At 33.7% G+C, this 72,089-nt stretch overlaps 3 protein-coding genes and 2 long non-coding RNA genes across 5 annotated transcripts; 4 read left to right on the top strand and 1 right to left on the bottom strand.

Annotated features, from left to right (window-relative positions):
- Positions 1 to 19,405: 19,405 nt before the first annotated feature.
- On the top strand, positions 19,406 to 25,214 carry LOC145017014 (uncharacterized). The gene is made up of 11 exons (XM_078975129.1): positions 19,406 to 20,047; positions 20,312 to 20,899; positions 21,283 to 21,367; positions 21,695 to 22,165; positions 22,314 to 22,681; positions 22,781 to 22,894; positions 23,157 to 23,209; positions 23,266 to 23,401; positions 23,448 to 23,696; positions 24,876 to 25,076; positions 25,197 to 25,214. Exons 1-11 carry the CDS (start codon positions 19,406 to 19,408, stop codon positions 25,212 to 25,214), a joined length of 2,925 nt encoding a protein of 974 aa, XP_078831255.1.
- Positions 25,215 to 30,612: 5,398 nt separating this feature from the next.
- LOC145017013 (uncharacterized) lies at positions 30,613 to 31,806 on the top strand. Its single transcript, XM_078975128.1, has one exon. The coding sequence runs from the start codon at positions 30,613 to 30,615 to the stop codon at positions 31,804 to 31,806; it is 1,194 nt and encodes a 397-aa protein (XP_078831254.1).
- Positions 31,807 to 42,552: 10,746 nt separating this feature from the next.
- Positions 42,553 to 44,818, bottom strand: LOC145018206 (uncharacterized). The gene is made up of 5 exons (XR_013666880.1): positions 43,642 to 44,818; positions 43,190 to 43,549; positions 43,015 to 43,086; positions 42,823 to 42,930; positions 42,553 to 42,744 (listed from the first exon to the last, which is right to left on the bottom strand). It is a non-coding gene; the product is annotated as an uncharacterized LOC145018206 (long non-coding RNA).
- Positions 44,819 to 46,796: 1,978 nt separating this feature from the next.
- On the top strand, positions 46,797 to 47,408 carry LOC145018391 (uncharacterized). Its single transcript, XR_013666984.1, has 2 exons — positions 46,797 to 46,904; positions 47,110 to 47,408. It is a non-coding gene; the product is annotated as an uncharacterized LOC145018391 (long non-coding RNA).
- Positions 47,409 to 49,096: 1,688 nt separating this feature from the next.
- LOC145015453 (glutamyl-tRNA reductase 2-like) lies at positions 49,097 to 51,844 on the top strand. Its single transcript, XM_078973928.1, has 3 exons — positions 49,097 to 49,536; positions 49,994 to 50,235; positions 50,604 to 51,844. The coding sequence occupies exons 1-3, from the start codon at positions 49,224 to 49,226 to the stop codon at positions 51,714 to 51,716; spliced, it is 1,668 nt and encodes a 555-aa protein (XP_078830054.1). The 5' UTR covers positions 49,097 to 49,223; the 3' UTR covers positions 51,717 to 51,844.
- The last annotated feature ends 20,245 nt before the right edge of the window (positions 51,845 to 72,089 follow it).

Below are 72,089 nucleotides of genomic sequence, written 5' to 3'. Positions count from 1 at the left end.
GAGACTAGTGTCTTGTCCTTTTCACGATTTCAGAAAACGGGAAACTCTATTGTTTCCCTTCTTGTTGTCGATTTCCTTTTCCTGATATAGCACCAATGGGAAGTTAATCAGGCTATTTGATTTATTTTAGGAATCTGGCCTAGAGATTTGAATCGAGAGTTCCAGTCAACGCCTCAATTGGATTTCTTTCTCAATTGCAAGAAATTTGAAGGTTCAGTTTTCAGAATCGATTGTTAGAGGTGAAATTGATTTCTGATATTATGACTGTGAATCTCTGTATGTTCTATCACCCTTGAAATTTCTTATTCTTTTTTGAAATTCGATTTTTATGAGGTTTTTCAAGTTAGAGACATAATCAAATGTTAATATTTTTGAGTTAGAGACAGTTCTTGAACTTCATTGCTTAATTTCGATTTGTAGTGTTAATATTCTTATTTTTGATTTATGAATGGTACTCTTTTTTATTTCTATGTCTATGTTTTTGATATGTACAAAATTTTCTCATGTTGTATTGTTTTTTCAACTACTTCCAGGTTATTAACAACAACAAATATTCTGGATTTAAGCAATTCACCTAACAACTTTTTGTTGATGATAAATCTACTTCAGTTAGAGGTCAACAACTTATGTAAAGAAACAGAACTGAACAAGTTAATGAAGAAACAAAGGGGATGGGACTTTAGTATTTTTATACTTCTAATAGCATTGTACTTTTAGTTTTCCCCATTCTATGGTGTACGAATTTAAATGTATTGTTATGTATGTATAAAATAGTGTAATATACGAATACGTAAAATTTTCAAAAGGGCCCATTTTTTATTTTGCCCCGGGCCTCCAATCGTCTTGGCCCGGCCCTGTGCATCCTAATGTGTGTTCCGAAGAGGTTATACATGATATCAGTGCTCATACATTGGCCAGATCATTCACCAACAGAGGCGTCATGGAAGTGGCTCAATGAATTCCAGTCTTACTTATCATGATTACCACCTTGAGGAAAAGGTACTTTCTGAAGTGGAGGGGAAAGTTATGTCTGGATCAAGTGTTCTTACACCTGAACGCAGGGACGCACCGTACCAGTTGGGTATCAGTGGCTCAAAAGTGGCACGAAGATTACATGATAAGCAGGGAATGAAATCATGATTAATACTAGTATTTGATACTCTTAGTATTTGAATTGTAGTAGGATAAGGACGTGTGTTTGTTTTGGATTGCTTTTATTTTGGTAGTATTTTAAGCAATAATAATAATAATAATAATAATAATAATAATAATAATAATAATAACATACTCTGTTTTTTATTTAAAATTCTCTGTTTCATCCTTCACTTCTACCAGTCAGCACTCACTAGAAGAGTGCAAGTCTTGCACACAGTTTGACCATATCAAAATGTCATTTAAATAGAATTACTTGTATTACAATCAAAACTAATAATTAGTTTATTTAATACAGATAAATAATTATAGTAAGTCTATATAAATATATATTAATTAAACTATGCATTCATAAAGTAATTAAAAATAACTAACCCGTTACACAAAGAAAAAGTAAATAACAAAAGGTTTTCATCCTAAAATCATATCACGATGTTGTTGATCGTATGTTTCGTGGTTAAACAACTTGTTGAGAGATTAAGTGAGAGATGACATGAAAGAGATGAACTGATGTGCTATTTAAAGGTTAATTGGAAGGGTCTAGTTTATGTTATTAGTGATGTGGGATACACTCGTAGAAATGTTTTAAAGGAATTAGGAAATTAATTGATTCGATCATGAACAACAAGTAAAAAAAGGAAGTTGTAGTGTTATTTGATTAACGTATGAATTGAAAAATGGTTGTTAAGGTTTCCTTGGTTAATTAGGATACCATGATGACTAGAAGGTGCGGTCGTGGAACTTATGGAGAAAAAAATTTGATAGTTAAGAGTATACGGAAGAAAGATGTGTGCATGAGAAAGGCTTGGAGAATTCATGGTGTTGACTGTTTAGGCAAGTGCCAATGTTGCTTTATTGTGTAAGGAGGCTAAGAGGGAGGGTAAAGATCTAGTATTTTATTCTATGTGGGTTGGTTGTTCTAAGATATTGGTTAAAAAAATATGGGATTTTTTATGGTATATTTGGTTCAACTTCTTGCAATTTTTAGCTACGATAACAATAGAGTAGACAGAACATTTGTAGACAATCTATTCTATATTCTACATTAACTTGAATCACATTAATCGAAGCGTTGAGAAGTCAGATATTATCAACACACTTAAGCGTAGTCAATTTTCCCCGTGACATCTTTTGGCTCACTATTTTGCTTTTTTTTTTTTCGTCCTACTTGCTCGCATTCTTCAACTTCCGACATTGCAAACCTTCATCATCGTTTAGCTCGGTAGTCACGTTGTCTTTTGTGCTTCTCGGTTCTATTTTTTTTTTCATTTCTATGTGTATTTCCAATGTTTTTTCACCGTTTTTGTTTCTACACAAATGATTCAAACAAACATCAAATTAGAACCATTCCCAAGTAAAATAGGATGTATGGATGTATGCAGTTAAATATATTCAAATTAAATTGATACAAAACCGACCGAACAATGTGTTCGCATTCTTTGGCCTTCATTCATGCAATTCTTCATCACCCTTCTTCATTTAGGTTTTGTGATACTACTTCTCGATCCAACAGTTTTCTTTGTCATTTGAAACTGCTTTTCTATCATCAATCTGTCATTTTCTCCCGTACACAAATAGTTCAAGCAAACATCAAATTAAAGCAATAAAAAAACATGTCAATTAGACCTCCGCAACTTATCCCAAACTAGTCCTGAGATTGGCCCGAGATCACCAACATAAATATCGATACCAACACTTTTCATGTGTTACTAAAACAAGTTGAAGATTCATATAAAGATGAGTGGTGTTAGCAGATACCGCCATCTTTTATGGTTTGTCTTATGAGAATATTGTGCCTCATTTGTTTGCAGACATATGATGAAAAGTTATTTTCTCCCATTAACTTTAATGCCAACAAGCATATGTCTTCGCGCGATGACCATTCCTATAATGAAGGTGGGTTGGTAAACCTTTAATTATTTAGAAAGAAAAACATATATAAGGAGCTATATTATTCTTCAATTCTCAAGTATTTTTGTTTGTGTCTGTATGTAGGATGTACCTTTACTGGGCTTCTATGGAACCAATATGTAGAAAATGGAATCTTAGGCTGGTGTTTGGATAGAGGTTTGTCAATTATTACTATTCGTCTCCAAATATGTCATAATCTTGATCAAACCCATGTCAACTGATTTCATGTGTTGCCATCAACGACATTAACAATAAATATCCAACTAGATAAATTTGATTATCGGGATAGGAAAACATGTGTGAGAGTTATCAACATATATGGTGAACGATTGAAGCTAACTAATGCAATCAAAATTATTAAGAACGAATTTCTTGAGTTGAGTTTAGCTAACTTTGTCATTTTAGTTCCTCATTCATCACCCTAATCCAAGAAACATTTTTTTTTAGGATTTTCATGCATTGTTTCCTTTCTAGTATGAGGAATCTGTGAAATCAAAACACAAAGTTGATGAAGAAGAATTTCTTGCATGAATTTGCAACATGATGAATAAGAAGATGATGATGATGATGATGATTACATTAAAAATGTTCTACACATGCAAATTGGAATTAAAGAAGTTGTTGATGAATTTGAAAATGGATTGCATATGGAGGCTATGTGCGTTTTGATTAATGAAAATGAGGTGAGAGATCTTCTATTGTTAAAAAGTAGTGGAACTAATTTTTTAAGTTTATGGGATAAGCATTATCATGATTCATGCATTTCACGAAAATAATTACTAGGTGGGAAAATGAAATAGTAAAGAAATTCTCGCTTGTATGTACTTGTAAAAAAATTGGAAATTCTTGTGCATGAAAAAACAAATTAGAAATAAGTCATTTTGGGAAATAATGCTTATTGGACTCAGACGAACGAGTAGAATGAAAAAACTAAAGTTGTCATTAAGATGCTTTTGTTAGTAATATTGAGTGTATTAGAAAGCTGCAACCATTGACCATACATGTTAGACTACACTTGTCCCATGGTTTTAATCTAGTGGAGGATGTAATGTGTCTTATGGGAGATTGGTAATTTCCTTGACTATGATACACAAGCACATAAACGTTGAAGAATTATATCAAATTATGGGTTGATCACGAGTATGATTTAATTTTTTTCATGGATGAAATAATAGTAATAAAAAAAAAACTATAAAAAAAGACCATATTTTTGTTTCCATTTGCAACAACCGGCTTCCTTTGTAGCCAAGAAAAGTATAGATAAACACTTCAAGAAGAACAATATAACGACTAAAGTTTTTATGTCTAAATATGCATGTTAATTGCCATTTTATTTAAAGGAACGGTCATTACATTATATGTTATTTAGTTGTTCGAATTAAAGGTTTGGATAAAAGGTGGTATCCAATAACATGTTCAGACTTGTTCTGGAATTATAAGAGGGATAATGGTCTTGGTAATGTATTGATATAAAATGTAACTTGTTTGAGACTTTGAAACTCAAATTGTATTTTTTGTTTTTTTCGGAAGAGTGGAAATGTTGCTTTATAAGAAAAAGGAGATAGAATGAGGGAATGTAAATTGCTTTACCTTTTGTCTTTCATGTACCATGATAAATCCAACACTTGTTATTAGGATAATTTCATTTCTTTTCTCAGTCATGCAAAATATGTAGTAGATTTTTGGATATTTTGGAAGCTTGTCGGTTCAACATCTACAACATATGACTATGAGTCTGTATTAATTAAGATCACGTGCAAATGGACCATTGTATCAGGTACATATTTAAGTATACGCTTGAGAGACATAAAGTGTGGATCTTGTGGATCATGCATGAAAAGAAAATTTGTTGAATCACATATGTGATGTCCTACAAACTAAACATGAGGTATTAGTGTGCCCCTGTGTAAAACTTGTATATAGAGAGAGTTTAATCGATGATAAGAAAAATGAATTCATCTAGCTTAACATAGCAGCCATAGAAAGGATCTATTTTTCTTGTGACAGAAACAAGCCCTTCTAGTCTCTAAAAACAAAAATACTCAAAAAAAAAATACTATATAGTTAAAATCCCCAACCTCACACATGGAAAATTTGATGCCAAGTCTGGTCATGATATGTTAAAAAAAATCTTTTGAAGATGTTGTAAACACATTAATGTCATGGGATGATGACTTGAAAGACCAATAAAATTTACAAATGGTTCAAAATACCCCGATTATCTTTTAAAATTTAATGAACAACAAAACAGATGTTTATGCGACTGGATAAACAAAACAGATGTCCCCACTGATAAAATAATTGTAGGGGCAAAATGGTCAAATTTTACAAAGTTTTAATAACAGGGGCAAAATGGTCTATTTTTACATAGTTTGAATAACAGGGGCAAATTGGATCGTGAATAGGATGTTTTTTTTACCTTATCAACAGCTTCTTCATCTGTGAGCTCGTCTAGATTTGTAACAGATACTTTCTCAGGATGGAAGTAAACGAACAAAATACATGAAAATTTGGTGGTAGGCATCAATGGTGAGGGAGTCACCATCTGTTGTCTATATAAATATATATTAAAACTATCTATTTGTAAAGTAATAAAAAAAAATAATTGTCCCGTTACAAAAAAGAAAAAATAAACAACAAAATGTTCTTATCCTAAGAACATAATTACCTGGGGATGATTTCAGAAGCTAACGTCGATGAACAGCTTGTTGAAAGATTGAATGAGAGATTTCTAGAAAGTGATGAATTGATGCGCTATTTATAGGTTAATTGGCGAGGTTGAATTTATGTTATTGGTGATGTGGGATACACTTACAGAGGTGTTGTAAAGGAATTAGGAATGTGGTTAATTCGTGAGCAACAAGTAAAAGGCGTGAGACAAGGGAATAAAAGAAAGTTGGTGTTGTAGTCTTGTTTGATTAACGTGGGAATTGACAAATGCATGTTAAGGTTTCCTTGGTTAATTAGGATTGCATGATTATGCGATGGTGTGGACGTGGAACTTACGGAGAAAAAACCTTTAGAGTTAATAGTGTATGGAAGAATAACGTGTGTATGGAAGAATGCTTGGTGGAGAGTATTTAGGTCTTTAGGCTGGTCTCGATGTGGGTTTAGTGTGTATGGAGGCTAAGAGGGTCCACATTTAATATTTTATTCAATGTGGGATGATTGTAATTCCAAGATCTTGGTTAAATTAATGTTTGGTTTTCTATGCTATGATAACAACAGACTAGACAGAAACATTCATCACAAAAGTTGTAGATAATCGTTTTTATATTCTGCATCAACTTGAATCAAATTAATCAAAGTTTCGAGATGTCACGATATGATAAAAACACTTAAGCATAGTCAATTTGGCCGGCAACATCTTTTTGCTCATTATCTTGCTTTTTTCATCCAACGTGCTTGCATTCTTCAACCTCCGACATTTAAAATCCTCATCAACATTCATCATCATTTAGCTCAGTTCTCACCTCTTCTTTTATGCTTCTCAATTTTGGATTTTTTTTAATCATTTTTCATGTGTATTTACATCATTTTCTGCTAAGGATGTGCATTTGGACTGAGTACTTGATCCAAAACCGAAACCCGAACCAACCCGAATTAGGATCGAATAAGTTATTTGGATCCGTTCTCGGGTAGTGTCTAAATTTACCAAATAAGGAAAGATTCTCATCACCCAAGTCTCAATTGGACCGAAACTTGGAATCATGCAAGTTGTATAGTATGATGAATGAGAACTTTCAGCTTTGGAAATTAAGACTACTTCCTTGTTCACATTTATATGTGAGTCAAGTGAAGAACTAAGGGATTGAGTACACATTCTTGTGCACTGGTTAAGTCCACCACAAAAGATTGATAAGACTATTCTTCATGATTTACTAAGGTTTAGTAAATATGGTTATACTTACAAGTTTAAGTATAATTCTGAAACATTGGAAAAGTTTCGAAGTATGGTAGAACAAATTATAAGAATCAAATTAGTCAGAAAGATAAAAGTTTCTCAAATCCAAAAAGATGGGAGAGTACTTTAGTATCATGTTTTGTGATCATCTTACGATTAAGAAACCATATCACAATTAGCCCTCTAAGGACATAATAGTGCATTCTTATGGCTAAGAAGAGGAATCATGAATTGTTGAAGTGGTTAAATCAAGAAGATGAGTCATACTTCGTTCCAAAACAATTCTTAGAATCATACTCCAAGATTGTAACTTGAGTGACATATCTTAAAGAAAGTTTTATAATACTTGTCAAATGTAAGAGTAAAATCTGTCCTACTCTTGTACATTTGAAATTGGTAAGTTGTGATATTTTGGATAAAACAAAGACCAACTAAGGCCAATTGTATGAAGTGTTTGTCTTGATAAAGAATCCACATTATCGCTTGAATATTTTGGCAAGTGAGTCTTATATGTCAAGAGGATAGTGGGAGGCTTATAGATCTTGGAAAAACTTCTAGATCTAATCAAGAAGAAAAACACCTATAGTTTATCACTAGCACACGACTTGAGGTTTATAACCTATCATGTTGATATATTCCTATTTATGTGCCCATTCTAGTTAAAGTTGGCTTTTCATATGAGTTCTTAGAGTTCTCAATTGGTTGCATAACAACTTGGAAGTAATGGCAGGCCCTTGAGCTGCCAGATGGCAAGAAGTTAAAACTGCACAAGTTCAATCCATAAGAGTTTGGATTTGTCACTAACCTTGTCTTGTGATTATGGTTTTTGACAAATTCACATGGATAAGAACACATACACCAGAAAATCTAAGTGTCACAAGGTTTCTTTCCGGCTCATGAAAATGATGGTGAGGAAACGCTTTCATTAAGTAGATTTTAACTAGATAGCAATTGTGATATTTGAATTCTCAAAATTGTTAGTGGAGTGTGTGTGGTTAACCGACACACTAACATGGACTTGTGAGAAATAGCATAGGTCTAAACAATTGAGACTATGATTACGACATCCCTTTTCATAGTTCTGAAATTGTTTAGACATACGTGTGTGTTATCTAAGGAAAGCTGTATTATTTTGATAAAGTTTTATCAAATCATCTCGTATCAAAAATATGAACTTTGGTAAGAAGGTCAATAAAGTATTGATTTCTAGAAGTCCAGCAGATTTCTAAGTACATGTCAAAGCTAGTGTGAGCATAAGCTTCATGCTAATAATCATCATGCTAGTGGGAGCATGATAATTATAATAAGTGTTACAAGTTAGCAATGTTAATTATAGAAAACAAAAGGTTTCAACTGGGAAATTTTGTTTTGCTATAATTAAGGGAGAGGAAATTATACTTCACTCCAATTCTAAAAGCTTAGATTGAGGTTTTAGTCATATTTAGTCAAGGATATATATATATATATATATATATATATATATATATATATATATATATATATATATATATATATATATATATATGAATTTCATGTTGGAATGGCTCAACATAAGGAAATTCTATATATGGGTCCATTATTTGTGTTCTAAAATTCGATTATGATTACGACATCCCTTTTCATAATATGAATTATGAGAACTTGACAAATAGAAATAGAAATATTATAGCAAAATACTGGTCTAGTATCATGTCTTTATGAATCATGTCCCATATGCTTCGGATATAGGATCGATTGCATGTACTATAATATTCATCTATTCTAAATTTTTCCAAAGGCCCAGAGCATTAAGAGGGAAAAATTACTAGAACTAGATATGACTAATTTGATCAAGAAATTGTTGAGGACAATCTAAGATTTACCAAAGATTGGTTGTTCAGGTACAGTTGGAAGCTTAGTGTTAATTTTGGAAAGATGATATTGACATACTCTGAAAAGAGGCAACTCTTGTTCAGTAGTAATAGTCAAAATGGGAATATGGAAATGTTTCCATAGGTGGAAGTTATTCATTAAATCTGTGTAAGATTAGGAAACTTAATGCAAGAAGAATGTTCAAAGGAAATGAACTTTGAATATGAGACTTCGGTGCCATGGAGTTGATCTCCATTAGAATACTCTGTAATGTATGTTGACAAGTCTTTGTGACTTTTTGCATAATCATTACAATAGGACCAATGCATATAAGTTTAGAATCTAACATATTTTGGTAAATGGCAGGAATTTGGAATTCTTGCATTTACGGTAAGGATTTGGGATTGTGAAATGAGTATCATTGGAATTATGTTCAATCAATCTATTTCATAGAATAAAGATCATAGACAAAATTAGTGTACATACTTGGTGTATGGCATAACTAATGTTTGGAAAAACATAGTGTGCATACTTGGTGTATGGCATGACTAGTGTTTAGAAAAAAAATCATAGTGTACATGCTTGGAGCACGGGACAACTATTGTTTTAATTCAAGTATAAAGTTGATAGTTTGAAACAGTATACAATGAATGATGGTTAATCAATATGGTGATAAATAAAAGATGTTTTATTTATATTCATAAGTTCTGAGACCATATTGGATTCGATTATTCTTGTGTTTCAGTTTGCATGTTTTGACTTCTAGAATAACTAAGCCACTTTTCCTGAATAACTAAGTTATTCAAACCATCCATAGTTGGTCATATGTTGGAAGTAGATATGAATCAAGATTGTCATGGGTTGCCTTGTAGAGGTCTAAGATGTTAGACAAAGTGGTGCTACAACACTCATGAGTGCTCATAAGTTCTAAGTATTGGATTCAACCCACACTCACTGGTATCACTTCACGGAATTTATCTCGAGTGATCGTGAGACGGTAATATCATATAAGTCTTCAAACCTAGAGATATGGCTTGTTGTATATGAGTTGATTATACATTGATTGTACGTAAACACATTGGTAACTCGATGTTATAAAACGTGTATTTATGTATATTCAACAAGTAGTAGAACAAGCATATGAGTCGAAGTTTATCTGTTCCTTCTTGGATTAGAAGCGATATCTGGGCCCCTCGGTGATTTTGTGTTGACCCATGTACCGAGCCCGGTCAGAACTAAGTTAATGTGTTCAAATAAGTTCTATGTCAAACAATCGGAAATCGAGAAAAAAACTACTGGACAATAAGTAAGACATTGTTCCATGTATTTGTCCAGCTGATATGTAGAACAGAGGATTATATGATCATTTATCTTAAATGTTGTATCATCATCATCTCAATTCCGCGAGACCTTGAAAGAGTTATGATTGCTGACCAGTTCCTGAAGTTATTCTTGGAGATATAGTTATCAGACTTATCTAAGTGGGAAACTACTGGATTAGGTGTCTAAGTTCATAACTATTTCTGGAATGTACTTGAACCGATTAGCATGGTCCATTTGGGTTGCATGGCATCATGCATTTGGATAGACTATATGAGAGAAAAGCACTTCAGGATTATTAATATATTATAAGTTCTAATATATTAATAATATTATTTACTTAGTATTGATCAAAGACTTAATTTGAAATTAATTAAGTGATCAAAAAGAGACTAATTAAATATATGGGGTTGATTGTGTAAATAATCTATTCTTATATAGTGGGCTAATGATCCATGGTTTGTATGGATTGGGCTAAAACCCATAAGGTGCTCCATGGATAATCCATAGAGGTTACAAACCCATATGGATCATCAAATATGAAAAGCCATGACAATTAGGGTCTACATGGTGTAACCTTACTTGTGCCACAACTATATAAAGACCCCTAGTTTAGAAAAATTGGCACTACTTGTACAAGATAGAGGGCTAGCCGATTTTGAGGTGTAAGTGAACTTCTCTCAAGGTTATTCCAAGTGTATTTGGTGTTGTGTGAGAAATTTGAGGCATCACACTTGAGGTGCTATGCTCACAAGGTTCTCAAGGAATCCAAGCAACTAAAGGTATGTATTTCTTAATATTTTTTATGATTAAAAGTTCCCCATGCATGCTAGATATGTTAAGAACCATGGAAAATCAATTTTGCATGTATCATAGTAAAACACAGATCCAAGGTTTCTAGGGTTGCATGTACACCTTAGGAGTGTTATAATGATCAAAACCCAACACTAGGTTACCCTTAGTATCCTTTGCTTCTTGTTACTTAGCTCTATTGTGGGCTAGGAAAGAGCGTGGTATTTCTTACATAGGTACTTACGAGTCTAGATGCCAGGGATGATTTGGGGATTTGTCGTTATAAGTCGAAAGGGTTTCATTAACCGATTGGTTAAGGCGAAGGGTCTCTTTGTAGCACATAATTTTTATATGGTGAGGATCAAGCCAGCCCATGTTAAACGACGTTGTTGGGCTCCTGGTTATAATAGATGTTGGACTAATTTGGGAAGGGATGGTTGTTCGGAATGAGAGTGTGTTCTATTTATACGTTTGTAATGTTACCAGTTTTGTCATTGTTATCACTACTGCGAACATTTTTGTACCACGTTTAGCGAGTATGAGTAGTATGAATGCTCCGAATATTAGTGATGGAATGTGATAGTATGGTCCCCACCGTGCCTCTCTATAATCGTTGGGTGTATAAGAGTCGTGTATAATGAAAATGGAAGACTATTGACTGAGGAATTTGTCCTAAATCCACAACCAACAAAGGAACAGGAAAGAAGGCAGAACCACGCACTCTAAGCCTTGAGAATCTCAATTATATATGACCCTAATGTATACACTAAGCCATCATAGCTCACCTGTAAGGACCCTTAGTTTTTATATGAACGATATGTTTCATTCAAACGAGAGTGTAATTTATAATTATTGACTAAATCCTTTGTATATCTTTATTGTGAAAATGTACCGTTGTTCACTGGTGATTTTGGGAGGGTCTCTCATGTAGTGATTTTCAGCACTCTACCCTCCCTGCCAGAGTTCCTTGTTATTGGACAGTCCCTCCTGAAGTGTCTAGATTCATCACGCTCGTAATAGGTCAGTATCATTCTGATGATGGGGGTCTGGGGGATTGGTCGTGTTGAAGCCTTGCAGAAATGGGCAGTATGCCCCTTCCTATTGCAATTCTTGTAGTGTAACTTTTGGCAGTCTCGATAGTGATGAAAATTACACTTGCTACACTTTGGGAGCATTCCAATGTATCGATGGACCAGTGTTGGTGTGGCAGGTGTTGTGGCAGCATGAACCATAATAGTCTGTGGCCTCTTCAAGGGCTCTGTGATTTTTTACTCTTCCTCTCTTTTCAGGACTTTCTTTTCTTGCTCTTAGGTTTGTGGTCCAGAGTGTCTTGTGGGCACCCCCTCGTTGGTGCCCTTGGTTATTTCTATAGTTGGAGCTGTTGATACCTTTTTCGTTTTCATTTCCATTTGTGCTGTTAGCATTGAGTTGTGCCATGACGGCTATCACAGCAGCTGTCACTACAGCTTGGAAAGTAGTGGAGTCTATCCATAGGATCGGTGTTTCGCCGGTTGGCTGGTTGTTTCCATGGGCGGACATAATTCTGTTGCATCCTCCCATAATTCTGTTGCATGAGGAGAAACAAGCACATGAGTAACCAAGGTCAATTCTAGTTGTATCCATCTATTTACATTTACATATAATTTTCATGTGTGGTTGTATGATTTTCAATGCGTCGACCTACACCCCGATGATGTATTTATGGTAAAGAGTAGAAATAGACATTGTACAAGAATATAGTTATCAAGATAATTAGTGAATTCGGATTTACATGGATTATTGGAGGGCACACCTCTCTTGATTTATGACTACTAGTTGTAACAAAGACATAATAAACCTAAGACGTAGTGCGTGTAGTGTAGTGACTATCACATGTCGAAGTAGCACACAAGATGCCCAACCATTTCACTCATATCACGAGTGGCCTCTTCTTCTATCTTCTATGTTAAGGCTGCCCTGGTCTTAGTCTAAATGAGTTGTTGCCTTAGGGTGACCACCTCATCCTTTACGGAGCATAGACGGTCGGTAAGGTCCTCTTTCTTTGTAGGATGGTTTGGTATTACTCTTGAGAGGTGAGGCTTGCTAAGGATCTCTCTGGTGTCTTCACCTTCATCTGATTCCTTATTATAGTATTCTCCCTCGTAGTCCATCACTTGGTATTCTTCATATCCAGCTTCTGGGTTCTCCCCTTGCACTTCTTCTGGCTCTTCCTCGATCCATTCGTTGGCTATTACCGTAGGGTGGTAGGGGTCTTCAGGGTGAAGCTCATCCATGTTGCTTGTGCGAGAATAGAGTTATGAGATACATGTAGAAGTTTTAAGTGTGGAGGTCATATGGTATTCTAAACTACTGTTATAGTTTTATGTTTGATCCTAGAGCTTCCTGGTGTACGAAATCGATGAGTTTTTAGACTTGTTGTTTTGGTATCATAAAATACTCCCATAGTATTTTTTTAAACTTTAGGTTTGGTTCTAATGTTCCCTTACATGTATGGTTGGTAAGTTTTAGACTCTTTGCAACACCAAACTCACTCCCAAACACATGTTGGTCGTATCTCAAATAAATATAGTTCATCAGGCTATATTTATCCCATATATGATTACATAACTGTCTAGGTTTGACTGTAGTGTTTAACATCTAAATATTTTTGTTTTGTTCTTATTATGATTACGGTTCTAACTAGTATGTATACGTTTATAAAATACTTATATCTTTAAAGTATACTTTTATTTAGAGTGTTTTAGTCTCGTTGTATTTATAGTTGTATATCATGTATGGTTAGATATACTAGTTCATTATAAACAATGCTTTGATACCAATCTGTCACACCCCCGAAGCAAGACGGTAGAAACGTCCGGGGCAGTTGACGTCATTGTGTAGTATCATAACAACTGAATATGAATGAAACATAGCAACCAAACATCACACATTACAATATACCGACATTCATTGTTTTACAAGTTGTACTTGTTTAAGAATTACACAAGAATCCATAAGCATGTTTGTAGGAAAAGTGTCAACATAGCAACCTGTTCACTAAGTTCCTAAGAATACAAGTCATTTTGAAAAGCATCAACATAGAATGTTGGTGAGTTCAGAAGCATGTTTGTAGGAAAAACTTTGTAATATCGTCTCTTATAATAAGTTGTAAAACTCCATAAAATCCAATTTTTTCTACAAAAGTAGTTTGTGAGTCTCGTTCCAAAATCGTGTATAATTGCATGCATGTCCTTTATTATCCTTTGTTTGTATTTGGAAAGAGTGTATCCCCAGAAAATCCTATATTTTATGTATATAAAGGTGTTTTGGTCTTAAAACCCTAAGACCATGAAGAAAATGAATAGTGTGCAGACAATAGTATATAGTTTCATTTCTTTTAATAAAAATAACGAAGTAAAGCTTCCAGTAAACCAAAATAGTGTTGTTAATCCCTATGTGAATCGTTATAACCATACTAATATAACGGAGTGTCTGTCTTGATGTTCTTCAGGCGTCGGTTTCTGAGAAGATATTTGTTACCCTAGACTGGCATGTCAAGATGTAATGAGCAGCTCAGGTGTCGGGTGTTAACCCCGTATAGATCTATACACAAACTCCTGTTCTCCCTCCATGAGACTTTGGTTATAACTAACATGACTTACTGCGTACACTAGGTATGTACGACTAAAGGAGAGTCTCATAAGAGCCTTAACAAATTTACATAAACTATGACTTCTCTTTCTTGTAAAACGACTTGAGTGTATCTAGTGTAATTGAAAATATTTATATCATCAAGTATATAAGTACATGAAAGTTATCAAGTGTGGGTGTTTTCAATATGTTACAACATTTAAACTTACATCTAAACCCAAGTATAAGCACTTTTAGTATGTTAAAACAGTTTTCTGGTTTTTAACTTTTCTATTCCTGTTTTTAGAAAAATTATAAAAAATCATCGTAAGCCAAAATTTGGATCCGTAAAGTCTAAGAGTTTGGAAGATTAGTCTACTTTGTTCATAATTTTTTATTATAATTTTTAATGGCCTCAAACTAGTGTGAAAATGTTCATCTTCACAGACTGGTCAGAAATCATTCCTGAAATGATAGGCGGTTTTGTAAAAATCATCAAAAATTGTAGAAAAATCGTATGAACGTGTGCAAATAGTATTTAAAAATTTATAAACCTGATCTAGTTGCATCTTAAATAGTTTTGAAAAATATTAAGTTCGAAGTGGTCAAAATAGTCCGTGAATAGACCTTAACTCTTCTATTGAAAGATGATGGTTAAGTTTTTTTTTTTTTTTTTTGAAATTGTAGCTTGTATTTTTCTCCTAAATTTTGAATAAAACATGATAAAAATCTTATTACACCAATTCTAGTTCTATTTTCAACACACAATCAATATGTATAATATTATCCAAAGGTTAAACACATAACATATAGGTACATGCAAGAGTAAATTACACGAATGGTCCCTATGGTTTGGGGTAATTTGCGTGCTTGGTCCCTAACTTATTTTTTTAACTCGGAAGGTTCCTATGGTTTGTTTTTGTTACGCATTTGGTCCCTACTGTTTATTTTTGTTACGCGTTTGGTCCCTATCTTATCTAAAAAGACTATTATTTAAAGAGGAAAAAATGATGGGGGTAGGTGAGGTAAGGTGAGGGGTGGGATTAGGGGTGTGTTTATTTAGATAAATTAAAAAAAATCAAGGGCATAATAGTCTTTTTAGGTAAGATAGGGACCAACTGCGTAACAAAAACAAACAGTAGGGACCTTCCGAGTTAAAAAAATAAGTTAGGGATCAAACGCGTAAATTACCCTACACCATAGGGACCATTCGTGTAATTTACTCTACATGCAAATATCCAACAATTAAACAAGAGTTGACTTGTATCCTCCCCCCGAAAACATGAAAATACGAAATATATAGGGGTATGAAGCTTACCTTGAGTGGATTTATGCATTGTTTGAGGAGATGGTGTGAAGATTTCCAACTTGGACAATGCCTTGCTTGGACGAAACCCGGAGGTCTGCTTGAAAACCGACTCTACGGGGCAGAGTTTCTGAACCGAAAAGCTCTTTTTATCTGAGGCTTATGGCGTTGCGGGGCTTTCTTCTAGTGCTAGGGAGGTTCCCTAGGCTTTGGGGTGGATTAGAGTGGCTAGAGAGAGAGTAGAGAGAGAAAGAGAGGTTGGAAAGGTGTGAAAAATGAGTTGCATTCGCAGCCCTTTTATAGCTGTGTGAGGCCTCGGTATGTTGGGCGTACCTCGGACTTAAGTGGGGCATAAGGGGCATGTGTTGATTCCTTGATGGTGCATCGTGGCTTATCTCAGACCGCAGAAAAAGTCAGACTGCGGAGCATACCACCTTCGTACGCGGGACTCAAATCGACCTTTCCCAAAGCCCAAATATGTCCTTGACCCAATAACTGACTCCTCAGGACCCACTAAGGCTTAAAAGCTAAAGATTCCAAAGTTTGGCCCAAAATTCATGAAGTCCAAACTCAACGAGTACGCAGGATGTACTCCTCAGTACACTAAGCGTATAAGTTGTATGGCTTGTACGTTGCGCGTACTAGCTTGTACGCCCAGCGTACTACCATGTTAAGCCATATTCCTCAAAAGTGCTTAATCCTTCAAGACCTTACGTCCAAATTACAAATCTGATTCCAATAACATGTCTTGACTCATAAAGTCGGTTACTTGGTGGCTTGCAACCCACCGAATGAGCCCAAACTTGGAATATAATAACTAACTTTCATGGAAACGACCCAAACTCATGCATGATCACAAAACGACCTTAAAAATCAAAAATTTACTGCTTATGGGACTCATATATCACTAAGGGTGGCAACCCTAATCCTAGAAACAAATTTGAGTCATAAAGATCCAGTATTGGAACTAAAAAGATCCAAAACATCACTACACTAGATCTAAGCATACTTGAGGAAAGTTGTGAACTTTATACCTCCAAAGAATCCCAAATGATGATGCTATCCTGGATCTATGAGCTCAAGATACTCAAGTTCCTCTTCACTAGCTTCTCCTTTCTTCTTTCAAGATTTTAAACTCCAAAATAAGCTTCACAAGGCCAAACACACATAAAATTAAGAAAAGGGAGGCTTCTAGGGTTTCTGAGGTTGAGGGGTTGGTAAGGAGGCCAGGGTTTACGTAATAATGTTGTATTTATATGACTTAAACCCTAAAAATTTAGGGTTTGGATTTTACTTGTGTACACTGTCCCCCGCATCCAATGAAGCTCTACGCCCTGGGTACGCCAAGCTTACGCCCAGCGTACATCTTCGGGTAGCCCAATCCTATCGGCCCACTTGCTTAAGCCCACTCAATAATCCATTACTTATTCCATGGTCCAAACAAATAAATTGAAATCTTTTTAAAATAAATATTACCTCAAATGATGGGCTTTACAAATGGCCAACCTTTGTCAACTTCCAGTTTCTTTAGCATAGGTAAACATTCTACCGAATTGAATTATGGTTGTTTTTGTTGGAAATTTTTATCTAAATTGTCATGTTCAAATCATGTGTTTGCCTAACTTTTTGCATTTAATCTTGAATTGTACTTCAATTTTTTTGTAGTTTATGGATCTGAATTTGATTTTTTTGGTTTATCTTGGTAAGAGTGTTTTCATGTTTGTTTGTTGTTCGGATCATTCTATTTGAGAATGATAAAATTTTGATATATTTTAGAGAATCGATGGATTAATTAAAAAATGTTGACTATAGGAGTTGAAATGATACTCTACATGGTTGCATGATTAGTTTGTAATATTTCGTAAAAAAAACTTAAAGAGCATGATTAACATGTTGCTCATGTTTATAACAAAGTGCCTTGATTTTTTTGTGTTTATACTTTACAAGAGAATCTAAGTTTTTTGGTCTGTGTGTCATCTAACAGCTAAGTACAACCAAAAAAGTATTTTTTTCATTTATAAAAAAGTACATTGCAATAAATTGTGTATATTTACCTTTTAATCCAATAATAGTACTCACGTTTTTTATTGTTACAAACAATAGCAACAACTTTTCGTATCAGCCAACAACAACACCATACTTATATTTTTATGTGATTGTGTCTGTATGTTTGTGTCGTATGTGATTGCATGTATATGTGGGTGTGGGTGTGTGTGTCTATATGAATTTGATTGTATATTTGTATGTGGTTGTGGCAGGAGAGTTGGTTGTCACATGGGAGGAGGAGAGGGGTATCAGGTATGTTGGGCATTTTGAAGAAGATAGTTAATCGGTATGCATGTGACTGTATGGTTAACTGTGATAGGGGAACAAATCTATTGAAAATATGATGTTATTTTTACAATCTCATATTTATTATAAGGTAGTTTATTATAAAGGATGTATTGTGTAAAGATTGTATTCTGTAAGGGTGTTAAGTGTATGTAGGCTATTATAGAAACACGCGGGTTGTAATCTGGGTCGAGTTGGTTCAGGTTATATCCATATTCTTGGATCCAAAATATAAATAAAGAGAGAGAAGGTGTTGGGACTCATTCGTCCAGTCTAAGTGATCAGATCTAGGGTTTTCTCTCTTAAGGGTTCTTTGATGTTAGATAGTTGTCTGCATCTATTTTGTGTATTCGTCTATAAGAGTTTTGTAACTAGTTCTTTATCAACTTGTATTGTTTAGAAGTTGCTTAGGTTGAGTGACAGATTGAGAGTTTTTTTGTAGTGAGTTTTGAGTTGTAAGTAACTTGAAAACCACCTGTTTCTTGATCCTAAATTGATATGAGAAATGGTGATGTTGGGAAATTTGTCTTGTGAGTTTTTTAACATGGTATCAGAGTTGTAAGGCTCGTGTTCTTTGATCCTGACGGTTGCTTCTTGGTTGTTCGTCATCTGGTGTTTCTGCGCTTAACGATCTGTGAAAGGTATATCTTCCTTTTCATTTTGTTTTTTTGTTCGTGTGATTGAACAAGTTCAGTTTAGGGGTTTTGTCTTGTATTTCCCTAAAAACTTTAATCTTGTTATTGAGATCCTGGTACTGCAAGATTTTTTGTTTAATCTTTCAGGTGTGATGTGAATCTAGTTCTGACTGAGCATTACTGTGTTGAAGATTAAACTCTGCAACATGATCGACCAATCCCTATTAATCTGAAATAATCCTCTTGGGGTCAGGTTTCATCACTGATAAACCCTTGTAAGAAACGGATTCGGGGAGTCAATCTCGACAATCTCGGTTGACTATTGTATTGTGAGGGTTTCTTGTTCCTTTCTTTCTCCTTTTCTAGCTGTATATGTGGGAGATCCTGATGTTTTGAGTACATCAGTTAATTGTTGATTGTTTCTTGAAGTTGTTCTATTTTTTTTACACTGTGTTGATTGTCTTGGGCCCCGACATACTGTGGTGACCATCTGGACTTTAAGTCAACACGAGTGTTATTTGTTTGTTGAATTCTTGTTCTATTCTTGATCTGGATTGTTATTTGATTTCTTTGGTTTGTCTTCTGTGATTTACTATGGCTAATGAAACTCCTGGAGGGAGTGATGTTCCTAAGGAAATTCATGTTGACTTTGATGATCCTTTATATGTCCATCCTTCTAATAATACTATAACCTCTATTATAACAGTTAAACTGACTGGTAATGAGAATTATCGGTTGTGGCGTAGTGCTATGTCTAGAGGTCTTAAGGCTAGGAATAAATTGGGCTTTGTGGATGGTTCCATTACTCTTGAGAATACCGAGAAAACTAAAGCTTCTAAATGGGAACGTGTAAATGTTGTTGTTTGTAATTGGATTCTAGGGTCAATTTCTGAAACTATATATGATAGTCATGCGTATTCAGATAAAGCTAAAGATATTTGGGATGAATTATTTGAAACATATAATAAAGTTGATGGGCCAGTAATTTTTAATATTCATCAACATATTAACACTTTAAAGCAAAATGGTTCTTCTCTTTCTGATTATTACAATAAACTTGATTCTCTGTGGAAGGAGTTTGATGGTTTAACTAGTTTAACTGAATGTGTGTGTGCGGCAGCTACAAAACTTATTGATCATTCTAAATTGATGAAGTTAATGCAATTTCTTAGTGGTCTTAATGATGTTTATAATCAAGTTAAGAGTCACATTCTTTTGATGGAGCCTTTACCCAATGTTAAATCTACCTTTTCTATTCTTTCTAGAGAATAATCTCTTCAAAAGAATGGGTCTCTTGGGTCTACAGTTTCTTCAAAACCACAAGTCTCGGTGTTTAATAGTAAAGTAAATGATTTTAACAGGGGACAAAATCAAGTTAGGTCTAAGAATCAAGGTTTACAATGCAAACATTACAATCTTAAAGGTCACACAATAGAAAGATGTTATAAACTAATTGGTTATCCAAAGGATTTTAAATTTACAAATGATAATAATAATCAGAACAAATCTTTTTCTGTGAATTCTTCTTCTGTTGGGTCTAACAATAGCAAGTCTGTTCCTTCTGAGTCTGGTCTTGGAAGTGATGCTCATTTTCTCACTGGTGAACAATATTCTAAGATTCTTCGTCTCATTAGTGAGAATTATGCTTGTGATGATGTGTCTGCTACTGCAAATATGGCAGGTATATCTGTGTTTCAATGTTGTAATTCTTTTGTTAGTTTAAATGATTCTCAAAGCTGGATTGTTGACTCAGAAGCCAATCAACATATGATAGCTTCTGAGTCACAACTTAGAGATGATGTGGATGTGTCTAAGCTTAATCTTTCTGCTAAACATCCTAATGATTCCTCGGCTATTATAAATAAAATAGGGAATCTTCAATTGTCCTCACATCTTACTTTATTTTATGTTTTTGTTGTTCCTGATTTTAATGTTAATCTTTTGTCTGTCCATAAACTTTGTAAGGATAGTGGTTGTGAGGTTGTTTTTTCTGAGCATACTTGTAAAATCCAGGATTCACTGTCACAGGAGATGGTGGAGAATGGAAGGAATCTGGGGGATTATACTATCTTGATTATGTTCCCTCAGGTATTTCAAAAAATATTTTGTCTAAGTGTTGTGTCTCTAAACTAACTTGGCATAGTAAACTTGGTCATCCAACAGACCAAGCTTTGACATCTTTAAAAAATGTTCTAAAACTTGGAAATGAATCTCTTCCTCCTTGTGATGTTTGTCACAAATCAAAACAGACCAGAGAGTCCTTTCCACATAGTCAACATACTTCGACTAAGTTAGGTGAATTGGTTCACATAGATGTCTGGGTTCCTTATAGACTTGCTTCTGTTGAGGGGTTTAAGTATTTCTTGACTATTGTGGATGATTTTACTAGGGCCACTTGGGTTTTTCTTTTGAAATCTAAGATTCAGGTTTTTGATTGTTTTAAGTCCTTTGTTAATATTCTTCTAAATCAGTTTAGTGTTAATGTTAAAATTGTACGTTTAGACAATGGTACTAAGTTTGTTAATAATCAAATGAAGTTTTTTTGTTTTGAAAAGGGTATAATACATTAAACATCATGTGATTATACTCCACAACAAAATGGTGTTGTGGAGAGAAAGCATAGGCATATTCTCAATGTAGCTCGATCTCTTTTATTTCAATCAAGAGTTCCTACTAAATATTGGGGAGATGTTGTTTTGACTTCTGTTTTTCTAATAAATAGAATGCCTACCTCTGTTTTAAATGGTCAATCACCTTATGAACTTGTTTTTCAAAGAATTCATGGTTTTGATTATTTAAGGGTTTTTGGTTGTCTATGTTTTACTATTAAGCCAAATGTTTCTGATAAGTTGTCTAAACGTGGTGAAAAATGTTTTTTTTTAGGATATTGTTCTGATAAAAAGGCTTATAAGCTTCTTAGTTTGGATACTAATTCTTCTTTTGTATCCAGGGATGTGAAATTCTATGAATTTGTTTTTCCATACAAGTTGAAATCAACTTCTGTTGATAAGGTTTCAAACAATTTTGGCCCTAATGATCTCTTTTCCTATGATAAATTTGATAATAATAAATATATAAATGATTATATTAATCTTGATGAGCTGAGAGTAGAGTCCCCGTTGGATGGTCCTAATGCAGCCATTGGTGTGGATGATGTTGATTTTAGTAATTCTATCAACCCTAGTGGCGAGGCAACTGTGCCTCCTACTGGTTCATCTGTTCCTTCTTCTTCGAGTATATCTGAGGAAAATAGTCAGTCTGCCTTAACCCCTTCTATGGATCAGTCTATAGGTGTCTCTAGGTCTAGGCGTGAGTCTCATATGCCTGTTAAGTTTGCTGATTATGTTGTTGAAGGTAAATATAAATATGGTATATATTTACCTTGATTCTGTTAACTATTCTTTTCTTGATTCTGAAACTAAATGATTTGTTTCTAATCTAAATAAAACTGTTGAACCTAAGAATTATAATGAAACCTTTTCTGATCCAAATTGGATTAAAGCTATGAATGATGAAATGGAAGCACTTCATGGAAATAATACATGGGAAATAACTAATTTACTTAAAAACAGAAAACCAATTGGATGTAAATGGGCCTATAAGATTAAATACAAGTCAAATGGTGAAATTGAGAGATATAAAGCTCGTTTAGTTGCTAAAGGTTATAATCAAAGAGAGGGGATTGATTTTGAAGAGACTTTCTCTCCTGTTGCAAAAATTGTAACAGTTCGTATTGTTATTTCTCTTTCAGTTCATCATTCTTGGCCTTTATATCAGTTAGATATTAACAATGCTTTTTTATATGGTGATCTTACTGAAGATGTTTATATGTCACTTCCACCTGGTTACTATTCTAGTAATGATACTAGAGTATGTAAACTTACTAAATCTTTGTATGGACTAAAGCAAGCTCCTAGGAAATGGAATGAAAAACTTTGTGCTTCATTGTTTATGTTTGGTTTTCGACAGATTATAAGTGATTATTCATTGTTTATTAGGAAAGTTGAAGGTTCAATAACTGTTTTATTAGTATATGTTGATGATATTATTTTAACTGGAAATAGTGAAATAGAGTTACAAAAGGTGAAGTCTTTTACGAATAGTCAATTTTTAATCAAAGATCTTGGAACTCTTAAATATTTTTTAGGGATTGAAGTAGTTAAATTTGACAATGGTTTGTGTTTAAACCAAAGGAATTATTGTCTTGAGTTGTTACATGAATATGGTATGCTTGGTTGTAAACCTGTGAACACACCTTTGGAAACAAATTTTGTTATATATTCTGATAATCATGATGGAAAAAATGAATTGTTGGAAAATAAAACTGAATTTCAAAAATTGATAGGTAAACTTATCTATCTTACAGTTACAAGGCCTGACATTTCTTATGCAGTTCAGGTTCTTAGTCAATATATGCATAGTCCTAGAAAATCACATTTAAATATTGCTTTCAGGTTGTTAAGGTATTTAAAAAATAGTCCTGGAAAAGGAGTTGCTTTAACTAGGTCTAGTGTGTTGGAATTGAAAGGTTATGTGGATGCAGATTGGGCTAAGTGTTTAGCCACAAGAAGATCTGTATTTGGGTATATGGTATATCTTAATAATTGTCTTATTTCTTGGAAAAGTAAAAAAGCAGTCTACTGTTTCTAGTTCTTCCATTGAATCAGAATATAGGGCTCTTGGTTCTATCACATGTGAAATAATTTGGATCTTAAAAATTCTGTTTAAACTTGAAGCTAAAAATCTTATCCCTGCTTCTGTTTTTTGTGATAATAGTTCCATAATTAAGTTGGCTCTTAATCATGTGTTTCATGAAAGGACAAAACATTTTGAGATTGATCTGCATTTTGTTAGAGAAAAAATTTCTAGTGGTGTTTTAAAATTGGTAAAAACTGATTCTCTTGAACAAAATGTTGATATACTCACAAAATCTTTAAGTGTGAAGCAGCATGATTTTTATCTAATAAAATGGGTCTTATTGATGTTTTTAGAAAATAAATATTTCGATTGAGGGGGAATGTTGAAAATATGATGTTATTTTTACAATCTCATATTTATTATAAGGTAGTTTATTATAAAGGATGTATTGTGTAAAGATTGTATTATGTAAGGGTGTTAAGTGTATGCAGGCTATTATAGAAACACACGGGTTGTAATCTGGGTCGAGTTGGTTCGGGTTATATCCATATTCTTGGATCCAGAGTATAAATAAAGAGAGAGAAGGTGTTGGGACTCATTCGTCCAGTCGAAGTGATCAGATCTAGGGTTTTCTCTCTTAAGGGTTCTTTGATGTTAGATAGTTGTTTGCATCTATTTTGTGTATTCGTCTATAAGAGTTTTGTAACTAGTTCTTTATAAATTTGTATTGTTTAGAAGTTGCTTAGGTTGAGTGACGGATTGAGAGTTTTTTTGTAGTGAGTTTTGAGTTGTAATTAACTTGAAAACCACCTGTTTCTTGATGCTAAATTGATATGAGAAATGGTGATGTTGGGAAATTTGTCTTGTGAGTTTTTTAACAAGATCTCTCACAATGTTGATAGGCTGAATAAATGTTGTAATCGGTTGTTGTTGTGGTTTTCTCACAGTTTTTACGATAATGAAAAACTTGCCCTTGGGTGCAATTCTTATTCTACTTGGGCCCCATCATATAACTTTTTATATTTAGAAACATTTTCCCTTGACTCTTCAATTCTTTTTTTACACGTGTTCCACTCAGCGTAAACTCACTAAAATCAACATGTGAATGTTTAAATTCAGAATCATCCTTTTTACTACAATAAAAGTTTCACTGGATGCTTTTTTGTTGTTGTTGGATAGACCATGAAGTGGATTTAGATTCAGATGTTGGATCTCTTAATGGAGTATATTGATCACTTACTAGGTTTCAATGTTGAGTAGTTTTGGTGATGTTTAAAATCTTTTGCCCTTGTTGTGGATCTTATTTTGGTGTTTGGTCCTCTTATTTTAGATGTTTATACATTTATCAACCTGTCCACCGGACATGTATGACACTAGTTAATATACGTTATTAATAGTTATTATTTTTTATTTAAAACAAAAACAGAAACGTTGGAATATTCGTCATGAAAAATGCAAAGCTTATGTGCTTATGACTTGCAACCACAAGTGCAGATCATACAAGAAGAGGCTTGAAAAGATTTTCTTGTCCAATAAGAATGATCGAAATCCACTTAAAGCCTACTCATATCTGGAGAAGACTACATTAAAAAAATTGAAGGATAGGATATCATCAAAGGAATTTCGGGTTTGTAGGATATAATGTCTCTTGATAATAATAATAATAATAATAATAATAATAATAATAATAATAATAATAATAATAATAATAATAATAATAATAATAATAATAATCATTGTGTTGCAGTTTTATATTTGTGGTTGATTCTTTTATTGGTAGGTTATAAGTGAGAAAGCAAATACGAGTTCAATATTACGAATCCAACCCGAGTAGACCCATATGGTTATCCAGCCAACAAACCTAGGTGGGAACAAAAGAAGGCATCAAGTGAGCTGTCGTCACAGTCGTATGAGATAAAAAGCGAGCGTTAATTAGATTACATCTTGGGTATAAGATCTAAAAATGAGTCACGGTCCCAAATAGTACCACCTAACATGGAACCCATAGTAAAGAAGGTTGTAAGATTGTTCTTGATTTTTTTTTAAGATTTTTTTTTATCATTTTTGTCCAAGTAATTGTTTTGACTATTATGTTGTTTGCATTAACAGATAGATGTATGAAAAGAAAAATCTAAAGGTGATTTGTTGTCGGGTCCCGGAGAGGATTTGTTGACTATGGCGATAGGATCGGAGCACCCTGTTCGCACTAGAGTGTGGGGCATGACATTGGCTTAAGAAAGGGGATGCATGGACTTGACAAAATAAAGAGGAAAGCCCGTGACTAAGAAGTTGTTAGTAAGATGAGGTAACATGCACGTGCATGTAGATCAACATATGACCCAATTGGTAGAGTTAAGAACAAAATTTGTGATGCAAGATTCTTGGAACCAAGTTCCGAATAATGTATGCTTTGGTGTTCAAAACAATAGTTCTGGCTCGATGCCACATTGGATGCTTTAGATATGATAAAGGTAGTTCTTTATTATAGCATGAACCTTTAACAACTAATAAAATCCACAACTCAATGATTCCGTTTATTTATTTTTATCACTAATTCTAGTTGATTACATAAATATATTATAATTATGTGGTACAAGTTGGGAAAAGAGTAATCAAATTCACTTGTTTTGGCCAAAACAAAGTATGAAAATAGATATACAATTGAGTTAGAGCTGATGACTAATCATAGTCTTCTATAATGTCCAAGTGTTTCAAAAAAAAGTTACAAAATATTCCCTCGTATGTGTTATGTATGTGTTGTACAGAGAAAACAATAAAATAGATTAATGGAACTTGTGTAAAAATTACAGAATGGTCCCTATGTTGCAGCAATTACAGAAATAGTCTATGTATGTTCTTTTATAGAAATGGTCCCTGTAAGAAAAAATTACAAAAATGGTCCCTAAATTTACAAAAGAAGGCACTATGCAGAAAAAATTACAAAAAAAGGTACCTCTAAGAAATAATTCTCGATGTCGCTCCTTGTGGCAGGAAAATGCAATATAACTGTTTCTTGTGTATTATAAAAATGCAGAATTGGTCCTTATGTTATACAAATATATAATAATTGTCCATGTGTGATAGAAAATATACTAAAATAGTTCCAAACTTTTGTATTTAGCATATCTGTTTTAATTTAGCATATTTTTCTTTTTTAATGTGTTAAGTTTATGTTTTTTGAATTTCTTGATATCATATTATTTTGAACTTTGCTGTCAAATTATGTTTTATGTTAAATTTTCTGACATATTGACACATGAAATACACTACATGTTATATGATTACAGACTATTACTCATTGTGATTTGGTGTTACCTTATGATGATATGAACCAAAAATGTGCCAGAGGGATGGTCTTTCCTTATAATGATGGGTTAATTCACTCACTTCCTCTACACGAAAATCACTTGAAGGTTATGATAGACAACATAAATGAAAGATATAAAGGTATTCTTGTTCCTATGATGACAGATGAATTTGGTATCCTAGAAAATGCAGTTGGCACTATAATTTAATGGTCGTGGATCACAATTGTTCTTAGTAAGGTACATATCCATTATCCTTTAATTTATTTATCTACCATATATACATTTTCTGAAAATTGGAGACTTCCCTATATGCCCCTATTAAACATCAAAACATTATATTTAGGCTGACAAATAAAATATTTTGATGTTTAAGAAAGGCATATACGATGTTCTCACTAACTAAAATGACTTATTAATAAGAACAACAAAGAAAGGCGCAATCACAACAACAAATTTCGGCCACAAGTGCGCGGCTATCAACCGTAAAAGTTGTTATGGAAGAAAACATGTCTAACCAAAAGATCAACAAACCAAGGCCAATAGAATCACTTCGTGACCTTTTGAAGACCAACCTAGTGGTTCACTTGGTAGCTGATGTTGGACATCTAGTAGAAGTCGAGACATTTGATTTTTTAGTTACATATGAAGATTATTATCATTTGTTGAAAAAACAAACAGGTGATTTGTCCATCATAACAACTTGGTAGATGTAAGCACATTCATATTTCACTATTATTTATTTCCATAATATTTGTTTTTTGGCTGCTCATAAGATATTACTTGATTGCAAATGTTTTATAATATTGTTTGTAGCCTTCTACACTTAATGGTTCAGAAACATCTTAACAAATGTTCTTTCCTAAACCCATATAAGATTCTTGGGAAAACCTGTCAGGAAACTCTGATTGATGTCGTCAATTATCTCGTTGATGCGATGTGTCTTCATCATGGAAAATCATTTCTTATCGCACCATACCTGCAAAAGTACCATACGTTGCTATCTATATTAATAATTATTTGTTTTTTTTTGTTTTTTTACACTAAAATTTCAAAACAATACTACTATGCATTGGTCCTGTTGGTGATTTGTCCTTCAAATCACATTGTATACATTTTGGATTCTCTAAAGAAGCCTATGCAAAATCCTGTTGATAACTACAACTTGCTCAATCTTCTAGAAATGTAATAAATTTCTTAATATGGCATTAAAATAATATTCTTTCTATAAGTTTGATAAAACTCTACTACTTGTTTTTTTAAGGCTTTTGAGAGGTATGAAATGAATACATCAATTCCAGTTGTATGAAAGCTCACTGAGGTAATTTATCTTATTATTTACCCACTAGTTAAATGTAGTATCATTTGTCTGATTTATGTTTACCTTGTATCACAGTTTTAGTGCAACCAAGCCGGCATATTGTAACGTGAGCTGAGTGGGCATTATGTAATGAATTGGATCTTTGATTTTAGGTATGTTATGTTAATTTTTTAATAGTTATGGACTAATTATATATATATATATATATATATATATATATATATATATATATATATATATATATATATATATATAAATGGGGATGGCCATAGCCCCCCTCGCCCTATACAAGCTACGTCCATGATTGGTGTGTTTTGTATTTAAGTGAGGATGGAGAATAGCTGAAACACTTGATTATTAGACAATCCCCCTACATGGGAAAACAATTTCTTTTTTGAATTTTTTTATGTTAGTTTTATGTAGTATGAAATGAACAAATCAAGGAGTTTTTAGCAGCACTTAAGGATGTTTTTATTATTGACTATAATGATTGGTTATTTAACATGTTTATATTAATATAATTTGTTCATCAATGCATAACTTTTGTTTTTTTTTTAATGTGTGTTTTGGATGCATAGTGTGTGCTTTTTATCACCTGTTTTCTTTATATTATGGTTATTTGAATGGAACCGATACATATTTAATCATTATATGACCCGGTTTGGTGATTGAAATCGAGCTCTTATATCCTTATATGAACCGATTTTGTATGGTAGGATCGTGTTAAATCTTCATATAAGATCCATTTTTGTGCATTATGTTCCCCTTATATGTGCCGGTTGTGTTCTTTTGTGGTAGGTAGGAGTCGGTTTTAAATTGGGGTTCTATTTCTTTTTTCATATAGGACTCGTTTGCTTTAAGACCCGGTTCAAAACTGGGTTATTTAACTGATTAAATCGGGTCTTATAAACAGTACTAGATCGGTCAAGTAGAGAGTATCTTAGTCTAGACATGGATTGAGTAAATTATAAAGAAATAAATTTTGAAAAATTTATATGTAGCAAATATCTTGAAGTTGAATATCAACTAGTAAAGAGGTAGCGGCTACGCCGCTTTTGGGGAAATCTGGGAAAAATCGGCAAACTTTAAAAGATATGTGCTGGAATTGTAAATCACCACAAATATGGGAGAAAGTCAACAGCACCTAAAACTAGATTTCAAAAGTGTATAACCAAAAAAATGGACACTGCTCACAAAAATTCAAAAATGTTATGTCAATAATGTTAAAGTTGCCAAAGTTGAGAAAAATATGGTGACAAAATTCAAAAGGAGATTTTTTTTTATGTCAAAATATAAAAGGTTTTAGTACAAGGACGAAAAGTGTCAAATTCATAAAAGATTTGTGACAAAAACATCAAAATTTAAAACTTTTAACTGTAAGGACTAAAAGTGTCAAACTCACTAAATTTTTGTGGCAAAAACCAAAAAGCAGACAAATTTAATGAAAACGCAAAAATATAAAAGTTTTGAATTTAAGAGCAAAAGTGTTAAATGCACCAAAGATTTATGGTAAAAACCTAAAGGCTAAAAAGATACTATCAAAATCTGGATATCGACACAAAATACCTAAATATAGTTGAGGGACCATTTTGGCCAAAAAATCCACCAATTTACTATTGCCAAGAATTATTTCCATATATATATATATATATATATATATATATATATATATATATATATATATATATATATATATATATATATATATATACTAGTAGGCTACCCGTTCGATGCAGCGGACGTCGAATAATTTCATTCCGGAGATTAGTAAATTTTTCCTGAACAACGATTAATTTGCCCTCGATGTATTACAGGCTGTATCGACTGTTCGTTTTTTTCGTACCGGGCCTCATCTTTTATTATGATGGGCAATCTAAAGAAAAGTTTCAAACTTTTAGAAAAGATTCAATTAATTTTTTTTAAGAAAAAAATATTATTATTTTGAGAAAATCACATAATCTGTTGTTTATTGTTCAAATATGAAAAATAACTTTTTTCGTTAAAGTGGGTTAAAGTGGGTAAAGTATTAAATAATCACGATTATAAATTAGAACGAAAAATAGTTTTTTCCCTAATTTGTTTTGTTTCAAAAACTTATTTCTAGAATATATTCTAATGTATAATCAATTTACTTTCGACAGGCAACACATAATAGTAAACATGCATTGTTGTTTTAGTTTTAAAATAAAAATGTGTTTTTAGTTTTAAAATATACTTAAAATGAGGGTAATACAAAGAGAAAACTGCAATAAAGTCCCTATGTATTGCCGTATAATCGATGTAGCCCCTATATTTTTTTTTTTTGCAATTTAGTCCTAAATACTTGTAAACGTAATCAAAACGGGAAATTTAATGGGTTAGCCGGTATCCCACCGGTACTATGCGCATGTGGCACCTTACGTGTACAAGTGACTTTTACCCTTCCATTTCTACTGCATTCGACGTCTGGTAGATCGATTGAGAGAAAAATTAGGGTTTTTACAGAGTGATACACGAAGGAAGTTGGGTTTTACTGAGAGAAACGAAGGTAAAACCCAATGGCTGTCGAATCAGAGGTTCACCATGAGTCATCTGAAGAATACGACTCTGAAGAATACAAAGATGATGAAGAGGTGCTCGATACTAAGCACATAGATGTGGAAATGGAAGAAGTTGATTTCAAGACACAAGGTAAAGAGAGATGCAAGGATGCTTTCCTTAACTTCAGTTCTGATTATGAAGATAATGAAGCTGATGAAGAAAATGACTTAGTTGATGAAGATGAAGAAGGGTTTGGTTCAGAAGAGGAAATCGATGACACTGCAGGGGCTAATGATCTTGATTTGGGAGATGCGGTTGGTGCAGGCTTCCCCATTCACGACCCATCAGTTAAGTGGAATAAGATGAAGCCCCTTCTTGGTGAAAGGTATGAATCACCACATCAGTTGCAACAATGTCTCACTAATTATGCTATTAAGTCAGGGTATAACATTAAATTTGCGAAGTATGACACTGTGAGATTAACTGCCAAATGTGGTTCTAAGATGAAGTCTCAACCCTGCCCATTCAGAGTTCATGCTTCCTGGATGACTCAAGAAAGGTCTTTTCAGATTAAAACCTTAGTCGATGAGCACAAATGTGTTAGAAATTTCAATATTTCAAATTTACTGAGTCCCAGATGGCTAGCAAGACACTTTTTGAAGGAGTTGATAATGAAACCTAACTTGAAGTGTAAGGAGATGCAATCAATAATTAGGACCAAATTTCATTGTGGTGTGTCTTGGTCTAAGGCTTACAGAACAAGGTGTAGAGCAATGACCATTATAGATGGTAAACTCACAGAACATTATGCTAGGGTGTGGGACTATTGTCATGAGTTACTAAGGTCAAATCCTAGTAGCACTGTCCAAGTTGGTGTCACTGTAAATCCATATCAAACAACATACTTTCACAGGATGTATTTGTGTTTTAAAGCAATCAAGGAAGGTTGGAAAATAAGGTGTCATAGGGTAATTGGTCTAGATGGATCTTTCTTGAAAGGGACATGTAAAGGAGAATTACTCACAGCAATAGGGAGGGATGCAAACAACCAAGTTTATTCAATTGCTTGGGCAGTTGTTGACATTGAAAACAAAGCTAATTGGAAATGGTTTCTGGAACTGCTCACAGAGGATCTTAATCTACTAGATGGAGGAGGGTTTACTGTAATTTCTGATCAACATAAGTTTTGTAATTTCTTAGCATATTTTTGATTTTTCCTTAACATCATCTTATATGTTTATGTATTCATTAAATTGTAGGGATTGCTTGAAGCAACCAAGGAAGTCCTACCAAATGTGGAGCATATATAGTGTGCAAGACACATATATGCTAACTTTAGGAAGACCTATTCTGGAGTGGAGTTCAAGAATATGTTTTGGGCAGCTTCCTTATCAACTGTAGAGAGTGAATTTATGAGGAAAACGGATGATATAAAAGAGGTTAATCCAAATGCTTATGAACATTTGATTGCAAGACATCCTCACACATGGTGCAGGGCATTTTTTAGGACTGATGTAGCATGTGAAGCAGTTGAAAATGGCATAGCAGAGTGATTCAACGCCATCATATTGGATGCTAGAAAGAAACCCCTTCTAGCAATGTTTGAAGAAATTAGGTTGTACATGATGGATAGGTTCTACCATATGTTACAAAAGGCAGAAAAGTGGGAATCAGTGGTTTGTCCAGCTGCTATCAAGAAAATGAACAAGTTTGGAGAGGATTTGAGGTTTGTCTTAGCATTTTTATTGTTCCTTGTTATCATTATTCTAATTTCATTGTTATGATTTCATTTAGTAATGCTATTGTAGGAATTGGAATGTGAATCCATGTGGACCATCTATTTTTGAAGCCAGGAATGGATTAGAAGGGTACGTGGTTAACTTATAAAGCAGAGTGTGCAGCTGTAAGCTTTGGGATATCTCAGGAATTCCATGTGTACATGCACAGAGTGCAATACTATTCACTAGACAAGATCCTGTTCATTTCATAAGTGAGTGGTTTAATGTGGACAGGTTCAAGGCCATATATGCAAACAATATACTGCCTGTGAATGGTAGAAATTTATGGCTTAGAACATCATACATAAAGCCTCTACCCCCTTTAGCTAGAAGAATGCCAGGGAGACCAACTCTGAAAAGAAAGAGGCATGTCACTGAATCTCAAGATAAATACTCCCAAAACAAGATGAAGGTTACTGGAATATGAAGGACAGTCCAATGCAAAAATTGTCTTAAAAGGGGTCATAACAAGGCATCCTGTAAGAATCCCAAGGTCACACCAGAACCCAAACCCAAGAAAAAAATGGGTAGACCAAGATTGGATCCTGATATCAGTCATTGGACTAGAGGTGGTGTAAGAGGTGGTGTCAGAGGTAGTAGAGGTGGTGTAATGGGTAGTAGAGGTGGTAGAGGGGGTAATAGAGGTGGTGCAGTGGGTAACATAGGTGGTGTAGTGGCTAACAAAGGTGGTAGGGGTAGTAAGAGAGGTGGTAAGGGTAGTAAAAGAGGTGGTAGGGGCAGTAAGACATCTGTTAGAGTTGAAGGTGGTGGAGGTGCTGAAGTTGAAGGTGATACAATTGAAAATGAGGATGACACTATTCTTGAAAAATATTTAGTCCATTTATGGAAGTCAATGCAAGATTTGAAACAATCAGGGTATTCAATTGAAGAAATTAAAAATTCACTTAGTCTGACAGATTCACGTATGAAACAACTTAATGATTACAATGACACTATTGAACAAGTTCTTCCTATGTCTAGGGTAAACCCTCTATATTACCTTAATGTTTACATTCATTTATGTTATTAATTTCTTGATGTTTTATAGGAAGAGGAGTATCCACCTCAGACTGAGACACAAGATGGGGGTGAAGAAATTATCCCTGAGACACAACCAGAAAGTGAAGAAGAAGAAGGCATTAATGACACCCAGGAATTACCAGTACACCTTAGGATTGTGAAAAGAAGAAGGCCCTCTCAGAGGATTGTTAAAAACAAGCTGAAGAAGATGGGATGTGTTGGGACTTCTGCAAGTTCAGCATTGGATTTGGATTAGGGTGTTAGGGTGTTAAGGGTAGTAAGGGTATTTTGGTACATCTTTTGTGAATGCTATTTTTGTGAATCTTTTGTGAATGCTACTTTTGTACATCTTTTGTGAATGCCCTTAAATTACTGATAGCCATATTTTGTACATCTTTTGTAAACACATTGAAACATTGTGAATGCCCTTAACATGGTTGGTAATGACATAATGGAGTTTGTTGTTTAATTATTTTAGCCACAAGTGTGCATACTTCATTGGTTTGTTGTCAATGGTGATCATTCTAGCCCCAAATTCAACACCAATTGTTAAATCATGGTTATATTTCACAAGTGTACACCATTTATGCAAACCATAATAACATATTGCCATTTCATTAACCAAAATATTACATGATCCACAAGAACATTTATCTATTACAGTAAACCCTCCTCCATCTATTACATCATGATAACAAACCAAAAGACTACATCATCCCTACCATACCATAATACCTTACAACATACACTAAACTAAGCATACATCATCCCTACAATGAAACAAACGAAACAAACCATCATCCACTTGCAGAATCCAAATTCATTACCAGGCACATGTGTATTCTCACGCGTTGTAATTTGATTATCAGGTTCAAGAGCATTCACAGGGGAAATAGGGACATCAACATTCATAGGGGCAATAGGGCCATCAATAGGTATTTCACCTTCATTAACAGGGTTATTGAAAGAAATAGCTACACCCCCATTAGCAACAGCTCCTAATTCATATATTCTTTCTTTATACCACTTATTCAATAGTGGTGGGTCAATCCAACGAAAATACCCACATTCCTTCTCTTCATCCTACATAACATAGCAAGATGCATGTTTTTAACACAGAAAAATGGGAATTTTAGAGGATTAGAAGAATTTGGGTGAGATTTGAAGATTCTATACCATGTAATTTGGGCAACCAAAAAACCTCCGACCTGAATTCTTTCGAGTCCATGATGTCCACATACCAACCATATCTCCACAATAGCACATTCTGATGTTGGTGTTTGACGAACTCGACATCGATTTCATGTTTCCAATTTGCCCTAATCGATCGCTCATTTGACTGGAGAATGAAGAAGACGAGCTCGATTCAATGATTTAGCCCTCTATAATGGCACGTAGGATGTTATTTAACATGATGACTTCCAGGTAAGCTGTCACATCAGTTAGATACCGGCTAACCCATTAAATATCCGGTTTTGATTACGTTTACAGGTATTTAGGACTAAATTGCAATATATATATATATATATATATATATATATATATATATATATATATATATATATATATATATATATATATATATATTGTGACATCCCCAAAATCACGGCCAGAAAAGACCGGTTTTGTTTATACTTTATTTCAAAATCAGAGTTATTTTTTAATAAAAAGGGTTGCGGAATTTGTCCCAAAACAATAATATGATAAAGATTTATCAAAAGCATTTCCATAGAAATGTATTTCATTAAAAGACTCGGGATGTCATGTTCGTACAGATCAAAAGTATAAACAGTACAATATAAGCCTTACTACATTATTTCATATCTACAGGCCTATATCCGTAATCCCTCGTCCAAAACATCACACCTATGCTCATGCGCCACTACCTGTAATGCATAAAACTGAGTGGGTCAGGCTTGGGAGCCTGGTGAGCACATAGGGTTTTCAACCCACAATAAATAAGTTTATTAATTTCATCAATCAACAATAACCCGATTACCCGTTCCCGTTATCCTCACTTTACGTCCCTAAACACCTATCATAAGGGACCTAGCCTAAGGATCATCATCGGGACGGACACTACTGCTAAGGGGATTCCTTAGCAATAAATGTCCTAATAGGCAACCATGTGGGGGATGGAGTACACCGGTGAACACATCGTTCACAACACCTACAGGTTGCGAACCTGCTAGTGTTCCACTGGACTGTCTAGAAGAGTCAGTGGTCGTCATCTATACTCCGCTAGATGACTGGATCAACAACAACAACATCGAGGCCTCTCATCATTTTATCACACATCACCTATTACATCTACCCATGTTTTACCCCAACATTTTCGTAGATATAAAATACATATACAGTTTAAATCATTGAAAACATGTATAACAACGTTCATCTAGCATAGATAGCAAGTATTCAGATAATATGCACACATAGCACGTAATTTATATAAAATACTTCATATCTATGTGTAAGTTGAAGGTAACTATGCACTCACCGGAAAAGGTGGTGATTCCGAACTCAGACAGCGCTTCGCTTCTTAAAAAGAATTTTTCTTCGACGAAACCTAGTATTATTACCACTAGAGTTTAGTTTATTATTCGTCGAGACTAATTAATAGTCTAGCTATCATTATTATTATTATATAAGCGTCAAAAAAATACTTATATAACCCATAATAATAGCCCAAGTATTTATTATAAGTTCCTAATAACGTTACTATAATTAAATAAAAGTTATATTAAAAATAGCGTAGGCGTAGCTCACTTACAACGGGTTTTATAGAAAACCGGGCTTTGCTTGGAGCAGCGTTCCCGAGCCGAAAAGCTCTTCTTCTCAGAGCCTTCGAGCACTCCGGGGCTTCCGCCTCGTGCTAGGGAGGTTCCCTAGGCTTTTCGGGGGATTTCGGGGCTAGAGAGAGGTTCTAGAGAGAGAGAGAGAGTAAAGAGAAGAAAGAATGGGAAAGGTGTGAAGAAAATGAGGGTGGGAGAGGTGGTATTTATAGGGTGAAATGTGGCTGAACTTGGTGCCACATGTCACCATCTGGTGGCAAGCCTTGGGGAGAAAGCAATGGCCAAGATTGTGCCACATCACCCATTTTCGCACAGCACACTTTCGACTTCTAAAATCCGTAACTTTCACATACGACCTCCGTTTTTGACGTTCTTTATATCCACGCGTAGGTAATAATAAGATCTACAACTTTCATTTTGACACCGTCAGCTAATTCTCGACCGATCTTAAATTTAACAGTACAAGGAGATTATATTGTTAAACGTCTGCGTAAAATTAATAACTTCTACATACGGACTCTGTTTTTTGTCTGTCTTTTTACCGTTGATTTCCTATTAATGAGATCTTCAACTCTCATTTACGTTGCGTAAGCCAAAAACCGCTCGAACTAAAATTCGAGTTTCAGGCCGTGCACTGCTAAGCCGAATCTTAGAAAAATCATAACTTCTTCATACGAAGTCAGATTTGGGCGTTCTTTTTATCGATGTTCTTAGTTTAACACATTCTACGACTTTTGTTTAGATTGCTAAGGCTAAAAAGTCTTCTATCGTAAATTCACTATTTACGTCTCCCGGTGTCGTGCCGGTTTAGCCGTAAAACTTCGGCGGGCCATAACTTCTTCGTTATAGCTCGGATTTGGGCATTCTTTATATGTACGGAAACCTTGAGACATATTCTACAACTTTATGTAGAGATATCGGGATTATCTCACACTTTAATTTTGACGCTCATTTTTATTCTTTATTAATTATACATTTATAATTAAATAATAAACACATAAACACACATAATTCACATAATACTCAAATATTTCATATTTATTACTTCAAAAAGAGTTACAATAGTTGACCTAGACTATTACATTGACAAAAATGCTTAGCCCTGAAAACCCGGGCGTTATATATATATATATATATATATATATATATATATATATATATATATATATATAGGAGCTAAATCGATTATACGAGCAATACATAGGGACTTTATTGTACTTTTCCCTAATACAAATAGTTGAAATAATAGGTCGATAGATGGTAAATTTCATGTTTGATGATTTGTTACCTTTGTACTATTGTAATCCAAATTCAAATACAAATTGTGTAGTTGGTTATTGAGTTAATATTAGATATACGTTATTATTTTGATTTAAAAGTAAAAATATGTTATGGTTTCATTTTTTAAATGTCAATAAGTTATTTTTGTGAGATGAAAGAAAATTGTATGTTTTCATTTAAAAATATAAATAATTTACTTTTAAGTTTCTGTTAAAAAATAATATTTTTTGGGTTAGCCAAATAACTTATATAATAAACTATAATACAAGCATATTTATTTTTGTAAGTTTCTTTTAAAATAATCTATTATCTTAGTCTAATTTAAAAATAAATAATGATGATTACAGATTAGTAGGTAGAACTCAAATACTTATATGTTGAGTGTTTGATTTAAAAAGTTATCTTACCCACATAAAATCTAGAAGATTGACATGTATATATGATGACATTAAAATTTTTTAACTAAAAGTTTGATAATTGTTTTAAGTTAAAATAAATAAAATTGTTAAGACCGGATAACAAATAAAATTCTTAAATACTTATAATAAACGAAATAGTAAAGACGGGAGGATGTGGTTTAAGGCTATGTTTGGTATATATAAAAGTTTGATAATTGTTTTAGGTTAAAATAAATAAAATTGTTAAGACCGTATAACAAATAAAATTCTTAAATACTTATAATAAACAAAATAGTAAAAACGGGAGGATGTGGTTTAAGGCTATATTTGGTGTGTGTGTGTGTATATATATATATATATATATATATATATATATATATATATATATATATATATATATATATATATATATATATATATATATATGTTTAAAGTTGTTAATTTTTTAGGATGTTAAAATTCTAAATTAGAAATTTTTTTATTTCATTATTTTATTACCAAAAGATAACTGTGTTAGATTTTTGGATAAAAATAGTACTTCAAAATCATTTATATTTTATTTAGAAAGATTGAAAAATCTAAAACTCTCATCCAAAAAAGTTATTAACCCATTATTTAAATATGAAAGATAATAAAAAATATGTACAAAGTTATATACATTTAATCACTTCTTTTCTTTGTACATATCATTTTTTTAGAAAACTCACTTATTGTTTTTCAATTGTACTAATTTTTCAAGTGTTATATTTTTGTGGTTTATTAATTTTTAGTAAATTTTGCAAAACAAAACCCATTAAAACAACGTAATAATATATCTAGAGATTCAAAAAACTTTAAAATATCTTGCAATAATATTATGTTATTTTAACTTATACTTTATATAACATTTTTTTATGTTAGTATATTTATTTAGAGATAAATTTCTTTCTAATCATCCTAAACTCTTGTTTTTATAAAAATTAATTATTTATAAATTTAGATATTACCTTATGCATAATTGATTTCATTTTTTAAGATGAAAAGACGTTTTTTTTGCTATATTAATCCAAAAGTTATATAATTAAACATAAGCTAAATGTAAAATGAAAAATAATATTAAATATAAAAATTCATTTTTTTGAATGAAAAGACGTACAGTATTTAACTTATAAGCCTTTCACTCTTCTTTTTCCTGTAAACCACGATATAGCCACAATTCTTTTTACAAATCTAAAGGATTTTTTTTTTTTTTTTTTTTTTTGAAAACTTTTACAATACCCAAAGCTCTTTGTACCTATCACAACAGTTATGATATCACTCTATTACCCATTTCAATGTTTATAAAATGGGTTTTGCTAAATTGACACCATTTAGACACCCTATAAATATTTTTAGGGGGTGTTTTGATTAGATTTTTAGCTTATTGCTTATAGTTTATTTGTGGTGGGAATAAACAATAAGCAATAAGCATGGGGATGAATGGTTATTAAAATTAGCTTATTTAGCCAAATAAGTTGGATTTTATCCAAACACTTAAATTAAATTAGCTTATTGTGGAAATAAGCAATAAACACTTTTTTTTTTCCTATCCAAACACCCCCTTATTAAAAGTCAACCTATAATAAACTATTTACATTTTACTTTTTCAAAAAACAATGCAAATTTAAACAATAAAAAAACCTTAAAAATCAAATAGGTGTCCAAATAAAAAATTAGAGTGTCTTTTCAGCCAACCTCATTTAAAATCATACTTCTTATCTTCTTGGTTTGTCCTCTCTATCTAGAATCTCCTCACTATCTTCTTCATTAACAACGACCGTGTAGATCAACCTCATCCTTACCTTTACTTACAGCTAACCCATTCACCAACAATGGAGTTGCTCATGACATTCTCCCTCTCTCTTTCTTCAACGCCACCTTCATTTTCAAACACGGGTAGGATAAAAAAATTTCAAATCTTTATGTGGAGATTTGTTTGTGTGTGTGTTTTACAGAAAGAGACCAAGGCCACGAGGAGGATTAAAAATTTCAAATCTTTATGTGTGTGTTTTAAAGATCTAGATGTATGTAAAACTGCTTATATGTATAAATTTGTGTATTTATGTTTAATATATTTTCTATTTTGATGTTCTAAGAGTTTTATATTTCATATTTACAGATCTGAATCTGCAAATTTTTCACAAAAAGACACAAAGCTAGATATCTTATAATCTGTTGTAGATATTTGTAGGTCTTAGTTATTCAAAGTCTGTGGATATATGTTTCAGATGTCCTTTTTGTTGCATTTTGTAAGTATCTATATTTTGTTTAAAGATAAATGAATTAATTAGTTCTATGTTTTTTTATTTATTTAGATATGTATAAACAATTTCAATAAATTGGAATAAGAACTAGGAACTGTATGACACATATTAAGATTTGTATTGTCTTATTTAGGTTTGATATTTTATATCTAGATTTTGAATGATTTTATATTTAGATGCACAAGCAAAGGATATAAAAACACAACTAAACAAAATTCCGGTTTTTGTTTTTCTCTTTAGATGTAAGGTTTTGATGTTAAAACCTAAAGGTGCAAAATTTGTTGTTCGTGTGATTTGTATATTCTATCTATTTGTAATAGTATTATAGAATGGGTTATTTGTTTATTTTTATTATTACGATCTTAAACAAGAAAATTTGTTTACCTTTTTTTAGAACAGGCTTTCTATTTTTAAATATTTGGAATTATACTTTTTATATAAGAAAAGTTAAAGATATATTGTAACTATTCTATTTAGAAATAAAAAAAATATATTTTTCTAGACAAAAAATACATAAAAAATGATATATTTTCAAGAGTCTGTAAATTTTTTTTATAGATAAAAATATTATGTTTGAGTATATATTATTAAGGAAAACTATCTTATAATAAAGGATTAACTTGATTAATAAATGACTTTTCTAAACAAAATTATAAGAAAAAAAATCAAAGATAAAGATTCTTTAGTAGTTTCAAGAAAAAACTAAAAAGAAAAAGATGTTTGATTTTTAAGGTTTTTTTATTGGTTAAATTTGCATTGTTTTTTGAAAAAGTAAAATGTAAATAGTTTATTATAGATTGACTTTTAATAAAAGTATTTATAAGGTGTCTAAAGGGTGTCAATTTAGCAACACCGTTTTAAATGAAAGGTGTTTTCATTCCCTATAAATAAAGAAGACACGATACTTTAAATATGGAAGACATAACTTTTAAAGGACTGAAAATCTAAAATACTTCATTGTGATTTGTTTAAACATGTTTACTTGGATCACCAACAACAATATAATCTCCACCATTCAAAAAAAAATCTAAGGTCAAAATCGACTCTCCTTTTAAGACTTTGTCTTAAATTTTGTGATCCCATCAAGATGAATGTATTATAAAGTGTGTGTGTGTGTATATATATATATATATATATATATATATATATATATATATATATATATATATATATATATATATATATATATATATATATATAGTTTATAATACATTTATCTTGATGGGATCATAAAATTTAAAACAAAGTCTTAAAAACAAAGAGAATCGATTTTGACCTAAGATTGTTAAAGATCCATTCTTTATTAAAATAAGCATTTAATCATTAGCTTTTTTTATAACATTACTCTTTCCCATATATATATATATATATATATATATATATATATATATATATATATATATATATATATATATATATATATATATATATATATATATATATATATATATATATATATATATATTTCCAGTTACTTGACGGTTATAGTATTTATTTGTTTAAAAAAGTCAAATTTCCGAGTTTGACCGATTCGAGATTGTTTATACCGATCTCTAAAAAATCACATCGGTGCATATCCGATTCCGAGTACGATTACTTGACCATGTAACCCTAGTTTTATAACACTTGAAAATTGCAATATTGTTCTTTATGTCCATAAAAGTATTTTTAACCCAAGTGTGAGTAGCCTATAACCCAAAATCAACAAACGGGGGATCCAATACAGAAAAATCAAAGTAGGTATGAGCAGTTTGTCTCAAATCTCAATCACGTATCGGTACCGTACCGAATCGGTACTGAACCGTACCGAATTTAAAAATATGGGATGATACTTGGTACTCCAAATACATAAAATTCGGGAATCGATACCGCTGGTACCGGTACTAGTACCGAGTACCGGTTCCATTCCCGATACCAGTGATGTTAATTCAGTTCGGTACTCAGGATTAACTTTTGATCAAATTCGGTATTCAGGAAATCGGGAACGGTACAGGTCAGTACCGGTTCCGTCCCACGCTCATCCCTAAATCAAAGATCGAACTCGATCATTTTGATCAAGATTTGAATGAAAAGGTATACATTAATTTATGTATCTCCATCCTTTACAAATCACCATGTGCAAACTATCGATTATAAATCACGTAAAATAACATATATTAAGCACTATGAACACCAAAAAGAGATATTAAACAACGATTATTTTATATATATTTAAATTTTACTTTTAAGATCGATATGGATATGGATACGAGCACTCAACTAAACTATAACACACATGATAGTATGATGATGGAAGGGGGCTTTTATTTCCCGATAAGCTTCAATATTGGAGTTAGATTGTTGAATTCTTCATTAGACTCAAACGAAGCCGAAAAATTTTTTTTTTTTTTTTTTTAAATCGTCACTTCTTTTAGTTTATAGCTTTATCAATGGTTATCTTTTGATTGACATTTCAACAAAGGAAGAACCTTATTAGGTTCAAGAAATTTCATCAAACATTGTAGGCTTGAAACTCGTGATATTATCGGACACAATTTCATTGTAACCTAATCCATTGATGCTTCTTCACCACAACTAGCTTCTTTATCTTTAGTACTCCTGCAACATATATAACCACATAAAACAAATTAACCCCATTTATACATCCACCTTTTAATCAATTAAAAAAAAAATCACCTCACAGATTACTGATTGAATTAACCACATGGCTTTGATAACATTCTCACGTGGACCAAATATGTTCACTAATTTCTCCCCTCCAGAACCACCTGGATTTTTTCCAACCTGATCAAAATATTCTTTCATTTTAATCAGTCTACTCTATTTATTCATAAAAATAAAAATTAATAAACCATTAAAAAAAAAAACCTTTATCCATGCACCAGACTCCATTTCCATTCTCACATAACTACTCCCATAAATTCCATCAATATGAACAACCTGTATATATAAACAGATCACAAACAAAAATCAAACCTTCACAAAAACAAAATAAAAAAAATTCTTTTGAGCATATTTATTTATATAATTATATGTCATGCACCTTTTGGGCAGGGATGATCATTTGGTCATGGTATACAGTTGGTGGCATTAGAATTACTGGAAAACTCACACTGCTATATGTCTACAAACAATTATTCATAACCACATTAAGTATAAAAAATAAGCCAGAAAAAGAAATAGTTTTCAAAAAAAAAAAAGGTTAATTTAATTATATAACTGCTAGGATTTCATCTAGGATGAGTTCTTCAGCAGTTTGAACTTCTTCAACAGTTCCCAACAAGTCCAGATATGAATGACTATAAAGATTGGTTTCAGCATCAGCTATTAGCCCGATTGTGGCTTTTGAGGCTCTGTGAATCAGTTTCATTATTTCATATTCTTCCCCAATCGCTTTCACAAGCTGTCAATGGAAAAATAGCAGGATATGGTTTATGAATATGAATTGAGTTCTTGATATTTGTGGAATATTATGGAATTTGAGGTTTCACATACTTCTTTATTACGAATTCTGTATACTTTTCTGTCAAGTTTGGCCCCTGAAGCAACTGCTTCAGCTAGCTGTTGAGCTTTCCGAGTATTCTCTTCTGATAATCAGAGAAAAATGAAATTCTTCCAAGAGAATAACAGGTAAATCTCTCTGATACATTACCTCAAACACACAAATACAGACAAATTTATGCATTTATGGTTGATTTCTTCTTGATCAACATGTTTAGAACAAATGTGAGTGTTTGATACATGACAAACTTTCTGAAAACAATCTGGTTTGATACACCAATTACAACTTCATTGGTGACGAAATCGAACAATTAGATCAAAAAAAAAAACAGAAATTGATGTCAAATAACACAACAAAACGTAACTCTCTTGAGATCTAATCGAAATTCTCCATTAAACGTCCACAGAAAACAGAAAAAAATAATAAGAACATTCATCAACGACCTGAACATGGAATAATACAAAAACAGAAGAAATGGCGATGATTTGATACAATTTCCTAAAGATATTTTGAAGTTCTTACCGAAAATTTTCAAATAGCTGAGATCATCAGAGAGTTCAGTGGGAGGTTTCAGTAATGCTTTAGGCAATCGCAGATTTGGTTCTTCAATTTTGGCTTTCGCATATCTGTCTCCTACTGAAATTGGCTCCATTTTCTTAAAGAAGACGAACATGAAGAATGGCGAAGAAATTTGTGGGTTGCGTGAATACGTGATGTGATTTCCAGGGTTTTATACGGAGGAATCGAAGTAAAAAGAAAAAATGCGGGAAAATCTGTTTATCAATCGACATGGCACATAACAAGGTAATTTGCACTTACGTCCTTAGAGATATATGATTTGTTTACAATTAGTCCCTGCATATGAAGCGATTCAACTCTCGTTTCATCAGCTTCATCCATGAGACAAATCAAAAATCAAACAAAACCTATAAATTTCAAACGGGGATCATTATCGGGGTTCTATTTTTCTGATCTAATTGAAGAAAACCCTAAATAGAGATCGAAATCTACTATGGTAAATGTCGTGGTGTGTTTTCTCATGGTAGAAAGAAGAATGTTTGCTGGGATACATGAATAATTAGAGATGGATTTGATCACCATTGACGATTTGTGAAGCTTTTAAGGGCATTTGAGGTAGAGTTTAGATGTTTGTTTCTGTCTATATATGTGTTCTTCAATGACGAGGGTAGAGGAAAAGAGGGTGCATGATCAGAAAAATAGGGGCTTGTGGAGGAAAATAATAAAAACAAGAGGAATAACTGAAAGTTTCCTAGATGTGTTTAGCAAAATGTAATTTTATTTTGATATATAATAATATCTTATTTTTTATTTCAAGTATATTAAAAATTATAATAATTTATTTTTATTTTCATTGTGAATTTGTATTTTAAATTTTATTTATTTATAAAGACATTTCAGAGAAAAAAAAAAAAAAAAAACCTTCTAAGCCTCATAACTTTTTCGGTATTATATCAATGAAATTAATAAATATTTAAATAATATTATCATAATTTGATATATTCAAAATGCAATGTTGTAAATTCGAAAAATTGCAAACAATAAGCAAATTAAAGAAAAATTATTGTTGTTTATTACATGTAAGCCTATTAAAAATTAACACTTTTTATATTTAATTTTTACTATTTTTCTATTTTTAACATTACGAAAAAAAGTAATTAAATTTTATAGGTATCCAATATACAAAATAAATGTTTGCTCATCTCTTCATAACATTGATGCCTAATTCTTGACCTTCCATTCCTAGTCAACGCCACTAAGAAGTAAATCCTTATTTTACCACCTCTCTTATAATGATGCGATCACCTCAAAGTTTGTGTTGGTCGATGTTAAAATGTTGCCATTGACCATCTAGGTACAATGGCAATTGGTATCACCCTCGTGGTCCGACAAAAGGAGGTTCAAGAAGACCAAATGCAATGTCAACTATTTTTACCATTCTTTGGCTTGTTGTTATACGTTCAAGAATTCTTAATTGTAACTTGATCAAAGATGGTTATCAAGAGCCAATTTTTAGTTGAGTGAATGAGGGAGTTGATTTTCTTAGTGCCATGAACTCCATCTTTGGTCCACACATAATTCTTGAAATTGTAAATATAAAGCTCAAAGATCAATTTCAACAATAAACATTACATTGTGTACACGTGAACCTCCTAGTGTCGAGCCACGAGGGTTCGACCAATTACCACCTCCGCCTGAATGATAAATGACAACATTTTGTTATCGACTCATACAAACTACATATAGGGATGGTGAATCAGTGACTTACTTTTTAATGGCGTTGACAAAGAATAGAATGTCAAAAAACTTGTCCCAATGTTTTTATGGAGAGATTGACTTACAACTATTTTGTATACCGGATACCTTCAAAACTAAATTCCAAATAACTTTTAACCTACATGGTTTTAATTTGAATAAGCAATATTGGGCTAGCATATATAACTTTGGTTTTAGGAAGCCCATGCTACATGCTCTGCTACTGCTACATACTCGATCTTGATTCTTAACAATATGATGCCATATGTGGCCCAACGGTATTAGAAATTCATGGAACCAATCAGCAAAATATGGAGAATTCCAAGTCTTATTTGAGACAAAATTTGTAGATTTAGGATAATATAATAGGTGTGCAAATTAGTTGTTTTTAAAAAATCGATGATAGAAAAATAATTAAATTAAAAAGAAACATTATATATATATATATATATATATATATATATATATATATATATATATATATATATATATATATATATATATATATATATATATATATATATATATATATATAGACGATGTAAAATAAAGGAAATGGTTTCAATGCTTATTAGCTTACATGAAGAAACAAATATATTATTTGAACATAGGAATAATTTAAGAAAGGCATTTAAATGATGTTAATTTAAAGTATAAAATATATATATTTACTATTATACTATATATGAAATTAAACTCACATATTACCTTTATTGATTACAAAAATCATAAATTTAAACCCGGTGGATCTTTTTGGCACCAAAAAGCAAATAAAAGATTACGAATCTTATTGCTTTTTAGTAAAAGATAACATGTAGGCCACTATATAAGTCCAAATCATATCACCATTCACCACCATTCATTTTTCTTATAAACTAAACGGCTTGAGCATTTGGTTGTCTAGAGATGGCGATGACCAAGGCAACCACTTCAACACAAATCCAACTCATCATAATTCTCCCACTTCTTGCAAGCTTTCTTGGTAAATCTCATTTATGTTCTTTTTGTCAATGTTATATTTATGGAACCTTCATCTTTTTTCTCCAATAGAGCTTTTAAGGAGAAATATAAGACTATATAAGACACCTAGAAACAAAGATATTACTATGTCTAGTCAATGTCGGACTCTAAAAATAACGTTTTGGATTATTATGTCTAACTCTCTGTCTTTTTTGTTGTCTTACAAGTGTCGGGATCTACAATGAGCAACGAGGCTAGAAAGGGGTCGACAGACATCAATGTCACTAGCCATTTAGTGCAAATGCCAGAAACAATGAAGAGTAGTTGCCAAACTATACTGGGATTATGTAACCACAATTGCCTCATGGGTTGTTGCAATGAAAGATGTTCTAATCAATTCAAGAATGGCGTTGGGAAATGCCTAGAACCAATGCTTCCTAGGGCACCATGTTTGTGTCAATACACTTGTTAGAATCCACCAATATTTTTTCAAATTTGAAGATATTTCTCAACTTTTTATAAACTATTTAATACACTTATTGTATCATATCAAATAATATACCCTCTCCTAATCGATGCAGCAAAAGATTTTCACAGAATGTCGATCATTGCAAGAATTACAAAGAATTTTGACAGTCTAAATCTACATATACATTTGGACCATCTAATTAGCTATGTCAAAGAAAAGAATCATTTCATTTATTTTTACTTATTGAACTTAAAATTGTTGAAAGAATAAATCATAAACAATAAATAAAATAACAGTAAACAAAACTAGATGAATAAATTAATTAGCTAACGACTAACCCACTAACATGAAATAAAGAGTATTAGTCTATTATCTATTTATAAGCCTATGCGTGCTTTACTTAAAGGCTCTCGACCAATGTGGGACTACAATAGATAATTAAAGAGGAATTGAATATATAAACATTATGCCACTTTAATTTTCTTTGTTCCCACCAATGTGGGATAGGGATAAAAATGAGAAACCTTGAGTAAGGCTTTTCATTATATTCTTCATGTCATGTTCATACCTTAATATTTCCATCATCGAATATCATATTTACATTATTTTTAATATACATTTTAGACATATCATTTGTATTTTAGTAAATTTTAATAACATAAAATGTTTTAAAAATAACAAGAATAATAAATAAATATATATATATATATATATATATATATATATATATATATATATATATATATATATATATATATATATTTATATTTTAAACACATAATACAATATTAAAAAGTTATAAGAATCCATTTGTTCTAATATCATCTATCAATACTATACCCATGACGAGTAACAAGAAATTGGCCAATAAGATAATAAACGATCGCGATGCGGATACGGGATACAATTGACATAAATGATATATTCTCTAACTGCATGTGATAATTAGGGGTAACCATAGTGAATCAAGAAACTGAGAAACGGACCAAAACCGAAACCGAAGCAAAACTGACGTTAGTGTTTAAAATATTTAAAAACCAAAAAATTTGTTTCAGTTTCGGTTTTTACTCAGAAATCGATCCATCCAAACCAAAAAACTGGCACACACACACATGAAACCTACAAGCCGCTGCCGACACTCCAGTATATGGGTTGAATCTGAGAAACCGGAAAACCGCCAAAATCGACTCTAGAACTGGAGAAACCAACCCTATTGGGTTGTGAAACCAGAAACCAACCATTTTCAGTTTGGGTTTAATTCTGGATCTAAAACCGATCAAAACCGACCCATACACAATCCTAGTGATAGTAACCAAAGGCAGAATAAAATTGATATTATAAATGATATATTCTTTAACTACAAGTCAGTATGATTACAAGTTAAGTTATGATGACAAACTCTGATAGTATCAAAAGGACCCCTTCTTATGTTTTGAGATGGTTAAGCAAACGGACTAACGGTTCAATTAATGGAACAACGGTCACTAGTAGCAATCAACGAAGGACTTAAATGTAATTTCACCTGGTTCATAGTGGAACAAATGTAAGAAGAATTTTGTTAGCAACAAAAGTGCAAAGTGAAATATTTTTCAGGGACTGCTTTTGCAAATCAATGGAATAAAACTTGGTCAACTCCAACAAAAAGTCAAACAGTCACGTTCTCGAGGATGAATTCTTCTGTTCTAGTACTTCTTGAAAAGCAGGCGTGTGGGGGCCTAACGACAAACACCTAGTCAAAAATGCCGCACCATTTCATATTCAATCAAATTGACAGATTCTGTTCAACTAATCCTCTCTATTTCTTCAACTTCCCCACATCCACCTAATTTGATCTCAATTTCTAGGGTTTGTTAAGGTCTCTGGGTCTCCATAATGGTGGTGGTTTCGAGTCTTTTCATCAATTCAGCAGTTCTTCCTGATTCCTGTTCCAATTCCAATTCCAATTCCGACACGATGATCAATCTCCATAGTAATTCAACCGCATCTTCTTCTTTTCCTTATGTTGGTTCTCGGATTCGCGTGAATTTTAAGCCAGTTAGTGTTGGGACATTGAGTTATAATGGAAAATCACGATATGTAAACCTAAAATGCGAGGCAGCATCGGATTCAGGATCGAGATCGGAATCGGTATCGAATTCGTCCAGTTTTTCTGCATTTGAGCTTCTCAAGACGTCTGCTGCTGAAAGTGAGTTTTCCGTTTTCACTTTATTTTACGCCTGTTGTCATGTTTTGTGATCACTAAATGTAGACAAAATTTCTCTTCATGCAATCAGTTGACCTAGATCAAATTGAATTATTGAAAGACCAAAATTTCCTGAAGTATTTTATGAACTTATGATCATTCCTTTTTTTGTCCGATCCTTTTCTTTTGTCCAAAGGAAAGCATAATTCTGAAAGAGCTGTTCTTATAAAATCTTTTCATGAAAGCATATATCTATTATTCGAATGATTGATTCTTCTATCACTTTCATATGGTTCTCTTTAGAAATATGCGGATATGGATCTGCACTTTAGGAGATGAATTCTGAAATTTCCAAAGCAATTCATGTGATCCATATAATCTGATATCATAGACAAATAGAAGTATATTTACTTTTTGATCTTTAGTTAATTATAATCATACCTTTTTCTACATTTTGCAGGATACACAAAGGAAAAAAGTGGTATTATGGTGGTGGGCCTTAGTTTTCACACAGCACCAGTTGAAATCCGTGAAAAACTTTCCATTCCAGAAGCAGAATTGCCTCAAGCAATCACTGAATTATGTGCCTTGAATCATATAGAAGAAGCCGCTGTTCTTAGCACTTGCAACAGGATGGAAATATATGCAGTAGCCCTCTCCCAACATCGTGGGGTTAAAGAAATCACCGAATGGATGTCAAAAGTACTTACCATATACCAATATACATATCTTTCTTTCTAGTGGACAAACAATGTTACTTATTAATAGGTTACCTGTTAACATGTTAACCCTTAACTGTTAACATGTTAACCCTTAACTTAACATGCTAACAGTTAGTAGTTAATTCTATTAAATGTTTAATGTTAGCAGTTAACATGTTAACAATTAACAGATAAGTTAACTATTAACAGTTAATATGCTAACTGTTAATAGTTAACAGTTAACTCTGTTAAATGGCTACATTTAACATATTAATTGTTAAATGTTAACCGTTAACGGTTATGTTACCTGTGTTATGTGTATTTTATGTGTTGTCTTTTATCTAACGATATTTAACATTCCTTTTGCAGATTAGTGGGGTTCCAATTTCCGATATACGTCAGCATCAATTCTTGCTATACGAAAGAGAAGCCACAAAACACCTATTCGAGGTATCTTCAGGGCTCGATTCCTTGGTTCTTGGAGAAGGTCAAATTCTTTCTCAAGTCAAACACGTTGTAAAAGTGGGTCAAGGAGTCCCGGGGTTCGATAGAAAAATCAGCGGGCTATTTAAGCATGCAATCACAGTTGGAAAACGGGTCAGAACCGAGACCCAAATCTCATCCGGGTCGGTTTCCGTCAGTTCAGCTGCCGTGGAACTCGCCCAAATGAAGCTTCCGGAACATTCTTTCGCTTCCGTAAAAGTTCTAGTAGTTGGGGCCGGCAAAATGGGAAACCTCGTCATCAAACATCTAATTTCAAAAGGCTGCAAAAAGATTGTTGTTGTGAATAGAACCGAAGATAAAGTGTCAAAAATACGCGAAGAATTTGATAATATCGAGATTGTTTATCGACCATTATCGGATTTAACCTCGTACGCGTCAAATTCGGATATTATTTTCACGTGTACGGCTTCGGAAACCTTAATTTTCACAAAAGATCAAGTCCGAGGATTCCCCGTGAATCAAAGGTTGTTTATAGATATATCGGTTCCAAGAAACGTGGAGTCATGTGTATCGGATGTTGAAGGAGCTCGTGTTTATAACGTGGATGATTTGAAGGAAGTGGTGGAATCCAACAAACGGGAAAGGTTCCGGAAGGTTGTAGAAGCTCGATCGATCATTCTAGAAGAAGTGAAAGAGTTTGAAAGTTGGAAAGATTCTTTAGAAACAGTGTCGACAATCAAGAAACTTAGAGCATATGGTGAGAGAATTAGAGCGAGTGAAATGGAAAAATGCTTAGAAAAAATGGGTGGGGAATTATCGAAGAAAAATCAGAAAGCGATTCATGATCTTAGTAAAGGGATAGTGAATAAGATTCTTCATGGGCCTATGCAACATTTGAGATGTGATGAAAATGAAGGTCGGGATTTGGATGACATACTTGAAAATATGGAGGCGTTGAACCGGGTTTTTGGGTTGGAGGTGGAGGTTTCGATATTGGAGGAGAAGATCCGGTCCAAAATGGAGAAATTTCAGATTTGAATTAGTTTATGTGATTTATATTTTTTTCATTACTATATTTGGTAATGATAATTTTGAGGAAATGGAAGAGTAAAATCCAGTGTTCTTTTGATTTGAATCATGAATATAATCAACATTTTTAAAGATCACATTTATTCGTATATATCAAAGGCCTTCTGACCTAATTTAATATTGTGTTTGTCTATTTTTCTTAAGCTCAACCGTTACTCTTGTTGGGACATAAGTAGATTCAAGAGTAGCTTAGAAATAAATTATATTTGTCGCTAAAAAATATATATGTTTTATTTTTATTTAGATGTGTAGGATTAATTAACATAAAACAACAAACTTTCTTTTTTCTATTTTTTATATTTACTTAATGATTTTGTAATTATAAAATAAAAAATGGTCACTAATTATTACTATACTATAAATGATCCTAGAGCTCGTACCACCCTCTTCCTTAAAACTCCATTTTTAAGGCTGTAAACGAACCAAACGTTATGTGGATCGTTCGACAGAAAATTCGTTTATATCCGTTTATTTAGTAAATGAACACAAATTCTCGTTCGTTTAGTTATTAAATGGACGAACATGAACAATGGTCTTATTCATTCATTTATGTTCGTTCGTTTTAGTTAACTTATATTCATATATGTTCAATTGTTTTTTATTACATTACTATATTATATGCTTGTTTATGTTTATATAGGTTCAATTATGTTTGTTTACCTTGTTCACGGACATGAACAAGGTAATTTATTAAATGAACGAACATGAACAAGAAAACTCATTTGCGTGTTCGTTTGTAGTTCGGCTAACTTAAACGTAGGAACATGAACAAGTCATTGTTCTTGTTCATTCGGTTCGTTTACAACCCTATCCACTTCCTCACCCTCTTTCCGACGACTTTGCACCACTCTAATCCCACTCATCCAATCTCCTACTTCCATTATTTCTTTCGTACATTCTAATTCTCTCTCCTTCTCATTAACACACACAAATAACCTTTTTGGTTGCAAATGCAAACACATTCACACGCAACAAAAACCTACAACTCATACATAACCAATATACACACAAAATTAAATACACACATGGGTATACATAAACTCATTAAAAACCTACAACTCGGATACACACTTACACACACTAAAATCTATTTTTTTAAACAAACAAACAAAGCTCATATATATATATATATATATATATATATATATATATATATATATATATATATATATATATATATATATTAAAGATGGCCACATTTATGAATAGTGAAGTTGACAACTGTTTGGTAAGAATGGCCCTTGGATATGTTGTTTCCGTTTTTTTTGTACCTGGGTATTTTATGGAAATATCTACATTCTTATATACACGTGTTGATCATCGTTTAGTTTATTCGCTTCCGGATCCTTCCCACCGCCTCCTTATCCAATCTCTAGATCCTTCTAGCTCTGTCCCTTATCCCGTTCCCTCGCCCAATCACATACGCTTGCTTCCACCGCTTTCTATTTGTTTCAGTCTTTTCGAGACGATCGCTCTCGAGTTCCACCACCTCTCTGCCCTAACCTTCTTTCAGACTCTATAACAGCCATCAGCCACAACCACAAACTCCATACATAACTTTCAGGAGCCGAAGGAGCGAAAGAGATACGGTATGTACACGAAGCTTTAAAATATATACTCACTTTCTCCTGCATCCCATTTCTTTAGATGCGATTACGCGCTCCAACAGACATCATTTGTATTAAATCCCATTTGATTTTTCAAACATCTTAATTGGAAGTTTCAACTCTTCATCTGGCCATAATGTACTTGTGAAATAGTCGATTGCATCTCCTATACGTAAAAACTAAAACCGTTAGTGTCATCGAGGATAAATTTCTTACAGGTAGACATACAACACAGAGGAAGTGGATTCACCGGATTCCCAAATCCGCTTACACAAAAGTTGAAGTGGTTTCACCGCTCTCTTTGGTGATCGGACGATGCTCCTATATAGTGCTCGAATGATGTTACTATATTCGTCGTCCCGCCTCAATCATCGTCGTCGTCTGAGGTCTCTGTTCACCGCCCCTTTCGTGACTCCATTAGTCAGGGTTATGCTGACAAAGCAAGAATTTGTTGCACAACATTAATGTTGTAAAGTTTGGGTTTTAAACATACATGTAGTGGTTGTTTGACATTGTTTTTCAAATTATTTTATTAGGTTATTGGCTTTTCAAAAAGCTTATAAGCTAAAAAAATGTTTAGATTGTTGAAAAGCATTTTTCAAACAACTTTTTAGATAAGCAAAATAAGAGAGTTTCAAAAAACTATAAAATTCTACCTTTTTGATGACTTTTAGCTTTTTAGATTTTCCTATCATTTTTTATCTTAAAAAAACTAAGTCAATCACTTTTTAGCCAACTTAATGATTTTTTTAACTTTTTTAACCACGAAAGCTAAACCAAACACTTTTTAACTACTTATTTTCAAAAATCTATAAGCAAATAATCGCTTTTACTAAAAGCGGCTTTGAGATTATAAAGCACTCCCAAATACACCCGTAGAGAAACAAAAATAGAGATAGAAAAGAGATTCATGTCATGTGAAGAGGGAGAGATATTTGTTGATTTTATCATTTTATGTGAGATCGACGGAGAAGATTGGAATGGGGTCATGGGGTGAACACACACACACACACACACATATATATATATATATATATATAGAGAGAGAGAGAGAGAGAGAGAGAGAGGAGAGAGAGAGATGGTTTTTTTCTAATTAAAAAAAACATCAAATATATATATATATATATATATATATATATATATATATATATATATATATATATATATATATATATATATATATATATATATATATATATATATATATTAAAACAGTTTTTTTTAATATTTCAGGGACCAAAATCATACAAATTTTCTAATTTTAAATCTTTTATACAAGTTTTTATATCATTTTCACTGTTTTATGCAAACCACGATAATTAATTTTGCAGTTTTATCATAAATTAATTACAAAATTACATAAATGATTGTTGAAGTTTACAAAAAAAAAAATAGTAATTTGAGTGTCGTAAATTTGATCATGCTCACTAACTCCGTTAGATATTTAACATGCGTAATTCTAAGAGGGGTAAATTACACCAATCGTCCCTCGTCCACATGCCAAAAAGCATATTCGGTCCCTATTTTCAAAAATTAACTCGGACCGTCCCTTGTTTGCTTAAAACTTGCACACTTCGTCCCTGATATACTTTTTTCTTGCAAATGTAGTCCATTCCTCATTTGAAATGACAATAATGCCCTTGGATATTTTATTTTTTAATTACTCTAATATTATTTATTATTATTTATCAATTAACAAAGAAGATAAAAAAACAACTCTCTATAATCTATATCTCTCTCTGTTACAGTGGAAAATACCACTACCCCCTATGATCTCTCTCTCTCTCTCTCTCTCTCTCTCTCTCTCTCTCTCTCTCCCCATTCTTCTTCAATACCTACTCTCATCTTCTCCAACCCATCCACCCCTTCACTTCTAAACCTTCACGCTATTGTTACTGATCGGAGATAAAAGAGTAACCCAAAACATACTAAAGTGGGATGGGTTAGGAGAGCAGAAGACAATTGAAGTGCAAAATCGATACCCTCTCGTCGGAGTAATTAAAGGCGGCTAGGGTTTAGTCGTCGCCGATTTGCATGCTAAGTTCGGATCTATAACCCTACGCAACCGCCAAAGACCTCTCAACCACCACCGACTGCCCCTGATTGATCCACTAGACCATCCAGCGAGCACGACAACCAGTGATTTCTAAAACTAACTTCCGACGGCCAAACACGAGGTCTCGTCACCGCCTTGGTTGTTTCCAACCAAACTCCAACCTCCCTCTCATTCGTTTATCCCACGATTGCACCCTATATCAAATGTTTAGAAGAAATCAAAGCAATATCCAATTGATTATGCTTCAACTCAAAGGAAATCGAACTTGCATTAGAAGTTTTTTTTCCTTACGAGAGGTTCTTCAACATATTCATACGGAGATATAATCAGATTTTTTTTCTATTTAGGGTAAATTACACCAATCGTCCCTCGTGCACACGCCAGAAAGCACGTTTAGTCCCTATTTTCAAAAATTAACTCCGACCGTCCCTCGTTTGCTTAAAACTTGCTAACTTCGTCCCTTATATGTGTTTTTGTTGCGAGTTTAGTCCATTCCACATTTGAAATGACCATTATGCCCTTGGATATTTATTTTTAGTTAATTTTAATATCGGTTATTATTATTAATTAAAAAAAACAACACTCTAATATCTATTTCTCTCATACGCATGAAAATACCACCACCACCTTCGATGTAGTCTCTCTTTATCTCTCTCTCTCTCTCTCTCCATTCTTCTTCAATACAAAACGTACACACAAGAAGCCATCACATTGACTTGAAGAACCTCGATTCACCTTCACGTTGCCTTGAAGAAGCCATCAGACAATAAATTGAATCCTCAATGAAGCTATAACCTACATGGCAAGATAAATTAGCCCCCGCCGACTTACATCATCTATGAGGAAGATGAAGTGGTACTGGATGGAATCCTCCCTGATCTGGTGACGGTAGACATCACGTTCCTCGATCTGATTCCGTCAATCGAAATCCTCTTTCTTCTCCTACAACTCGTTAGTTCCATTTTGCAGGTTTAGGGTTTAGTTACGGTTGATTTACATGTTTAGGGTTTGATCTTTGAGGTTTGATTTTTCCAATTTGTAGGTTTGGGGTCTCGCCGGATCTGTGTGGAGGAAAGGGGTGGGATGGTTCCAGAAATTGAAGTCGAAATCTAAGTCATACATGTGTGGTCGTCATCGTTCTTGAGCAATCGACGAGTTCAGACCATGGATGGCGACTAGAGAGTCCAGATCAGGCGATTTATGTGACATTTATAAAATCACATATTGCAAGGGTAGAAACGGGCTCCTAGGATTAACCGGTGGAAATTTTTTGTTGGTTTGAGATACGAATGATCGCCGATGATGTATCAATTTTTTGAGAGATTATTTTGGTTGTGGATGTATCAATTTCTTGGTTTAAGGTCTTGAAGAGGATTTGGAGTCGTGGAGTAATGGATTTGATTTCTTGAGAGATTATTTTGTTTTTTTAATTTAAAACTGATAAATAAATAAAAGAAATGAAAAAATACATTATTAAGGGTAAAATGGTCATTTCATGTCAATAGGGACTAAGCATGCAAAAAAAAAAAAAAAAACTAGGGACGGTCCGAGTTAATTTTTGAAAATAGGGACTAAACACATTTTTTGGCATGTGCACGAGGGACGATTGGTGTAATTTACCCTTCTATTTATGTATGTGTGGTAGTTTATGTAAGTAATTTTTGGATTTAATTTCATAAATGGATTTGATGTCTTGAATGGATTTTTGTGTTAGAATTTTTTCTGGATTAGAACATGGATTCTGCTTTCTCCGGTGACAAATTTAGCGGTGGTGGTAGCCAGAGGTTAGTGGTGGTGGTGGTCGGAGGCTAATGGTGGTGGTGGTCGTCAAATATGATTATCTGATAGCCAAATACCATGAATTTAATAGATAATTTTCTTAATGGATTAATAACTAGATAAATTAAAAAAAATAGATAAATAAGGGCAAAACGGTCTTTTTATGTTATGAGGGATGAAATGTGCAAGTTTTGAACAAACGAGGGACGGTCCAAGTTAATTTTTGAAAATAGGGATTAAACACGCTTTCTGGCATGTACACAAGGGACGATTTGTGCAATTTACCATTCTAAGAAAAACCTATTTTATCCTCTTTTGTCTTCCTTTTTTTTTTTAATTTGTCATTTAATAATAAATATTTAGTAATTATAAAATTGGCCCTTATGTAAATCATCGTATTTTTGGATTTGGTCATTTGAAAATGTTTAAAAGTCCAACTGTTAAGCTAAACTAAACACAATCAACTCACCATACAAAAATAAAACCATAACAACAAACCCATAATTCATATGACCAAATATGAGCTTTGCTTTAAGTTACGATTTTTTTGTAAACCAACAGGATAATTTTTGTAATTTTAGGGTGATTAGTTAAATAAAAGAAACAAACAACATGGTCTTAAATTAGATTAAAAAGAAAAATATCTAGTGTGAAGGAGGACAAGATGCCATTTGCCCATTGGGTGTGTATATTTTGGCATTTAAAATTCATGCTAATTTGACTTCTAGCATGCTTGAAATTTTGTCAACATCGTTGTCCCACAAAAATATTGCCAATCTTAATTTCCCATCCAAAGTCCTAAATCTATCTACCAAATTAAATGAATCACCAAATTAGTGATTTCGAGTTTATTTTGTTATTAACTTTTATTAGGTTTAAACCCGTCGACATCGTCACGGTCAAAAAAAAAAAAGATATTGATAATTCTAAATCTTAATAACTAATCAATATCAAAATTAATACATCCTATTCATCGATCTTCAAATGTTAGTTTTTCTAACGTAAATTTACGTTGCATATCATAGTTGAATCATATGTATGTGCATTTTTCTAAATTGAGATTGAAATTATTTCCTTTAGAAAACTAATAAAGTAAATGAATTTATCACAAAACGAATGTTTAAATCAATATGTTAATCACTTAGTAATAGCACAACATACATGTCTTTTTGGGTGTTAAGATTTAAGACGACAAGCCGAATGACCATTTTGACATATTTCTTAACAAAACATAAATTGGTAACAAAAGAAAAAGAAAGTACAAATGGGTATTTTCTTGTTATAGCATATTCATAGAGGGACTCCTTTGTGTATTTAGCCAAACAAAAGATCCGAAATTTTATAAAATGGGTCCAATTTATGACAAGTAATTTCTATTCTACTAAAACATTCAAAAATTATGACCTAAAATTTTCATTTTTTATTTAAATAAAAACAATATTTCAAAACATTCTTACATCCCAATAGAAATAACATGTCAAACATCATCAAAATTAGAGTGTCCCGTAAACAAAATCTATATGGTGTGTGCGATGAATTCAACTCAAGTTCTTCCCTTTGGAACTAGAAGTACCTGAAACATAAACTAAAAACCGTAAGCACGAAATTAGTGAGTTTCCCCAAAATACCACATACCATACATACAATAAATATATAATGGTCCCCGTCCGGCATCGGGCCCTGTAACACCCCGATTTCCTGGATGCGGAACTTGAGAATTTTATTCACATTATAGGACCTACTCAACGAGTTAGTTGCTCCCAACTTGTCATGTAGGAGTTGAAATGGCCGCGTGATTCTTAAAGTCTACTCGACGAGTTGGAGGACACCAACTCGATGAGTAGGAGCTGAGTGTGAAAACCCTAATTTTTAGGGGTTGTACCCTATTTAAAGGACCTTAAGCCTTCATTTTTGCCTCCCTTGTCACCTTAACACACTGAGAGAAACCCTAATTGAGTTGTATTCATATGTGAGAAAAAAAAGAGGATAAGATTGTATGTTCTAGTGCATTTTTGGAAGGAGATTGAGGAGAAAAAGGCTAGGAACGAGAAAAAGCCCTTAGATCCAGTGTTCTTTCAGTGTTAGCTGCTATTTGGAGGTAAAAAGCTATCACCTTGATCATTGTTTGGTTAGATCTCTTCACTAAGGAGTTTATGGTCATTTCCATCTTTTCTTTGGGTCCTTAAGTTGTTTGAGCTTGCCATGGAGTTGAGATTTTAGATCTGGACAGTATGAGGTCCCTTGAGCCTAAAGATTCAAGTTTTATCAAGCAAATGGCTAGCTTTCATGTAGAGCTTGTTTTGGCATTTTGAGCCCTAAATGTCATGCATGGACGTAAAGCTTGCAGCTTTACATGATACTTTATCCTTAGAAGGCTAGATCTAGAGTATAAGGCCTTAGGTCTACAAAAACATCTGAATGAGAGAATGAACTAAAGAGACTCGACGAGTTGATGAGCCAACTCGACGAGTTGGTTAAGGTTTTTTTCCGATAGTCTAGACACGTTACAACTCGACGAGTTGAGCCATGTTTTCCCGTTTTTGGATTCAGAGTGAACTCAATGAGTTGGTAGGACAACACGAAGAGTGGTTAGGGTTTTCCCCGATCTTCTAGACTCTATATGGACTCGACGAATTGGTTAGCAACTCGGTGAGTTAACTCGGGTTTTCGTGATCTACTGAGCACTGAGGAACTCGACGAGTTCATGAGTAGCACTCGACGAGTAAGGCCATCTTTGACTGTTGACTTTAGGGTTTTGGTCAAGCTGTGGATTTTGGAGACCATGGAGAGATGGAGTCTAGACCAGCAGTTCGAGTGTGGGATATATTGCTTTACTAGGAGAGGTGAGTCTTCTCACTATACTTACCTGAGCGGTAACACTGTGTAACCACAAGGTTTTATTTGAGTTATTGACCATAGGGTCTTATGTGTTTATACTGAGTTAGGTGATATCATGCATTTTGTCTTTGTGATTTATGTAGCATATTACTCCTGTGCCTTATTGAGTATTTTATCCTTATGAGACCGGAGGGTCTTCACTGAGATACCGAACTGGACGGTCCGACCCAAGCTGTGAGACCGGAGGGTCTTTACTGAGACACGTGACCGGAGGGTCCTTATCGAGATATAGTCATGAGACACTAATTATTTGTGCGTGATATTTTGGGGAACTCACTAAGCTTCGTGCTTACAGTTTTTGTGTAAAATATGTTTCAGGTAGATCTCAGGATCGCGGGAAGGTGCCGACATGATTATACACACCAGCTAGAGATTATGTTTTTGAGGATTCTGAGATATTATCAAACATTTTGTGGTTTTGTGTTTTGAACAACTTATACATTGGGTTTTGAGAAATGTGAGATTATGTTTTATGTAGTTTTAAAAATGAAATTTTTGTTTGAAAATTTAGAGTGTTACAAGTTGGTATTAGAGACTTGGTTTGAGGAATTCAAATGTACTCTCGGGTATGTTTGGACTCAAACTGAGGATTTGAGAAAATTTTCTAAAAAGAAATGATTTTCTAAAACGAGTAAGAGCTTTTAAGAGAAAACGAGATGGAGTAGTGTGTACAATCAGTCAGAGCCCGAACGGTGATTTCCCAAAATACCATTACTTGTTTAGATTATGAGATACTTATGAGATATTAGAGTTGCATGCTAGAGGATATACTAGGTATTTCAGGAATTTAGAGCTAGAGTTGTCTGATTCATGATGTCTTAGCCTAGGGGATGTTATTGATTGATATTATCTGCTATTTGCTCTATATATGTGTTGAGTAGGAATACCTAGCAGGAATTTTTTTAGAGAGGGTCTTGAGACAAGGAATAATCTTGGAGAGATACCTAGATGTGCATTCAAGGAATCCACTAAGAGAGTATTTAGATACCCACGAGATTCGGGATTGCCTGAGTTCAGTGATACCTATTGAGTTGAGGATAGAGCAAGTGGAGTTGTATGCTAGAGTGGTTTTATGTGCTGGTGGAGGTTATTCGATGTCCAAATGTTGCTTGCTTTGTGCTTTGTGGAACTCTTGAATGATGGAAGTTAGCTACTAAGTGAATATGACGATATTCAGGAGGTAGATGGCCGACATCATGAGGAGATCTCCAGCAGCTGATGGCAGAGAAGCGTGAGAACCTAGGAGATCCTAGGGAGTAATTTTAGCCCAATGAGTGCGTTGTTTAGAGGTGAGTATTCACTTGGGAGCGAGCATGTGTAATGGGATTGGTTGATCGAGAAGGTTGAGCAGCTACTTAGGAGATCTGAGACGATCCGTGTGGAAATCATGGGTAGATGTGGAAGGTAGTATGGGCTCGTAATACTAAAAGCAGAGGAACCATACTCGAAACATAGAGATTTCGAGAGGTTCTAAGTAGCATATTGAGGGGGAGATAACATGGTTCGAGTACCATGATGCGTAGCAGAGAGTGCTTCCGTATTTACCAGTTATCCCACTGAGGTTGTTCAGATTGAGAGTGGATATGGTAGTTTGTGGGGACAGAGGGAAATGTTGGTCGAGCTTCAACAGAGTGTACCTTACAAGGAAAAATGAGTTTAGATCCCAAGGGGTTTGACTGGTGAGCTTCCAATTGGATTCGTAGGACTCAAGGAGAAGTGGAGATAATGCCTTGTGGAGGATTGCGGTATGGGTTGAGTGATCAACCAATGGTTAAGATGTCACTTTCTGTGACGAGAATTACACTTTTTTCATTTCCCGTTTGGAGCAAAAGAGACAAGCTTCCGGATTCAAAGTTTGGAGGTAAACCTCGTGGGGTAACATATAGTTGCGATATTTTCACCATTCGTAGTATGTCTAATGCAAGGTATTTCCTATACCATAAGAGAGCCATCAGTGGAAACTGAGGTGGATGAGGACAAGAATATGCCTTAGTTGAGTATTGTAAGGCAGCATTTTCAGGTAATCAAGAGGAGTATATCAGGGCGGCGGTCCTCGTTGTTTACGTTGTATACCGACTGTGAGAGTGAGGTCTCTTGCTTCTATGATAATTCACACGATGGAGTGTTGGTTGAGTAATCAAAGATGAAGTGTGTGTGTTAGTTCATTATTTTCAGGAAGAGAGTCGTAACTGATTATGGACGGTCGAGATGTCCGGTAAAGTGTCGGTATGAGATTTTGGGGTGACTAGAGCCAGTCACACATGGAGGATTCCTAGGTATTCATCTGAGATTCGGGATACCTGGAGTTATTGGGTTATTATCTGGAAGGTCATCGAGTGTTTTGTGTATATTCCATGAGTCGGGAATGGCACATTTGGTAAGCGAGTGTAACACCTGACTCTCAGGTGATAACTTTATGGCTTTGATTTTCATAAATTGCAAGGTCTACTCAACGAGTTGGATGCCCTGATTCGTCGAGTAGAAGCGGTTTGGTCCACGTGTTTAAGTGACCTACTTGCCGAGTCTAAGATAGGACTCGATGAGTAGGAGCTGGAGGATGAAACCCTAATTTTCGGGGGTTTGCACCCTATTTAAAGGATCATAAGCCTCCTTTAGCCCCCTTACAACCTCTTGAGAGTCCAGCAAACCCTAATTCGTGTGTGTGCTTCATTCTTGTGTGTTTTAAGTCTTGGAAGGTGGATATTAGTGAGAAGGGCTTGGAGAGAAAGTGGCTAGAAGCAAGGAACGTGTGGAGATATGAAATCTACCTCGGATAGCATCTTTTGGAAGGTATCAAGTCATTTACTTGACCTCATTTCATTCTAGATCTAATTGGGTTAAAGATTTGGGCTTTTCTAGCATATTAAGAAGTTATTCTAGGTACGAGCTAAGATCTGAAGTTGTAACTTCATATCTAAACTCTCTTTGGTCTCTAAGTCCATACAACTTTCAGCTTTAGCAAATATGAGCCTCTCCTTAAGTGTAAAACTCCATTGCAAGCTTGGTTTTTTCATTATGAGCCTTGCATGCACGTAAAGTTTGCAAATTTACGTGATAAACATGCCTTGGGAAACTGGATCTGGAATATGGGACCTTAACATGGCTTAAAAAGCATCTGAATGGATAATGGATTGAAAGGACTCGACGAGTTGTATGGTCAACTCGGCGAGCCCGATGAAGATTGTCTTGCAAGGACTTCTGCATGGACTCAGCGAGTCAACTTGGGTTTTCCTGACATTTGGACACACTTGGACTCGGAAAGTTGCAGGGAAACTCGACGAGTCAGCGGGGGTTTTCATGTTGGGTTATGAGCATTCTAACACTCCTAAGTGTACATGCAACCCTAAATACCTTGGATCTATGTTTTCTCTATTATACATGCAAATATGAACATCCAAGGTATTATCCTAATCTAGCATACAAAATATCAATATAACAAGATAGAATACATACCTCTTTAATGGTGCTTGTCTTCATGAAGCTTGAGTGCTTAGTGCCCCAAGTGTGACACCTCAAATGGTTCACATAACACCAAATACACTTGGAATAACTTGAGGGAATTCTACACTTCATAAAATCGGTTAGCCCTCTCTAGAATAATCTAGTGACCGATTTTGGGAAGAATAATATCTTTATATAGTGTTACAATTAGGGTAAACCCTAATTGTCATGACTTTCCATTTCCTTGGATCCATGGGTTCAAATACACCATGGAGCATCCATGGAGCATCATATGGGTTTTGGCCCAACTAGATAATCCATGGAGCATTAGCCCACTATATAAGTATGGATGATTTACACAATCAACCCATATATTTAATTAGTCTTCTTTTGATCACTTAATTAATCCTAGATTAATTCTTGATCAATACTAATTAAATAATCTTATTATTCTTATTATTAATATACTAGAACTTATAATATATTAATAACCATAAGTGTCTTATTTCTCTCATTATAGTATATCCAAGTGCATGATGCCATGCAACCCAAATGGACCATGCCGGGTCGGGTCAAGTCTTACCAATTATAGTTATGGACTTAGACATTAATCCAACAGTCTCCCACTTGGATAAGTCTAAAACTATTATTGCGTATGACTTCAGGAACCAACTGGCAATCGTAGCTCTCAAAAGCTTTTGTCGAACTCTGACCTTGTAGATGAACTCTGACCTTTGTCAATGACTTGTCCATTAGATAAGGGATCATATATTCCTCCATTCTAGATATCATATAGACTGAGACATGGATTATAATCATTCTCTCTGTCCATTTGTTGTTTCCCGATTTCCGATTTATGACGACTGACTAATTGAACAAATCAAATCAGTCCTGGCCCGGCCGAGCACTTCCATTTGTCATCATCAAATCATCGAGGGGCCCACAGATATCGCTTTCATCCCGAAGGTAAAAGGAATGGATAAATTTCGACTCATATGGCTTGTTCTACTACTTGTTGAATCATACACAAAGACACGTTTTATAGCACCGAGTTACCAAATGCAGTTTCGTGCAATCAATGTACAACCAACTCATAGTAACAACTCATATCTCTAGGTTTGAAGAATATAAGATATTATCGTCTCATGATCACTCGTGATAAAATCCATGAAGTAATTCCAATGAGCGCGGGTTGAATCCAATACTCAGAACTTATGAGCACTCATGAGTGTTGTAGCCATTTGTCCAACAACTTAGACCTCTACAAGCCAACCCTTGACAATCTTAATTCATATCTACTTCCAACATATGACCGACTGTGGATGGTTTGAATAACTTAGTCATTCCGGAAGAATAACCTAGTTTATTCGGGAAGTCAAAACATGCAAAGTGAAACACAATAATAATTGAATCCAATATGGTCTCAGAACTTATGAATATAAATAAAACTCCTTTTATTTATCACCATATGATTACACATTATTCATTGTATATTGTTTCAGCTATCAGCATTATTCTTGAATTTAAAACAATAGTTGTCCCATGCTCCAAGCATGCACACTATGTTTTCTAAACAATAGTCATGCCATACACCAAGTATGCATAATATGTTTGTCTATGATCTTTATTTTGTGAACTAGATCAAATGAACATAACTTCAATGATTCTCTTTTCACACTCCCAAATCCTTACTGCAAATGCAAGAATTCCAAATTCATGTCATTTACTGAAATCTGTTAGATTCTAAACTTATATGCATCGATTCTAAACTGAAATCTGTTAGATTCCAAAGTCAGAAAGACTTAACAACAATCATTACAGAGCATTCCGAAGGAGATCAAGTCCTTGGAACCATCCTTCTTGCATTAAGTTTCCTTAATCTTACACAGATTGAAAATTCTAACTTTGAAACATTTCCGAATTCATTTTGACTATCACTTCTGAACAAGAGTTGCCTCCTTACAGATTATGTCAATATGGTCCTTCCAGAATTATCACTATACTTCCAACTGTCCTTGAGCAACCAATCTTTGGTAAACCTTAGATTGTCCTCGACAATTGTTTAATCCTTTTAGTCATATCCAGTTCTAAACCTTTTCCCTTCTTAATGCCCTAGGCATTTGGAAAATTTTAGAAAGGATGAATATAGCACATGTAATCGATCCTATATCCGAAGCATATGGGACACGATTCATGATGTCTCACATAAAGACTAAACCAGTCTTTTGCTATAACATTTCCATTTCTATTTGCCAAGTTCTCATAATTCAGATTATGAAAAGGGATGTCGTAATCATAATCGAATTTAAGAACGCAAATAATGGACCCATATACAAAATTTCCTTATGTTGAGCCATTCCAACATGAAATTCATATATATCCTTGACTAAATGATTAAAACCTCACGATCTAAGCTTATAGATTTGAGATGAAGTATAATTTCCTCTCCCTTAATTATAGCAAAACAACTTTTTCCCAGTTGAAACTTTTGTTTTCTATAATTAACATTGCTAGCTTGCAATACTTATCGTAATTATCATGCTCCCACTAACATGATGATTATTAGCATAACACTTATGCTCCCACTAGCTTTGACATATACTCAGAAAGCTCGACTTCTAGAAATCAATACTTTATTGACTTTCTTACCAAAGTTCAGATTTCTGATACTAGATTGTTTTGATAAGACTTTATCAAAAACATACACCTTCCCTTAGATAGCTCATGGGTGTGTCAAAACAATTTTTAAGAACTATGAAAAGGGATGCCGTAATCATAGTCTTGATCGTTTTGACCTTTGCCATTTCTCACAAGTCCAAGTTAGTGTGCCGGTAAACCACACACGCTCCACTAACGACTTTGAGAATGCAAATATCACAATTGCTATCTAACTAAAATCTACTTAGTCAAAGTGTTTCCTCACCATCATTTTCATGAATCGGAGAGAAACCTTATGACACTTAGATTTAATGGTGTATGTGTTCTTATCCATGTGAATTGTCATAACCATAGTCACAAGACAAGGATAATGACAAATCCAAACTCATATGGACTGAACTCAATCTTAATTTCTTGCCACCTGGCAGCTCAAGGGCCTACCGTTGCTTCCAAGTTGTTGTGCAACACATTGAGAACTCTAAGAACTCATATGCAAAGCCAACTTTAACTAGAATGGGCACAGAATATGTCAACACGATAGGTTATAAACCTCAAGTCGTGTGCTAGTGAAGAACTTCAGGTTTCATTCTTGATTAGTTCTTGAGAATTTCAAGACCTTTAAGACTCCCACTGTCCTCTTGACCTATAAGACTTCCTTGTCAAACATCCAAGAGATAGTGTGGATTCTTATCAAGACAAACACTTCACACAATTGGCCGAAGTTGGTCTTTGTTTTATCCAAAACATCACAACTTACCAATTTCAAATGTACAAGAGTAGAAAACTTTTACTCTTACATTTGTCAAGTGTTTTAAACCTTATTTAAGACATGTCACTCATATTACAATCTTGGAGTATGACTCTAAGACTTGTATTGGAACGAAGTATGACTCATCTTCTTGATTTAACCATTTCAACAATTTCAAGATCCCTTCTTCTTAGTCATAAGAATGCACTAAGACTTTCTTAGAGAACTAATTTTGATATGGTTTCTTAATCATTAAGATGATCACAAAACTGATACTAAAGTACTCTCCCATCTTTTCAGATTTGAGAAACTTTTATCCTTCTGCCTAATTTGATTCTTCTTATTCGCTCTGCCATGCATTGGAACCTTTTCCAATGTCTCAGAGTTACACTTAAGCTTGTAAGTATAATCATATTTACTGAGCTTTAGTAAACTATGACGAATAGCCTTACATCTTTTGTGGTGGACTTAATCAGTGCACATGACTATGTACTCGACCCCTTAGTCCATTACTTGACTCACACATTCATGTGAATAAGTAATTAGTCTTAATTTTCCAATACTTGAAAGTTCTCATTCATCATGCTATAGAATTTGCATGATTCCAAGTCCCGGTCCAATTGAGACTTGGGTGATGAGAATCTTTCCTTATTTGGTAAATTTAGACATTACCACAAATGAAGGAATCAATTTCATATTTCCACTCTTGCTATTAATGGAATCATATAAGCAACAATTTTTCCTCAAATGCCATTGTAAGGATATTTTTAAAATAAATAAAATCAAAAATTTTCTTTTATTTTAAAACTATGCGGAAAACTTATCCTTACAATCCATATGAAAACTTGTTGCTATCTATTCCTAAGCAATACCTCATAACTCCTAAGAAGTAGCTCAAGAATCCGATCTTCAAACTATGCGATAGAAATCCATCTACGTGATCAGATTCAGCATATTCTTTCTTTAAGTTTCTTTACTTTTCTTTGATTCTTAAAACATTACCATGTGACCCAGTCACATCATGTATAAGGAATCTCAGAATAGAAAACTTAACAGAGTTAGAGTAGTGGACTTTTACCTGAAGTAGAGTCAATCTTATTGACTTTAACATACTTAGGTAAATTTGGCAGCTTCGCAACTAATGACCCTTACTTTGGCAATATAAACATATGGACCCTTTGATAATGGTACACCGGACTATTACAGACTTAGCTTTTCTCTTTACCATTTGTTCAACCGAGTTGACTATGGCCGATCCCTTTCCATTGGGAAGAGAATGCTTTTTCTGTATTTCCAGTGTCACCATTGTCAATGGCCATAAAGTTTCAGGAAGTTGATCTTAACAATAGATAAGATCATTAAGGGTCTTGTCATAGTCTATTTCATAGGTGTCCCAAAGGAACTCACTATGTGACTTAGAAAGTGATTGAACCACCAACTTTCTCAAGACTTTGACACCCTTCTCTCCCGGCTTGTCAATATGTGACTACATCTCCAAGATGTGATCACACTTAGACCTTGCCTTGCCATTAGGGCTTGAGTGATCTTAAACTTTTCAAGAACTTGTGGGTTAGGGAGAATAATTGGAGGAGGAGAAAAAAGTATGATATCCATGGGACATCATCTTCATTTAGGAAAGCTTGTTTCAAGAGATTTGGGAAGATCATAAATGTCTAATCCAGACATGTTATGGGAGATATTCAAGATAGTTGATCTTTGAGTCCTTAATATGACACCCAATATGAAAATATTAAGGCTAGGACCCAACAAACTATTTTATAACTTAGAAGAGGTATGCCGTAATCCAAGCTATAAAACAATTTTAAGGTAGGTGAATGACGATTCACCAATTTCCACCAAGATAAACGAAATGTATTATTAGGTTTTAATTGGTTTTGAAACTCCTAGATCTTTTGAGATTCATTGAACGGTTCAATGGCATGTTTCAATCTCGAGTGTGCCCTTCAGGTTTTGTGACTGGGATGCCGAGGATCACAAAACAAGGTGTGAAGTAACCATGCAACTTACTTGGTACCCTTAAGTGTTTACCCCTCAATCGATGTGCCGGTTAACCACACACGCTCCATCGATACTATGATAAACATTAAGTTACCCTTCGCCTACCTTGTTAAATACGAGTTAGTGTGCCGGTTAACCACACACGCTCCACTAACCGACTTAAACAAAGTGCAAAGTGTAATTTCATGGATTAGCACCTTATTCACATTTTTCTAAGTAACTAAGATTGGGAATTATTAAGAGTTTAGTTACTTAGTATTTATCATTAATACTTCTAATGAAGGGAGAATTATAGTCATGTCAAACCTGTTCGGCTAACGACCCTCCACCAGTCAAGCGAGCGGTGGGTGAGAGTGAACACCCATTAAGTTGCCATTTTATAGGCAACAACCTTATACCCACCTTATAGACCGGCTTCGTGAATGAGGCGTACTAGCGGTAAGACCGACTTTACTCTTATACATATAAATATTATTAACTTATAATATTATAAAGTATAAGGGTTGAATTTTAACTTTTAAAATTCTAAGGGCTAACTTGGAATTAAAGTATTCATAAGAGAAAACTTTACAAATTTCAAAACTTGAGGGCAAGTTTTGAAACTATTCAAAACTAATTAATTCCATAACTTATGTATTTAAAGTAGTTTTAATCCAAAAACTCTTCAAGTTCCATAACTTGTGGACAAATTATGGAAGACTTTAAATTAATAAAGAATTAATCTTTTCTTTATTTTATAACTTATGGAATTAATTAAGGTTACATATTTTATTTATTTATTTATTAATGAAGTGACTCTTGAACCTCCATAACTTAAGGACAAGACTCTTCATCTTTTTTGTAACCTTTGCCAACTTTATGAGTTTTATGAGTCTTTAATGTGACTCTTCATGTAACTTAAGGATAAGTTACACAAACACATTTTATACTCAACTCTTAGATTAATTTGGATTGAAAACAACTTTTTCACTCAACTTTTCTATTAATCTAAGCAACTCATAAGAACAAGATAATTCAAATCAAACTTTTTCATGTAATTAGTCTAACCTTTAAACTAATACAAAACATGAATCTATTGACAATTATCTTGAAAATGGATTAGCATGAACATTACCACATTTAAAAACAAGTTTATAAGTTCAAAACACCTTAGGGTAATGTTCCTAGTCCATTTCTAGCCAAAAACCTCGAAGATATGCTGTCTGGGGTCCAACTCGTCGAGTGCATGAACTCAACTCGGCGAGTTGGATGCATTTTGCCTTGGACTCGTCGAGTCCCTTCATGGACTCGGCGAGTCAGCTGGGCTGACAGCATCAAAACTCGATTTTTCAACTTCTATTGCAGGTATAACAAGAAAACAAGCCTAGGCTCTGATACCACTGTTGGGTTATGAGCATTCTAACACTCCTAAGTGTACATGCAACCCTAAATACCTTGGATCTATGTTTTCTCTATTATACATGCAAATATGAACATCCAAGGTATTATCCTAATCTAGCATACAAAATATCAATATAACAAGATAGAATACATACCTCTTTAATGGTGCTTGTCTTCATGAAGCTTGAGTGCTTAGTGCCCCAAGTGTGACACCTCAAATGGTTCACACAACACCAAATACACTTGGAATAACTTGAGGGAATTCTACACTTCATAAAATCGGTTAGCCCTCTCTAGAATAATCTAGTGACCGATTTTGGGAAGAATAATATCTTTATATAGTGTTACAATTAGGGTAAACCCTAATTGTCATGACTTTCCATTTCCTTGGATCCATGGGTTCAAATATACCATGGAGCATCCATGGAGCATCATATGGGTTTTGGCCCAACTAGATAATCCATGGAGCATTAGCCCACTATATAAGTATGGATGATTTACACAATCAACCCATATATTTAATTAGTCTTCTTTTGATCACTTAATTAATCCTAGATTAATTCTTGATCAATACTAATTAAATAATCTTATTATTCTTATTATTAATATACTAGAACTTATAATATATTAATAACCATAAGTGTCTTATTTCTCTCATTATAGTCTATCCAAGTGCATGATGCCATGCAACCCAAATGGACCATGCCGGGTCGGGTCAAGTCTTACCAATTATAGTTATGGACTTAGACATTAATCCAACATTTCACAACTACTCAAGTTCTGGAAGGACTCGACGAGTCAGTGACTGCACTCGACGAGTCAGGTCAACATGGATTGTTGACCTTGATTGTTGACTTTGACCTTGACGAAGGGCTGACTATTTGACTTGTGGAGTATTGTGGGAGGTTGGAAATATATGAGTATGGTTCTATGGTGAATATAGGTGGAGTTTGTGGCGGTGATCCAAGAGTTTGAGCTTATCGTTCGAGTCGACAGTTGCGAGGTGAGTTATCCTCATTATACTCAAGGGTCTAAGGCACCAAGGCCGGCCCTTTTCGGATTGTAATCTTGATATGTTATACTATTATGATCGGTTAGATCGGAATCCTGGTAGATAGGATGATATATGATGTTATGATCCGTTAGATCGGTATTCTGGTAGATAGTATGTTATATGTTGTTATGATCTGTTAGATTGGTATCCTGGTAGATAGGATGATATATGATGTTATGATCCGTTAGATCGGTATCCTGGTAGATAGGATGATGTATGCTATTATGATCTTTTAGATCAGTATCCTGGTAGATAGGATGTTATATGTTGTTATGATCTGTTTGATCAGTATCTTGATAGATAGAATGTTATATGTTGATATGATCTGTTGGATCGGTTTGTCTGTCTATAGATTTTTATGTGATTATTTGTTATATGTGCACATGGTTGTTTGATTGGGGGTTAAGTTGAGGTGTCCTTCTTTGTGCTGAAGGCCAACATACCCAGCGAGCGGTCTGGATAAGTTGAAGGCCTTGCGAGGCAGTCCAGATGTGTCGAATGCTCGTAGAGTGATCCAGATAGACTGAAGGCCTGCGAGGCGGTCCAGTCAGGTTGAAGGTTCATTATGCATACAGTAGACTCAGATAGTGGACCAAGTGGACTGAAGGCTCGGTGCGAGCGGACCACTCATACTGTAGACTCGAGACGCATGGTTGTCCTATTTACTTATATGTTATATGTT

This window comes from Lactuca saligna, chromosome 9 (assembly GCF_052625555.1).
Source record: "Lactuca saligna cultivar CGN05327 chromosome 9, ASM5262555v1, whole genome shotgun sequence".
NCBI lineage: Eukaryota > Viridiplantae > Streptophyta > Magnoliopsida > Asterales > Asteraceae > Lactuca > Lactuca saligna.
This window is presented reverse-complemented; position numbering and strand designations above follow the sequence as displayed.

What these genes read in the sequence shown, in the direction of transcription:
- LOC145017014 (XM_078975129.1), top strand. Translation starts at nt 19,406, where the DNA reads ATGGCTAATGAAACTCCTGGAGGGAGTGATGTTCCTAAGGAAATTCAT. An exon ending in TGCTGATTATGTTGTTGAAG is followed by an intron (nt 22,166 to 22,313) that starts GTAAATATAAAT and finishes ATTGGATTAAAG; the next exon opens with CTATGAATGATGAAATGGAA. An exon ending in ATTCTAGTAATGATACTAGA is followed by an intron (nt 22,682 to 22,780) that starts GTATGTAAACTT and finishes GGTTTTCGACAG; the next exon opens with ATTATAAGTGATTATTCATT.
- LOC145017013 (XM_078975128.1), top strand. Translation starts at nt 30,613, where the DNA reads ATGGCTGTCGAATCAGAGGTTCACCATGAGTCATCTGAAGAATACGAC.
- LOC145015453 (XM_078973928.1), top strand. Translation starts at nt 49,224, where the DNA reads ATGGTGGTGGTTTCGAGTCTTTTCATCAATTCAGCAGTTCTTCCTGAT. An exon ending in CAAGACGTCTGCTGCTGAAA is followed by an intron (nt 49,537 to 49,993) that starts GTGAGTTTTCCG and finishes TACATTTTGCAG; the next exon opens with GATACACAAAGGAAAAAAGT. An exon ending in TCACCGAATGGATGTCAAAA is followed by an intron (nt 50,236 to 50,603) that starts GTACTTACCATA and finishes TTCCTTTTGCAG; the next exon opens with ATTAGTGGGGTTCCAATTTC.